The sequence below is a fragment of the Amblyomma maculatum genome, chromosome 6, assembly GCF_055883805.1.
Source record: "Amblyomma maculatum isolate TAMU_Amacu chromosome 6, ASM5588380v1, whole genome shotgun sequence".
Classification (NCBI taxonomy): Eukaryota; Metazoa; Arthropoda; class Arachnida; order Ixodida; family Ixodidae; genus Amblyomma; species Amblyomma maculatum.
The window spans coordinates 186,801,739-186,873,827 of record NC_139349.1 but is presented as its reverse complement, the minus strand read 5'-3'; the positions used below and the strand labels follow the sequence as shown (position 1 = coordinate 186,873,827).

At 46.0% G+C, this 72,089-nt stretch overlaps 1 long non-coding RNA gene across 1 annotated transcript; it reads right to left on the bottom strand.

Annotated features, from left to right (window-relative positions):
- Positions 1-54,763: 54,763 nt before the first annotated feature.
- LOC146187577 (uncharacterized) lies at positions 54,764-57,694 on the bottom strand. Its single transcript, XR_014707942.1, has 3 exons — positions 57,535-57,694; positions 56,980-57,060; positions 54,764-55,110 (listed from the first exon to the last, which is right to left on the bottom strand). It is a non-coding gene; the product is annotated as an uncharacterized LOC146187577 (long non-coding RNA).
- Between the last annotated feature and the right edge of the window lie 14,395 nt (positions 57,695-72,089).

Below are 72,089 nucleotides of genomic sequence, written 5' to 3'. Positions count from 1 at the left end.
CTTCTTTTTTTTTGCTGTGCGTTCTGTACTCCTCGCAAGCTGTTTGCTGCACTACAAAAGGTAAGGGCAGTTTGTGCCATCATGGCTGGTTCATGCTGCCCTTATCTTTTGTAGTGCTGCAAACAGCTTTTGAGATGGAATATAGTGGTTGGTATGTACAACGACAGGGATGCAAACCTTTTGCTCCTTCCTTTTTTTTTCCTTATGGTGCCTTCTAGTGTTTCTTGTAGAGTGATGTATGACCCTTACCTGCTACCTTTTCCTTAGTGCTTTTTATTTATGATAGTAGAATGTAACTATGACAGGCATGCAGCCATTGCATTTTTTTTCAGTGCATTCTAGTCATGCTAACAGGAACAGCAGCAGTGAAGCAGTCGGCTTCTTTTTTTGCAGTGTAGATTTTTTAATGAATTTGATGTCATGCCTAATGCTCAAGTGTTCATGCAGTTTCTACAAGATGTATGTATGACCAGCATTCAGTTGGTGACATGCATGCACACATAGTATTATGAAATGCAACACTGGTGATGATGGTCCTTTGTGAAAGCACCTTTTTCTGTATACTGAAGCTTTTCCATTCGAATTTGTTGCTTTGTTTTATTTTGTACAAACATTATGCAGATAGTTCGTTCAACCACTCAACCAGTTTTATACACTTTTGCATACCTATCCCTGTTTATTTCTAGTCATTTCCTGTTCTTGTTTGGAGTATGGATGTTTTCATTTTTTTTGTAAACAGATAATTTTAAGCTTGGAGAGAACTGCATTACTATTTTGTCATTTTCATACCACTTGTAGTGTCTAGTTTCTGTGCTTTTAACTTCGTAGTGCATTGTTGAAAAAAAACAAAAACAAATATATGATTTACACATTTTGTTTCCTAGCACCTTTTGCAGTTATTGCCGAATCTCCCAAAGAGCACCCAATCATGGCTGTCCACCGTGTAGTGTGGCATGTTTTGTAACAAAGAATGTGTACAGATCTCACTTACTGTTCGCAGTTTTAATGTCTGTGAGAATGAATGACAATGTGCATCATTCTTTACATGTAATGTGTTCATGAGTTGGCTCTTTCTGGTGTTTTCTTCCTTGGTACAATATTAGGCTTCAGAGAACCACATTTTTTCATTTGCATACTGTTGCTTGTGGCTTTCCTTGCTTTTAACATGCGTGAGATTGTTTAAGTTGCCTATTTGCAATGTATAATGTTGAGGAAATTAAAGAGTTCTGTAGTTTACTCATGTCATTTTCTAGCATTGGGTGCAGTTACTACCAAACTTTCCAAAGAGCACCTGATGGCCATTAACAGTGAAATGTGGCATGCTTTGTAATAAAAAACACAGTTCTCATTACTAGACCACAGTTGCAGTGCTTGAGAATTAATGATTTACAATTGTACATCAGTTTAGCTTGCATCCTAACTGAATGTGTGTAAGAGCACTGTGGGTGTGTGACGGCAATGCAGCTTTAGTTGTAGTAGCGTCTGATGAGACTATATTTTATGTCTGGCAGTGGTGTTGAAAACCTCTGCAAGTACATAAGAATTTCAGACAGTTTTGCGAGAAATAGCAGGGAATAAATAATTTAGAGCATTGCAGGAGATTCTAGAGCTCATTTTAGACATTCAGAATCTATTTTAATGATTTCTAGATGATGACTTGCAAGACGTCTTGCAGCTTTAAAAAGTGGGTGCATTAGCTGAGCTAGAAGGCAGCTACAAGATGTACCAAGACGTATAACAACGTCTCTCATATCTTGTCAAAGCATCTTTTAAATGTCCATCAGCTGTCTTGGGTGCCACTTCAGATGTCTATAAGGTGACTTGTTTTTCTTGGGCAAGATGCCTTATAGCTATCTGCTAGACTGACTTAAGTTTAGTATGTTATTTGTCTTCCAGGTTTCTAGGAGATATCTTGCAAGATGTCTTGTAGCCTAAAAAAGTGGGTGCATTAGCGGAGCTACAAGATCACTACAAGAAATATCAAGACATCTTGCATATCTTGTCGAGACATATTATATACGTTTAGTAGCCATCTCAGAGGTCTACTGAGACATCTATCAGGCATCTTGCTTGTCTTGGCAAGACAGTTTATAGCCGTCTCATAGATGGGTTGGTGTTTACTGGGTGAATTACGAGCTTGGAGCAGCAGATGCGCCTTGATGGTTCCCATTTCAGCATTCGGAGGCACGAGCGAGCGAAATCCGCTCCCGCCGACACACTCCTTCGTTCACACTTCTGCGCCAACATATCGCCGCCGCTGCCGCTTCGACCTGACCGCTTGACTGCAGCTACGCAAGCCACGAAAAGCATACATATGCTAAGTACCGAAGGAAAAACGCATTATCATTCAATTGTTCACTAAATCATGGCACATCTGACCAACATATACTGCGTCAACAAGACCTTCAACGTGCAATTTGCAGGCGTCGTAAACAAAAGGGGCATACTTGCCGCTCATACCAAGGAGAGCGTCGATATATTGCGCTCGTCGCCCGGCGAAAAAAAGGGCCTTGGGTCAAAAGTAAAAACTAAAAATAACGAAGCACCAGAAATACATTACAAAAGGTTAAAAAAAATCGATTCGTAAAAAAAAAATAAGAAAAAAAAACCGCCAGGAGCGGTAAGACTCGAACTCGCTACTGCTTGCTCCGTAACGTTCGGAGCTAACCGCTCGGCTACGCCGCGCCACAGGAATCTTGGAAATATTTCTAGTTTTTATGTCATGACCCCATCTACAATAAAGTGTTTCTGCTGCCGGTCTAAAAATTACAACTTCTTGATCATCGGCGCATGCTGCCTGCTCTCACGTCTTGCAACTAATCTTCTGGATGCCTATGCGCACTATATTGTGCACTGGATCCATCATGTGGAATTTCACAGCGCTGGCAAACGTAGTGGCGCCGGCACTTCGGTCATGTTCTGCTACCGTGGACGTTATTTTCGCTGAACACGGAGCTGTAGCACAAACCTTGAAGGAAAAAAGTGCGACGAAGCTTCAAAACTGACAAGCGCAGCAGCGAGGACACTATTTTGCTGGTAACCAAATCTTATTTGTATGGATGGATGGAAACAACTTTATTTAATAAAAAAAAAAGTCTTCCAGGGTGGTCTCCTACTAGTCCAGGAGTCCACGGGCTTTGGCTTCACATAGAGCCCGATCGACCAGCCATTTCTGACCGGCGGGTTGAGCTGTCCGCAAAGCAGCCTCCCAGGAAGAAAAGGTGGGATGGGGGATGGGGGGCACTGCCTGGGGGGAAGGACATTCCCACAGGTAGTGGAAAAGTGAGGATTTTGGCTCGCCACAGGTGTCGCAGTGAGGTGGCAAGCCAGGGTGAAGGCATGAGAGACGGTAGGGGGAAATGAAACAATTCGTCTGCAATTGTCGCCATGTAGCACTGGATAAGGGTGACAAGGTGCTGTGGGGTGGTGGCAGTGTCATGCGCTTGTGTTTGTAGAATGTGGTGATTTGGTGGTATGTAGAAAGGACCGATGCGGCCTCCTGCGCGGAGTTGGGTGCCTGATCATCCGGGGCTCGGGTAGAGAGTTCTCGAGCCAGCGCATGAACGCGCTCATTACCGGGGATCGAGGCATGCCCTGGGATCCACGTTAGATTAACCGTTCGGTCGAGAGAGGTGGCGGTAGTAAGAATATGATGCGCGGCCGGTGTCGCCACGCCGTTTAGGTAGTGGCGGTATGCCGCCTGAGAATCTGTACAAATTTCGGTAATAGCTTCGTCAATGGCTGAATGGGCAAGCGCGAGTGCGATGGCGGCTCCTTCCGCTTCTGCAGGCGAATTAGTTCGAATAGTGGCGGCGGCCCCCACTCTGCCATCTTCGTAGGCAGCGACTGCAGTGAAAAATCCAACTTTAGAATTCCCTGCCGCGTCGACATAGAGGATATCAGAGCGGTTGCGGTATATTTTGGTGTAATAGCTGGCTCTAACTTTCCGTCTTCCCTGATAAAGGCAAGCGCCCATGTTGCGTGGTAGGGGCTTCTGGTATATGTGATCCTGCGTGCCCGGAGAGATCATGAAAGGTGTAGCAGTTGCTGGGGTGGCGATGGGTGGATTGAGACGGAGTTGTCGCAGTAGGCATCGTCCTGTTTCCGTGCGACTCAGGCGGACTAATTGGTTGGTGCGTTGAGCTTCTATTAATTCGTTCACTGTATTGTGAGTACCAGTGGCCAGCAGGCGTTCTGTGCTAACCGTCCGTGGAAGACGTAGGGCGGAGGTTACGGCCATGCGTATTAGGATGTCCGCCTGCTCTGTTTGGCGCTGAGTGAGTATATGATATGGGAGGTGGTATGTGATTCGGCTAATGATTAACGCATTGGTCATATTGAGGGTTTCGCGTTCCGACAGCCCATGGTTGCGCGCAGCCACACGCCTGATTAGTCCAGCAACCTGCTTAGTCTGTCTTTGCAAGAGTTGAAGGGTGGCGGTTGCATCAAGTGCGTTGTTAATGAGAAGGCCGAGAATCTTCATCTGAGACACAATGGGCACTGGGTTTCCGTACATGTGAAGTTCAATGGGGGGATCACCGGGTAAGGGTTTAAGCTGCATTAGTTCCGATTTAGTTGGGGAGCAACGGAGGCCTGTGTTTTCTAGATAGGTGGTGGTGATGTCTATGGCAGACTGCAAGATATCCTGGGCTGTTCCAAGGGATCCGCTTGTTGTCCAGAGGGTTATATCATCTGCATATAAGGCTGTGTGGAGCTCTGGGATGGCAGCAAGGGCCTTTGCTAATGGCGCTAGGGCAACGTTAAAAAGTAGCGGTGATAGGACCGCCCCTTGAGGTGTTCCGCGGTTAGGCAGGGGGAAAGGCTGGGATGCAATATCCCCAAGGTAAAGTTGTGCCGTGCGGCCCTGAAGGAAGGCCCGAACATACTGCCATATGCGCGTGCCGCAGCCCGTGGTGGCTAATGTCGTCAGGATATGGTCATGGCTTATCGTGTCGAATGCCTTGTGAATATCCAGGGCCAGTATGGCGCGCGTAGAGGCTGTACGGCGCTTAGTGTGTAAGAGAGACTCTTTAAGGCGATAAGTACGTCTTGTGCCGAGAGGTTTGGGCGGAATCCAAATTGAACATGGGAGAGAAAGCCTGTTGCTTCTAGGAACGGTTGCAGACGATTGAGAATGACATGCTCGAAGAGCTTGCCGACACAACTCGTTAAGGATATAGGGCGCAGGTTTTGAAGAGTGAGGGATTTGCCCGGTTTGGGTATAAATCGCATGCTGGCGTGGGTCCAAGCTGATGGGAGCGTCCCAGCGTGCCAGTGGTTATTAAAGAGTTCCGTGAGTTTCTGGAGAGAGACTTCGTCCAGATTTAGTAATGCCTTGTACGTTATGCCGTCCGGTCCTGGCGCCGTGGAGCGGCGAATCTTAAGGAGTGCTCGGCGAACTTCACTTAAGGTGATGTCAGCATCAAGTTCGGAGTTAGGCGGGGGTGGATTTAGTGGATCTGCTGACTGAAGGGATATGGGTATATAGGTGTTCCGTAGTTGACCAATTACGTCGGTGCCTTTTTGGAGTTCTAGCTGTATCAGACGTTGTGTGTTTACTTGTGTCTGTGCTTTAGTAGTTGTTGGATCTAAAAGAGCGCGTAGGAGGGCCCACGTGCGTTTAGTGCTTAATGTACCCTTGAGGTCGTTACAAAAGGTTGCCCAGTTTGCACGGGCTAAGGCGTTGGCGTATTCTTCTGCCTCACGAGTGAGAGCGGCTATGCGGATTCTCAATTTACGATTGTGTCGCTGGTGACGCCAGCGTTTGAGAAGTCCCTGTCGGGCCTCCCATAGATGAGCCAGGTGCGGATCAACCTGCGGTGCAGTAGGAGTATTTTTAATGCGTTTGCTGTTCACCCGGATGGCCTCCACCAGGCGGTCTGTCCAGTCGGTGACAGTAGGGACTTCGATAGAGTCAGCTGCCAAGTATGAGCGCAATTTATCCCAGTCGGTGAGAAGGTGTGTGCGAGGGCTGAAAATTTTGGAATCGTAAGCGATAGTAGTGGACACTGGGAAGTGGTCACTCCCAAGGCTGTCTTGTAGCACCATATGAGATTTAACAATTAAATTTGGTGAGGCCCATGTGAGGTCCGGCGTGGTATCACGAGTGACACTTGTGCCGATGCGAGTAGGTACAGTGGGGTTTGTGATCAGGCCGAGGTTATGATCAGCCATTGCGGTAGATATTAGGTTACCTTTGGGTGCGTCTGAGGTGTATCCCCATTGCGTGTGGCGTGCATTAAAGTCCCCCACCACAAGGAGTTGTGAGGTGCGAAAGGAGCCCAGGATTCCCGGAATAGATCTGCCTTTATCTTTAGGGTTGCTGTATATGTTAATAATTGTGAGGCTGCTTGTTTGCCCGCGTGAGCTGAGCTCTATCGCGGTATATTGAGTGTCTTTACTGTCAGGCGTGCTTGTCGGTGTGCGGTCTAGCACCGGCATTGATGCGAGTGTGAGGATTGCCGTACGTGACGTAAGGGCTGCTGTCCGATAACCACGGATATGAATGCGATTTGTTTCCGTCTCTTGCAGAGCGATGACATGCGGGGGATTAGGGGACTTTGCGATGTATGCTGCTAGTTGCGCTTGTTTTCTGCGTATGCTGCGGCAGTTCCATTGCCAAATTATTGTTTCTGTTTGCGTAGTGGATTGGCGTCGCTGCCGACGTTTTCGCGTGCTATTGTTCTGTGCCATGTTTCTGAACTGCAGACGCTGAATGAGAGCAGGCTTCGGGTTGAACTACGCGCTGCTTGCGAGGCAATTCCTGATGGGGTACAAGTTCGAAAAGCTTGTTGATGCCGGCTTCATGTTTGTCCAAGCGTGTGTTGATCGTGGCTTCTATCCTCTCGGTCATGGATTGTATGAGCTGTGCCTGGGCTTGTATGAGCTGTTTCTGCATCGCTCCGATTTGTTCGGCAGCTATGGTGTTGATTATACTAGTAACTTCTGACCGAAATTCGGCGGAACGTATATATTGTTTCACTGCCTCTTGAGGTGTAATGGGAAGAATGGGAGGGTTAGGGGTTGGATTGGGTGAAGTAGCAGAGGCTGCTTGGACGGACAACTCACCTTTTTTAGCAGGGCCGGCTCCTTTCTCGGGTGTGGCTTGCCGCGCCGACAGCGCCTCCTGGGTCTCCTTGATGCGAGCTGAGGACTCACTGGCTTTCGACGTAGATGCCTCAGACTCGGGGTCTCGAACGCCAGACACTATGTCACGAACGCCGGATGAGGGACCACGGACGCTAGCTTCTTTACTGCGAACGCTGGACGCGGGGTCATTGTCTGGCCTGGCAAACACAGGGCGCGTCTTGAAACGGCGCTTGCATTGCGGAGCGCCAGTTTGATGGTTTTCTTTACAAATAACGCAGGAGGGCTCACAGTCATGGTCCATGGCTGGATTATGTGCTCCACATCGCGGGCACAGCGAAAGGTCTGTACCGGGGCAGACGTCCGGACGATGGCCGAGCTTGCGACAAAGGTTACAGGCTTCAACCTTGCGTCTGAAGCGAACGCAGCGGGTTACACATCCTTGATAAAGTATGTAAAAGGGGACTCTGATGCCACGGAATGTGATCAGAACAGACTCGGTAGAGCCCATACGCCGACCCATAATGATTGTATGTAAACATGTCAGGAAGCGTTGCGATGACTGAGGGCTCGGTTTGTTTATACACAGTGCAAGAAGGAGCGCAAAAGCTTGAGAAACATGTAAAGTATTGTGCATTACAAGCGCTCTATGTTTTTTTTCTTCCTTTATGGGCCCATCGCTCGGTCAATTACTCTCTTCATCGTTTTATTTATTTCGGCTGAGGCCGTCATTGCGAGTACGCTGTTGCCAAGTTGGCCCTTGAGGGACGCGACGCCGCGGGCCGCGCCGGCTCGCTAGCTATCACGGAGTCTCCGCTTACGTCATAGTGTGCGTCACTCAAATGCGGTATTTGACTTCTCACCTTCTATCCTGTGTTACCAACGGATGCCTGAACCTTGAAACACCACGGGGACACCGGACTTTCGACGGTAGGCCCAATTTTCTGGATTTTATGAGTCTTTAAAAATTTCTGACCGAGGCCTAGGCCTAGCTCGACTCCGAAGCCTCGCTGGGCGCTAGGCGTTCCCCGAAGAGGCTGGGAGCAGCGTCGCGACTTGAGACGAGCAAGATGATGGAAACCGTGGAGGGAAGAGACGCTTCCGCCAGCGATATTTTGAACGGACAATGGTTCATCAGAAAGAGAAACCGAAACGTGGCAGTCAACAACGCCCAAGCCGATAACGTTGGAACGCTGAACCTACCCAAGCCCAAGCCCCCTCAAGGGAGGAAGCTGGCCGAAAAATCGATTGAGCGACAGCAGGAGCGAATTCCCAGCACCGCTAACAAGATCATCATTCGCCCCAGAGGCGGAATTAACAGTATTATGAACATTGTAGGAAGATTGAACTTGTCGCGAGTTATCATCCAAGCCGCCGGCCTGGATCTGACGACCACGAAGGGTGACATCATCTCCCCAAACTGTACTCAGCAATCAATACTGGTCGCTACCACGGATACCGAGAGAACATACAAGTACGCAGCAAGTCAAGCTCTGAAGATTGGACCCAACATAATTGAAGCCAAGTCATACATCGCCATGCCGGAAGACGGAGGCAAAGGCGTCGTTCACGACGTACCACTCGAATATTCAACGGAGGAAATTAAAGAAATGATAGAATGGAGTGGGACTAATCCGCAAATCTCCGGTATTAGAAGATTGGGAGCGGGATCCAAAACCATTCTGATACTTTTCGAAGACTGGTTTGTGCCGAAATGGCTCAATTTCCAGGGAATCAATATGAGGTGCTACTTGTATAAGAAGAAGTACGAAGTCTGCACAACATGCGGCAGGCTGGGACACAGAGCCGATGTATGCCCAGACCCAACCAACGTGAAGTGTCGCGGCTGTGGCTTGGAACATCCAGGCGCTGAACACACATGTGAACCTAAGTGTCAACTCTGCGGCAAAGACCATGCCCTTGGAGACAACAAATGCCGCGAAATATACAGGATGCCCTACCTCTCAAAGAAGAAAATGTGGGAGAAAAGGCTAGAAAAACAACTGCAATCAACTTCAGGAAGCCAGGGATCCATCCTCTACTCTTCGGAACAAGAGCACCGGGGACGAGAACCCCGAGGAAGGAACCGGGCAAACACGGACTCACGGTCGGGGACCCGATCGAGATCAGGATCAAGCTCGAGAACCAGAGAGACCTCGAAATCCCGGGACACAAGCCAGGGACGAGGACCTGGCCTGCCTCCCAGAGATCCTAAGAATCCATGGGGCCAACTCAAGTCAGCAGACAACAAGACGGTAAGCTTCGTTAGCAAAACCTCCCAGGCTGAAAATAGAGAGATGGAAAAACTCAGAGGGGAAAACGCAGAACTTAGAGAGATGATCAAACAAATGAGTCGCGAAATTCAAGAACTTCAATCTAAATTCACCGAAAAGCCCACGGCTAACAGCCCGCCTGCAAATCAATCACATGAGGTACCAAAAACCACAAATTCAATTACTACTAATTCTACTTCAGAGGAATCAAACTGTATGAACTTGGAATTCACCCGGCCGCCACCCCAGAAGCGTAAAGGGGGAGAGACCGATCCATTTATAACCCTTAATAGAAAATTTGAACAACGTAATGACAATTTTGATAAGCAACTCGAGAATATTAACACGCTAATCCAGCAACTTCTAGGGGCTCAGGGACAGATGCAAGTGCAGATTCAAAATCTCACTAAACAAATGCAGGAAGCATCACTAGCCTTCTCTGAATCCAGTAACAGAATCGCAAAACTAGAAACAATGGGTAACAATCATGGGCAAAAGCCATAATCAGAAAGACAACTCCACGATCTGGCAGTGGAACTGCCGAGGGTACCAGAGAAAGCGAGCGCTATTGCAACAATACATAGAACAAACTGCAGACAAACCCATAGCTATCATGATACAGGAGACTGGGAAAAACCCAACCAAATTGTTTGGATATCAAAGCCACAGCAGCGATAGGGGCGAAAAATCCAAAGTCACGACTTTTATCCAGAGAACCATAGCCGCTACTAATCACGAGATCACATCTCGGGATATAGAAGCAGTTTTAACTGAAATCATCACCGGAAAAAAAGACCGAAAGAGTATCTTTCTCTTGAACATATACAGCACTCCGAAGCAAAAGAGAGTTAGGTTTCAAGCCCTATTCCGAAAAGCCCTAAAGATCGCAGGAAATAACCCGCTTATCATAGCCGGTGACTTTAATGCAGCCCATCAGGAATGGGGGTACAATCGGCAGGATCCTAAGGGCAGACAATTATGGGAAGGCATGCAAACACTAGGACTCACCCTGCACACTGATCCAAATGCACCCACACGCACGGGTAATAGCGTCAGCAGGGACACCACCCCCGACCTCACCTTAAGCAAGAATGTAAGTACAGCGGACTGGAAAAACACCGAGCAAAACCTAGGTAGTGACCACTTCATTATTGCACTCACATTAGGAAAAGGAATAAAAATGAGAAAACCCAAACAACCCAAAATCACGGAATGGGAAAGATTTAGGCAAATACGAGAGACCGAGGGAATTGAGAAAATCGACGATATCGATAAGTGGTCACAAACGCTAAAGAAACATGAGGAGGAAGCAACAGTCACTCTAGAAGACGAAGATGCACCACCGAATATCGATAGCAAACTCCTAAACATGTGGAACAAGAAACAGGACCTAGAGAAAAGCCTAAAAACACAAAGATGGAACCGTAACATTAGGAGAGCACTAGCTCGACATAATAAAGAGATGGAGACATACGCCATCAAACTAAATGAACAAAACTGGTGTAGCAGATGTGATGAAATGGAACAAGGCATGAGCCTCTCCAAAACATGGAACATTCTACGACACATGCTCGATCCGGAAAAATCTAAAGCACAAGCCAACGTAAATCAAACTAAAGTTAAGCATGCCTTCGAAGGCTCGGACGAACAATTGATGAGTAAATTAATCGAAATCTACATTGGACAAACGGAAACCGAAACGTTACCAGCATATGAGGGGAAACCTAACCTAGACTTAGACGCCCCCATTACCAGGGCTGAAGTCCGAGCTGAGATTATTGGATTAAAGACAAGATCAGCCCCAGGACCTGACGGTATCACGAACACTATTATCAGAAATCTAGACGACGATTCAATCACAGCCCTGACAGGATACATGAATAAGGTATGGGAGACTGGACAACTACCGCAGGCATGGAAAAATGCCAGTATAATCCTCATACCCAAACCGGGGAAGCCGCTAAAGCTAGAAAACCTAAGACCCATATCACTGACCTCGTGCGTGGGAAAGCTAATGGAACGCGTTATTCAGACGAGACTTACCAAATACATGGAGCAAGAGAACCTCTGGCCACACGAAATGGTGGGCTTCAGGCCGGGGCTAAGCACACAGGACGTCATGCTCAGACTTAGATACGATATCATAACACATGAATCTTCAGATACAAAGACTATTCTCGGCCTTGACCTAACCAAAGCCTTCGACAATGTCAAGCATAAGGCAGTGCTCGAAGGTCTCCAAGAAGTTGGGGTTGGAACCAGAACCTATAACTATATTAAAGATTTTCTCACTAACAGAGAGGTCACCATGAGCTTTCAAAGCGCCAAATCACACACAATCACCTTGGGTAGCAAGGGAACGCCACAAGGCTCTGTCTTGTCTCCCTTTCTATTTAACATTGCTATGAGGGGGCTACCAGCACAACTAAAGCAAATACCGGACTTAAAATTTAGCATGTACGCAGATGACATAAATCTCTGGATAAATAAAGGTAGCGACGCAGAAATAGAGAGCAAACTCCAGGCTGCCGCAAATAAGGTGGTTGAGTAAGCTGCGAAACGCGGTCTATCCTGCTCGCCGCAAAAGTCAGAACTATTCATCTACAACCCCAAATATAAGAAGAATAAAGCAGACATAAAGATAAATGTTGAAAACTACCTGGTTCCACAAGTAGAGGAAATTAGAATCCTAGGAATGATCCTCCAAGCAAGAGGGCAGAACACAAACACCATCAAAAAATTGGAGAACTACGCAGGCCAAGTTACGGGCATATTCAGAAGAGTAGCGCTTAGAGGACACGGTCTCAAGGAACGTAGTCTACTCAAAATGACACAGGCCTACATCATCAGTCGCATATGTTATGCCACACCTTTTCTCAATCTCAAAAAGACAGAACGTGAAAAAATCGACGTCATAATTCGAAAATGCGTCAAACGCGCACTAGGCCTCCCTGTCTCCACATCAACAGAGAAGCTGGAGAAAATGGGGATTCATAATACATGGCAAGAGCTCACTGAAGCTGTCAGAATCTCTCAACTGGAAAGACTAAGTCAGACGGAGACAGGCAGAGCCATCCTATACTGGGTCGGACTCCAATCAGACAGAGGCCCACAGACGAAAACATCTATCCCACCCAACATAAGGGAACACATACTGGTACCACCCTTACCTCGAAACATGCACCCAGACTACAACAAAGAACGCAGAGAACACAGAGCCAAAGCCATCGCTAAAAGGATGAAACGCAAAGCAGTCGATGAAGTTGCTTATGTAGACGCATCATGCGGACGACATGGAGCAGCTGTCTCGGCAGTAATAAATGGAGAAGGTGCACCTAAAATTGCGGCCTCAACACGCACCCGTGACATTAGTACAGCTGAAGAGGTCGCAATAGCGCTCGCATGCACTGGTACACAGGCCAAAACTATAATCAGCGACAGCAAAACGGCTGTCTGGAATTTTGCAAAAGGACGGATCTCAGAGGAGGCCAAAAAGATTCTTCTCACAAATCCCATTACTAGAACCATATCCATCATATGGATACCAGTACACGAATATGTCCCTGGCAACGAAGCTGCGCACCTGCTGGCCCGAGATCTCTACCACCGGGCAGCGGTAGAACAGCCCGAATGCAAGGGAATTAAAGATTGCGCTATCACATACAATGAGATCACAGAATCTTACAAATTAGATCGAAAAGTATACCCTCCCCCAGATCGGTCTCTCACTAACAATGAAGCACGCATCTGGAGGCGATTACAAGCCGATAACTACATCTGCCCTGTCTGGGTTTTCTTAACACAGACCGGGGAGGAGGAAGATTCTAAATGTAAAAATTGCGGACAAAAAGGCACGCTAGATCATATAATATGGCAATGCGCCGATTCCCCAGGCGCCGGCATTAACATTGATAGTAGAGAAGCCTGGGAGGTTTGGCTGCGGAGCGGAGATCCCACCGTTCAGCGGCACGCGACCCGCCTGGCGGCTGAGGCCGTGAAGAGTGCTTGTAACCTCACCTGACCTCAGCCTGCGGGGCCCTCCTGACCCGCTACCCGGCCTGCGTGCCGGGGGCGGGAGATGAAGGGCTTCTTTTCGGTGGAAATAAAGTTTTCATTCATTCATTCAACTCCAACTACGTAGTTGGAGGCCACAGTTTGAATTCGACCGGCGGGAACAAGAAAAAACCTCAACTTCTTGTCGCAATATCTCAGCAATTGTTCGATTTTTTGCTGCCGGATATGCGGCGACAGTGTCACCAAATGTAGTTTATTAGATTTTCATACCATCTTTGGCTGTCTTTAGTGTCCCTTTAAGCACTCAAGTAAAACTGTAATACGTTTTATAAAGCAATATCGCGCTGGCTGAAACAATGAAGCCACAATTCTTTTTGTCCTCAAGCGCTTACAGGACTTACGTTTTGTATTATGCCTTTGTGTGTTAAGCTCACTAACGTTGCACTTCATAACTTCCACTCTCTTGCTGTAAGCCACCTAGCCAGAATACGAAGCAAAACGCTCGAAAGAATCAATTCGCAAGAAGCGTGAAATTTTCTCAGACTATATAGTGTCGCTGGACGCCGTCCGTAATGTACTAAGCACCACTAGGCTGCCCGACATATCGCGTAATGCACGGGCTATGGTTAGTACAGCCACACAGCCAACATTTTTCCACGTGCCTGGCCATAGTGCCAACGCTTGCGGTGAAAAACTGAATCGACAAGGAGTGAAAAGACGTGCAAAGTTGCGGAACTTTAATCGAGAGCACCTGTACAGCCGCAAATTGCAAGCGCGTTCATATCAAAGTACACGAAAACGCACATGTCACCAACGCTCCCACATTAGAGAGATTTAGAATAGGGGGCCCTAAGCTTTGGGGCCCCCAAGGAGCTTGGGGCGTCGAAATGCGCATGCGCAGAACGTAAGGCGCGCTTGGGGTATTGGGTTAACGCTTGGGGCGGCCCCTATTTTTCCAAAATAGCGTTCGCCCCAAGCCGCCGTTGGGTCGCTTGGGTTACGGCAACATGGCGGCGCTCGGCGAAGCGGCGGCCGCTCGCCTCGGCACACATTTGTCGTCACCGCTCCATGGTGTCACGCGTTCATGGAAAACGAAAGGCCAACGGAGCTTATGCTATGTCTCATGATGCCCGCACAACCAAATTTTAGCGATAAAACGCACTATATTTTCAGATTGCTTCCGGATTTACCGAGCCGTTAGGCTTAGCGAGTTCGCCTCCTTTGGTTGCCATGGGGACCAGACGGCGGAAAGCGCGGAAGGTTCAAATGAGGTTTCCCGGTCTCGGTCTGGATTGACAATTGGCCGATTTCGTCTTGTATGACAAAAACAGTTTATATAACTGGTAGTTTTAATATAGTTTTGTGCAATAGTAGCACTTTTTGATGAACAAAATAGCGTTGTTGGCTCTTATATATTTAAATGCGTTTTCTTGGTTTACCGTCGTGGCGCTGCAATCGACGAACGCAAAAAGCGTTGACTCACAATGGAGGAAAAGAACTAGGAAACTAACTAGTAAGTATGTTAGTAACAAGGACGGAGAAATAAAGAGCATTAAGCAACAGGTGAAAAACACAGAAGGTAAAAATTGGATAAATTCGATGGAAAAAAAAAACAGAGTGTGGAATTATACCGAAAGTGAAAAATGCAGATCAGGAAGGAAGATTTCTTTGATAACTCAAGAGGCAGTGCCCTACTTTTTGAAGCTAGATCAGGGTGCCTTAGAACACGCAGCTGCGTCGGAGCTGCGTCGAAGCGCGCGGTGCTGCAGGCGTCGGCAAGAATATTCGACCCCTTGGGCCTTGTCGCACCGTTCGTGGTGCGAGCAAAGATCCTTTTCCAAAGGCTACGGGAGAGAGGTATCGAATTACCGAGCGACTTGGAAGCGGAGTGGAGAAGTTGGTGTTTAGACCTCGCCAATCCTCCTTCCCACGTTGCATCCTACAGAACGACCACGTTTCCGGGCAGCTCCCGAAAGAGCAGCCAGCAAAAGTCAGCGCGTTCCTAGGTTTTAAGTTACAAACTGAAGACGGCATGGTCCACTTTCCCGGAACGACCGGGGAACGCGCGATTGGAAACAAGGGTCGGCGTGGCACCCGCTGAGGAGAAGGAGGAGCCTGGGCCGGCGACGAGGAGGCTGTGCGCACGTGCGGGGCGAGAGTGCTGCTAGGAACGACTGGCCGAGAGAGAGAAAAGGGGACGAGACAGTGTGGAACGCACCCTTCGTCGGAGAAAGACGCGTGTAAACTTTGCTGAACATATCGTGCTTTTGTTACCGTTAAACAGTTTTTGTCTGCGTGTGATTTCTTCACTTTTATTCGAATCCCCTAAAGTTCGAAGTTGTAGTAATAAAGTTCAGTCTAATATCAAATCAACAACTACTACAGTCGACATTAGAAATACGTCAGAGATCCGTTGGACGATTAGCACTAGGTGCCCACGGAAAACCACAAATGAGGCGGTACAGGAAGATATGGGCTGGGCATCTTTCGAAGTACGGGAAGCTCAGAGTAAAATATTGTATGAGGACGCCTGAGGAAATTGGACAGTAACAGATGGGCAGCTAAAATATTTAAATACCTGTACTTAAAAAGCGTTGACTCACAATGGAGAAGAACTAGGAAACTAACTAGTAAGTATGCTAGTCACAAGGACGCAGAAATAAAGAGCATTAAGCAACAGGTGAAAAACACAGAAGGTGAAAATTGGATAAATTCGATGGAAAAAAAACAGAGTGTGGAATTATACCGAAAGTGGAAAATGCAGATCAGGAAGGAAGATTTCTTTGATAACTCAAGAGGCAGTGCCCTACTTTTTGAAGCTAGATCAGGGTGCCTTAGAACACGCAGCTACAAAAAGAAGTTTAACAATGGAGATGACGCATGTGCTGTATGTGGAAACTCCAGTGAAACAATTGACCATATTATACTCGAATGTAAGGGTATCTATCCGGAAGTTGATGCAGGCGCAATCACTGTTCCTGAAGCTCTGGGGTTTAGAGATAACAGTGGCCGGATGAATAAACCGGCGGTGGAAACTAGCAAAAAACGGCTGGAAGATTGGTGGCTTAAAAGCAGAGAAGCGACATAATGTTAGTAATGTAGGAGCAAAATTTAATAAATAGAATGATGGTTTAGTTAACAAATCTAAATCAATAATTAAGATATATGGAGAAAAATGAGCATGATAGCTACTGCTACCACCCCGTTTCAAAGGGGACGCTCCTATATTCCATCCATCCATCCAGCAAGCCCGGCTCCACTGCGTCGGGAAAACCCCTATTCTAAAACTCGCCGCTCGGCTAGCACGTTGCGCTGCCGCGCGCTATTTTCTTGGGGGCCCCAAGCCTTGGGTCCCCCTATTCTAAATCTCCCTATTGACACGCCCCCGCAGGCGCACCGCGACATGCCGCCGGTATTCCGTCTTGATTGGGCAACCTGACGCGCCACACGTTAGTAAAAACGTAGGAAGTGCATTTCGAGGTAAGTATAGCTATGTAAATATATTGTCGTATATAATATGTTTAAAAACTGCTAAAGAATCATCAGTACTGTGAATTAAAGTGGCCCGCTCGTTGACCATCGTTTTGGCCTGTAGCATGCGATCTATATACGGATTTCTTTTTTATTTTTACGCCGTTACTAAAGGAAATCTTGCAGTAGAAGAATAAGTATGTAGTCCGAAGGAGATGTTTCTTTTAAGACAAGAACGCTGGCAATCCCATAAGCACATGCGTGCTCCGTGCGCTGCACGTAACATAACCGGCTCGCTGGCTCGGAAGGCAGGGGAAATTCAAGCTTGTACTACATATTGTTTTATTTAGGTTCTTATTAAATGGTTGTGTTTCATTTATGATGATATTTGGTTTGCCCTCACGAACCCTGTGACGCGAATGGGGTGCACCGTGCGAGTAGTGTCAGTCGAACCATTGCTACGATCACTTTTGTACTGCACTTCCAACATATCTCTGTTAATAATAATAATAATAATAATAATAATAATAATAATAATAATAATAATAATAATAATAATAATAATAATAATAATAATAATAATAATAATAGTAATAATAATAATAATAATAATAATAATAATAATAATAATAATAATAATAATAATAATAATTGGTTCAATCATTGGCCAATTTGCGAAAATCTTTAAAAGCGTCCAACATGGCATGTTTTCCAACGCCGCCCCACCCCCGAAAAAAAAAAGCCTCGTTCCTAGATATTTTTCTTGGTCAATCTAAAAATGAAAAGACAGCTGTGGACACTTAGGGCACATTCACACATCAGTCTCGATCGCGGACGTCGCATCTGTTAATTTGGTCGCTTTCAGAGCACTCACAAAGCAGGGAGAGAGCCTAGAAAATCAGCAAAACTAGACACGCGGGGAGCCAAGAGCAGGATAATCTTCCATCCTCTTCACTTTTTATGCATGGTGTTAAACCATTGTATTTTTTTGATGCCCCTCCAAGCCATCTTTGTCAACTATCAACATTTCTCAGTTTACGAAGAAAGGGGAAATTGGCTCTTTTAGTTTCCACAAAGAATGCGAGACTTCTCAGAACGCTGTCATGCGATTGGAAAACAGGTCTTGCGGACACGCTTCCAAAGGAATCTGCAAAGTTTCACACGTGAGCCTCGTCTTTTGGTGCTTCGCCTACTATTGTGCCTTCCCATGACACAATGCTACTTAGTACATCCATTTCGCATCAGCGGAAGCGTTTTTGTATCGCCAAGTTGCGCCTCCAGGCGCAACGCGATCGCCGCGCGTGTGCAGGAAGCTAGCGGACATACATGGCAAAATTACTTTTGAAAAGAAATTAAATTACATTACTAATTACTTTGCTGAAAATCGCAGAAAAGTAATTAAATTACATTACTCATTACTGCTCCAAAAACGTAATGAAATTACATTACAATTACTTCTACTGAGTAATTAAATTACTTTTAAATTACTTTCTAGTTTCAATCCATGCAAAAACTAAGCAAAGCTAGTAAGCAAAACAACTTGGTCTATCCAGACGCGAAGCACCCACATTCTTTCGTCTTCCCGCCAAATTCCGTCCCAGAGAGCTATTCCTTCTCTCTCTCCTACAGTACGTGCGATTACAAAAAGACTACCGCAAAAAGAAACAAAAAAATATGGTCGAACGGTCCTGAAATGGCCGACGAACCCAGCGTCTTGCTGGCCCGGAGCTGTCTCCGCCATTTGAAGGGCCCAAGAAGCTAGGTTATTTATTGCTTCCGCAGTCCCAAGAATCGATGTCGGCACATTTGTGCTCAGTGCTCAGTAATGCTCAAGCCACGGTGCCTCACGTCATGGACCCTTCTGCCTATCTCCCCCAATACTCCTTCGCCCCGTGGTGTTGAGTGTAACCGGGCACCACTGTGCCCTAGCCGACGCAACAGGGAGTGCCGCTACGCCGCGCTCCAAACTAGTTTTCAGCTCCAGCCTTCTGGCACCATCTCTCCCTTCAGCATTCCCTTGACGCCTTGTATCCTGCTACTTGGAGAATGGTTGAGGTCTCAGACTCACCGTTCTGCTCAACTCTGTCCCCCTTTGCCGATCCGTTACACTGGCTTCGCTTGCCGCACGCCGTTCTTTCTTTCGCGGCACTCTACTTCGTCGTCTATTGAAAAAGTAGTGGCGCATTTTAGTAAAAGTAATTTCGAAAGGAATTAACTACTTTTGCTGCGAAATTACTGCCAAAAAGTAATTCATTACATTTCTAAATTACCAACCCGAAAAAGGAATTCATTAAATTGCAAATTACCGAGAAAGGTAATTAAATTACAGTAATTCCATTACTGTAATTCAATTACTGCCATGTATGCTAGCGGAGCGTCTGCTCCGGCGAAGCCCCATCGTTTCACATTTCGCCACCACGCCAAGAATGCGGCGCTGCCGTCGCGCGGCGAAACTTTAGCTTGGGCTCCCTATGGGTGGCACCGCCTCGTGACGGTCAAGAAAAACCTGACTGGGTATGTACAACAGCTGCTCTGCCTTCTGCAGCGCCTATCTCGCAGGCTTTCTAAGTCGACTCGCGCTTCTTTTGGCCCCTTCGTGAGCATTAAAAGACTCGTCATGTATCGTGGACATAATAATGAACCGGCTGTAGCCTAACATAAATAAAAAAAAGCGCTGCGGCCGACTTTCGGCAAAATGTTCAAAGCATGCGACATCGATATAGCCGTGTACCTCTCCGTCTCGAAACATCGTCCCCACCGCTATATTGCCGCTTGCGTCGCGGGGTGCCACGGACAAGTTACCAATTTCATTGTTCGACTCTGCTGCTCTCTTTCATAGCCGCACAAAACGCTGCTACGGTGTGATTGGTACGGGCGATCAGGTGCATGCATGCATGCTGTGGTTCATGAGAAACGCCTTTTGCTCTACGCTGGCCTCTCCGTCGGCTCAAGCTGAAATACATAGAGTACAGCCAGCTATGTGATGTGCTTATTTGGGATCGCGAGAGAAACCATCCTTTATGCTACAGTTTTTTGAACAGCTGCATAAGTATAAAAAACTGCTCCTACATAGCAACGAAAGGTGAGGACGGCAAACTAGAGCTCACTTAAAACGTTTGCTATCTCCATGAAAACAGCCATTAACTTTGAAGGGGAAGCAGCAATAGACGGCATTTGGCGCATATAGACGACAATAGCATTTCGATATGCAACGCCCGTTCCTGAGCTGAGAGTGCGCTACCAATGCCCACTACGCTAACAGGCAAAAGGTCTGACTCTAGGGCTACAATCACACAAATTAAAGACGATTGGCAGTGGAGCAATGGGATGAGGCCAGCGTGCCTTCACTAGGATGTAAAATGTCCGGATGTTTTGAAGGTTGGAAAAAAAAAACAAGGAAAACAATCAGTTTTTTTTTCCTGAAATATTAGAAAATTTTGAAAAATACCAATTATTTTTATTAATCAAGAAGTGTAGCTGCATTAAAACAGCAAACAGCCTTTTTTCGAGCAGAGTGCTGCTCATGCAAATGTCGCGCCGCTTTTAGACGGTCAAATGGCACCTTTGTTGGTTCTAGGAGATTGCTGCCATGTGTGTTGCAGCCTTCACTATTGCGTGTCAAAAGAAGTAGTCAAATTTAGTCAGTGTGCAATCTAGTACAGGCATAGGCCCATGGGACATAGATTACAGAAGATGTGTTCAATCATTCCAACAAACAGCTTAAAGTGTCTAGTTTCATGAGCGACGCCGGAAATGAGAGAAGCGGCAATTCCTATAGTGCGGGTAGGCAAAGTTCTCTGTTTACGTGCCTCCCTTTTTTTTTTTTTGCGCATTCTTTTTTTTTTTTCGTCTCATATATACTTCACTTGTGATTAGTTTTTTTCTGTCAAGATCTATGTGCTGTCCAACCTATATCTGAATTTTTGTCTGCAACAATTATGTGGCAGTACAATTTGCCCACGTTTCCGTGTTTTCTCCTTCCTGGTATTATTCTATTCTTTCTACATATACCTTCGAATGTTCTTTTTGTATTCCTTTGAGTTATTTTGTACTGTTCGAGGTTTAACTAATTTTGTTTACATCAACACGCAACATTTTTGTACGTTCATCATGTTTTTATTGCGAAAGCAATACTACTCGAGATTTCGAGCCTTCAGCGTAGTACGACCGGAAGCCACCGCTTATCCACGTGACGCTGTGACGTCACACACAACGTGACACTGGCAGGAGCTGCCAACTTGGGTCTCTCGTTTCACATGTCAGAATCAGGCTGCCAGGACCCTGGCATTGACGTTACCCCTATAGGCCACTAAGGCACGTTCATACGGCTTGGTTAAAGCGGGGCTTTATATGTGGGCTGAAGCAGAAGAAAAAGATAAGAAGAATGCTCGGTCATCCGCAGCTAATGCTTTCGCTCAATATTTAGTTCAGCAGCGTTGAACCCTTGCAATTTGTTTTTATGCATGCTTACTCTTCCTCGTGCTTTTATTGTTTCCTGCGAATGTTACCATGCAGTTCAAAGTTTGCCATATTTATCTCCAAATAATCCACGCGTAAATAAGCATCGGTCATTTCTATATTTTAGGCTACACTCTACTCCTTTAATATCAACAGCTCCTTTATGAAATTTTGGTAATTTAACGTTCACCGCATCTCTCGTTAGTACAGTAAGCCATCTGACAAAAAAAAAATGCTGTTTTGCGTGTGTTCTCAGTTTGTTCTAGTAACTACAATACACGCACGTGAACTGCCAGTTCTGTTCATTTTCTTATAATGTTTCGTAGACTGATTAAAGTTCATCGCATTTTCAATTAGATTATTGACATACGAGGGCGCTCTAGCACTGGCGATGTGCTTGTGCTCGATTCTTCCTAGATTGTCCTAATCTGTTCATATTGACTTTCAGACGTTTTTTCCTTCCAGTTCTATTTGTATGCAATAAAATTTTATCATGGTGCTTTTAAAAGAGATGGTACACCAAGGTTTGAGGATATAAAAGCATGTTGTGGGTTTTCTCTGTATATGATGTCAACCAGAGCCAAAATCTGGACACGACAAGCATTTTACATATATCTTAGTTCAGCTGCAAAAGAAAGCGTAAAATTCTTTCGCTCGATCGAGATGCATCTTTAGCACAATTTAATTTAGTGACGTATGAAGCTCATACGTGTTTCAGTGAATACTAGTGACGTCACAGCACCGTATCGTGACGTAATATCAACGACGCAACGACGCGCGACAACTGCCAGCTGCTGCATTGGTGGTCGATGAGCTGATAGACAGGCGTCTCCGCTGGTGGATCGGCATCGACACCCGTACGAAACCATCTCACCAGTGAGACCTGACTAGATCTCCTTTGTAATTTATTGGAAAGCAAATCAAGACCATTTCATATGATCGCGTTTCGACACTCAGCAGAAGAGGGAAAAACAAGAAAATGCAGCATTTCAGCAGTTGAAATTGTTTTAATGGACTCAGCATTTATCACGAATGTTCTGAAGTAAGCCTAATTGTGCAACAAAAAATAACAGCAAATAAATTATATTCTTTTTGGAGCCTTTGCAGTGCTCTTTCCTACTTAGAAGCCGCCATCTATCAATTAGCACAAATTGCCATGATACTTCATTGTTTTCATCCAGTTTCCATGCATCGGGAAAAAACGAGAAAAAAAAAGTTTTTTTCATAATTTTTAGTTTTTTTTCGCAGCCCTCTCATCTCTAGATATGTACCTGTAATGACCAACGCTGAAACTCCTGCTACGGCAAAATTGGAGCCTTTCTGCAGACCCAGCTTCAACTTTCTGTGTGACTTTCCAGTACGCGGACTCTGTATTTCCAAGCACTATGAGCGCGGCTTATCAGCTTAACGGGGCGTGAAAAGCAAAAGCCAACGCAGGATCAACTTACAAGTTCAGGGACAAGCATATGCATTGAACACAATCACCCGCGCCTATCGGAAAGAATGTGTCTCAGAAAGGTTATTTACGCTGCCTATTCCTGTTGCGGTTTCGTGTATTCATGCGCTTAAGCTTAGTGGCATGCAAAGCTTTCGAAGAGCTCCACGAATTCAAGCGATACCCGCCGGGCTATATATCGACTGGCAGTGCGCCGAGACTGATTTCTGCAAGTCGTATAATGCCTGACATTGCTTTATTTATTCCCCTTTTCACCCCGTGACAACTGAGAAAACACTTGCAGTGTCTTAAATTCTCTGTAATTCGTACAAATAAAAAATATTGCGGTGGATCTATAGCGGCTGCATGCATTTGGATGCGGACGCCGCTGATTCGTACTACCCAGCAGACGCCGAGAGGACGCTTTTTAGCACCATTTTCGTAGCGCCCCCTGGCCAACGCAAGTCTCCTATATGACCCCAAACAATGCACAAAAACAAACGTCACTATTTCTAGTGACGGCAGGCTTAATGGTGGGCCTGTTGGTAATTCATATTCAAAGGGTAAATCAGCCAAGAAAAAAAGATACAATCACGAGAGAAAACTTCCAAGTTTGACCGTACCCTTTCGAGCTTTCTGGATGACGCGCGTGTTTTGTCAATAGTAAGATATGTTGCTTTTTTAGTTTTTTTTAAACGTTGGAGCAAATGATTGTTATCTGGATGCAGTAGAAGACATTTTGAGTGCCTTTAGGTACTGCTCAACGCATTTAAAATCCACGAACGAATTAGCCACGGACGACGTTTCGACGTTTCTTGATTTGTTACTAACATTTTCAGGAGAAAGCCACGTGTGCTTGATGTACTCATCAAGGACTAAAAAAAGGACTACTACCCTATGACTCTAATCACTCTAAGCTAGTTAGGAGAAGCATTGCGAAGGCCTGCTTTGAAAATACCGGGGATAAAAGTGGATCCTCAGTGGTGGTGGGTACTCATTGGTAAAACAGTGAGTGCTTGCTTTTCTGGTGCTGAGCTTATCTTGGATGAAATACTTGGAGAATTGGCTTTTGACCATATGTTGTGTTCCCCTTGGTTTAAATAACTAATTTTTCTTCTTTCGTCTCCAAGGGCATGCTACTTTTCTCATATTGCAATGAGCTATACAAGTACGCGTTACTGTTTTTACTAGAATATGTGACGTTCTCTCATTTTTGTCTCTGTATTGTAGAGCGCTGTCACGACATTCTGTAGTGTTTTGGAGATTGTAATTTGCATTTTTCCACATCATCAAGGCTTCATGTGAGGTGAATGAATTTATAAAAAGCACCAAAAGTACTCGAACCAAATGGTACACCACAAATTATTAGACAATGACGAGCTGTTGGAAGCTTTAAGGGGAGCGTTACATGAAGTATCAGGTCTGTTAAAGTTTCTATAGTTTTTCCCAAGTAAAGGACAGAGCCGATACTGCTGCGTAATGGAACAACCATGCATACAAAACAACATAACTGGAGTCATATTCTGATCTAAACAAGCCGTTACATTCAGTTCTCTAAAATGCAACACGTCAAGTTTCCATTCCTAATTGAAGATATGCGATTAGGAAATAAGTAGATTCCATGCTTTATTCCGGTATTTATTTCCGTATTCAGGTGAGGTTCTTATGAGCATACCCTTGAGTCACGAGCGCAGAGAGTGAAAGTTAGATATTTGCACGTTGGGCATGAAACATTGCTGGAGTTTGTTACACATTGCTCGAGGAGCACATCCAATATTATCACCTGGCATTATTGAACCTTTGCCAGAACACCCACAATTAGACAACCAGCCGTCTGATTGCTGCCTCTCCCAAATATAATGGGCTGCGGGTCACACCAGCCTTGTACTTCTTGCCTTTTTTGTTTTTCTTGTTCGGGCACATGCTTCTGCTTTGCTTGCGTTTCTGTAACGTCTTACCTGTGGCGTCCATAAAGTCACGCTTTTTTCCACTTTAGCTCTCTTGCTTCCCCCAAAGACAGGTTTAGGCATTTGGGACGTACATGTGCACGATTAATGGCAGTTGCTTCAAGAAAATGGCTTCTATGCTGCTCATTGCAATATGGCATCACCTGTCACTCATATAGTGAACTAGAATACTTTCTAGTGGCGCGAATGGAAGGGAAATGGGCGCCTCTTGTACGCCGGATGCCATTGACCGCCGCTGGTGGCGCTGCAGTTACGTTTACTAACGAATAAGCAAATTCCGGACAGCTGGCGGCAGAGTAAAATGAATTTGATTTATAAAGGGAAAGGAGACAGGATGCACATAAAATCCTACAGGCCGATTACCATAACATCTGTTATGCACAGGTTAGCCATGCAGGCGGTGAAATTAAAGGTGCAAGCATGGGTTGAAAGTAACAAGATACTCGGAGAACTTCAGAACGGCTTTAGAAATGGTAGGCGCTTAGATGATAGCCTGTTCGTGCTTACCCAATGCATCGAAATATCTAGAGTGAAAATAGACCTTCGCATTTGGCCTTCCTGGACATAAACGGGGCGTACGACAACGTAAGCAGGGAACTCCTGTGGAACATATTAAAAGAAGAAGGTATCGGTTATGAGGTAATAGAGTTCCTACAGGAAATATACCGGGATAACAAAGTAGAAATTACGTGGGAAGGCATAACAAGTACGGAGGATGTCAAAGTATGCAAAGGATTAAGACAAGGCTGTCCTCTATCACCGGTGCTGTTCATGCTTTATATGATAAACCTGGAACGGAGGATACAAGACAGTAACCTATGTTTTAACCTGTCATATTGATTAGGTGGAAAGGCGGTAGAGCAGCGCCTCCCCGGTTTGATGTATGCAGACGATATTGTGCTGATAGCTGAGAGTCTGGAAGAATTGCAAACTCTAGTTAAGTATTGCGGAGACGAAGGGGACGCTCTAGGCTTCAGTTTCAGCGCAGTTAAGTCGGGTCTGATGATTTTCAACGGCTCAACTGATCAGGGTCTTAAAATACAAGGCGATGAAATACCTAGAGTAGCAGAATATAAATATCTGGGGGTATGGGTAAACGAAGGATTGGAATACATTGGAAAGCATGAGCAATCACTTAAGGCCAAAGGGCGAAGGAATGCCGGGATAATGAAGCATAAGGCATTGTGGGGATACAATAGGTGTGAGCTTTTGAGGGGTATTTAGAAAGGAATTATGGTGCCCGGACTTACTTTCGGAAATGCAGTTTTGTGCCTAAAATCAGAGGTACAGTCGACATTAGAAACAAACCAGAGATCCGTTGGACGATTAGCACTAGGTGCCCACGGCAGAACTACAAAGGAGGCGGTACAGGGAGATATGGGCTGGGCATCTTTCGAAGTGCGGGAAGCTCAGAGTAAAATATTATATGAGGAACGCCTGAGGAAATTGGACAGTAACAGATGGGCAGCTAAGGTATTTAAATACCTGTACCTAAAAAGCGTTGACTCACAATGGAGGAAAAGAACTAGGAAACTAACTATTAAGTATGCTAGTAACAAGGACGGAGAAATAAAGAGCATTAAGCAACAGGTGAAAAACACAGAAGGTAAAAATTGGATAAATTCGATGGAAAAGAAACAGAGTGTGGAATTATACCGAAAGTGGAAAATGCAGATCAGGAAGGAAGATTTCTTTGATAACTCAAGAGGCAGTGCCCTACTTTTTGAAGCTAGATCAGGGTGCCTTAGAACACGAAGCTACAAAAAGAAGTTTAACAATGGAGATGACGCATGTGCTGTATGTGGAAACTCCATTGAAACAATTGACCATATTATACTCGAATGCAATGGTATCCATCCGGAAGTTGATGCAAGCGCAATCACTGTTCCTGAAGCTCTGGGGTTTAGAGATAACAGTGGCCGGGTGAATAAACCGGCGGTGGAAACTAGCAAAAAACGGCTGGAAGATTGGTGGCTTAAAAGCAGAGAAGTGACATATTGTTAGTAATGTAGGAGCAAAATTTTAATAAATAGAATGATGGTTTAGTTAACCATTCTAAATCAATAATTAAGATATAGGGAGAAAAATGAGCATGATAGCTACTGCTACCACCCCGTTTCAAAGGGGACGCTCCTATATTCCATCCATCCATCCATCCTATTCGCGGTTTGCCATCACGGCCATCACGTTTACTAGCTCGGTTTGTTGACAGTTGACAGCCGTGTGGTGCGGACGCGCGTTCAAATCGCTCCTCCGACTGCACGTGGCTATAGGAAACGGACGGACTGGCGACAGCGGGAGCTTACGAAGCGTCAAATAGAGGAGTTCTTTCTTTTATTAACTTTATTTCGTTTTCAGCTAGTTAGGTTAGGTGCAGCCTAAAGAAAAGAGTTTAGCTCTTTGTCCTAGCGGCCTGGTTTTTCGTGCTGGCAGCTAGGTTTTGTCGGCGTTCATTCTTTAACTATTTTGTTTAGATAAATACTTTTTTTTTCTAGGCTGTTGGCATTCGCAGAATTGATTTTAACGCGTATTTGCTAGTCGTTTCTTGTGTCTTCTTATGGCAATTTGTATATTCTGAGAATTCGTAATAGATATAGTTCAGTCGATACATGCTTAAGATGTGCAATCAAAAGAAGGTAAAGTTTACTCAGTTGAGGCGCAGGTTAATCTCAAGAAAACACGTTTTGACTCTGTAGGTAAAGCGGAAGGCAGCGACTTTTGGTGTCGGTGTTGCGTACTAAGCGCGCGTCTAGATAGATTTGATCAAGAAAGGGGCAGTTTAGTGTCTCGTGTGGATCATTTAGAAAATGAAGTACGTTTGTTAAGGGCAGAAAATCAGAAACTGCATGGACAGCTTCCTCAAATGGAAAAAAAAAAGTGGCCGACTTTACCCTCGGAACCAACGAGGACGAACATTCCAGTGCGGGCCAAGTGGCTGGGGCCAGCACTGGCATGGAAGGCATAAGCAAAGTAGGTCAGGCGGATCCGAACCGACAGAGTTATTTCGAAGCAGCTACTAAGAAGCCGAAAAAAAGGAAGAAGTAAGGAAGAATGAAAATTCCAGAGAGAAGGCCCAGGTGCTTATCGCCGGAGATTCTAACATGAGCAGGTGCAAGCGAGATATCTTGGAACGTGCAAAGGGTGATAAGCGAGTGTTAGTTGGAGCCTTCCCAGGGAACACAATGAGGGCAGTGCTGAAAGAGAGTAAAAATAGGCTGTTGAAAAATTCCGCAGAGCGCAGTATGGTGATAGTAGCCGCGGGGCTAAACGATGTCCTAAATGGTGACGCAGCAGGAGTGGTGGAAAAATTAACTAAGGGAGTTGACGATATCAGGGAGATAGCACAGCAAGCACAGATAGTTGTATGCACAGTACCAGAGGTGCTAGGATTGAACGGAAAGCTGGAAAAGGACGTGGTGACAGTTAATCAGGACATAAGAAAGTTAAGCCTGGAGAAGCGTTTCGAAGTGGTTGAGGTAAACAGGGAGGTACACAAAGCAGGTTTTGGTAGGGCTTTTCAGCGAGATGGCATTCATTTTAACAGCAGGGTGGGAGCAGAGATCGGCTGGCGCCTGGCAGGCAGGGCTGTAGCTTTTTTAGGGGGTCCGCGAGGACTCCGCGCACAGAGGTAGTTAGAAGTGAAGCAGAAGAAAGTGTAATAACGGAGGCTGAGCCCCCAAAAATGACAAGGATGAGGTCGAGAAAGAAAAGTACAAAAAAGAAATTTAGCACTGGGATCAGCTACATAAACATGCTAGGAGGTAGAAAAAGAGCGAAATGGCTAGAGATAGAACAGCAGTTGAAGGATGACAAAATAGGTGTGTACGCTCTTTGCGAGACTCATCTCAGGGATCTAGAAGATCCGCCGTTTATAGAAGGCTACGTCTGGGAAGGGTGCAACAGAACGAGAACGGAAAAAAAGGGTGGAGGGGTAGGTATGTTGATACACCAGGGAACAAATTGTCAATGAATTAAATCATCTTGTCAAGAACATATCTGGGTATGAGGAGCAATTGCCGGCATAAGGACATGGCTATGGGTAGTTTATTTAGCAAGAGGACACCAATGCAGGCAAGAAAACAAGAATCTTGTTGAATGTCTCAGTGACTATATAAGCCAGTTAGGAAACGGGGCCAATATTATTCTACTGGGGGACATGAACGGCCACATCGACGATCTGGATGGATACACGGATTGTAACGGGAAGCTAATGCTAGATTTCTGTGAGCGACACGATCTAGTTATAGTGAATAGGGAGACAAAGTGGTGAGGGACAAATTACTGTCTAATGTCGCAGGAAATTTATAGCAAGGTCACAAAAATGGAAATAGACGAAGAAGGGGGGTGTAGTCTGGAAAGGGATCATACACGTGTTAGTCTGCAGATGGGGCCCTTGATGACAAGAGAAATGGAACTTAGACAAAACGTAAAAGCGAAATTAAACGACGATCAAATAGCGCAGATAGCAGCAGACACAGAGGAAGCAATAGAGAAAGGCCCATAGGAAGACTGGGATTATAAACAGGTAGAACTACTCATAAGGAGGAAAATTCAGGAGGTTAAAGTAGCAAACTGCTGGAATGGAAGAGGAAGCCACGGAGCTGGTGCAATAAGGAAATCAGGGAAGCTATTGAACAACGACGGGCTGCTTCAAGGAAACACCGAGTGGCAAAGGAAGAGCAGGTATCTTGGGAGGAAATCGACCAAAAATGGGAATCATATCGACAGAAGAAACTTGAGGTGCAGGCATTCGTCCAAAATAAAACAAGGCACTCCACCGATCGCTGGGTGGCTGACATACACGATGCCTCTAGAGGCGGAGCAAGAAAATTCTGGAACCATATAAGCTGACTAGGGAAGAAGAATCAAAGAAAGCAGGACCGGATTCAAGATAACGAGGGAAATTGTTTAAAGGGAGACAACGCAGTGAACTATATTACATCAGTTATAGCCGAGTCATTTAAGACCGACGATAGGGCAATCTCTGCAAATCAGGAAGCAACACAAGGTAGCAGAATACAAAGCAGCTTAGAACTGACCAATCTAAACTGGAAAACGGCAGAAAAAATATTCCTAAAAACACATCTACAGGAATAGATGGAATTCCGATCAAGATGATTAATGAACTTGGTCCAAAAAGTAAGGAAAGGTTGTTAAAACCTCTGGAAACAGTCATAACGAATAAGCAAATTCCGGACGCTGGCGGCAGAGTAAAATGAATTTGATTTATAAAGGGAAAGGAGAAAGGATGCACATAAAATCCTACAGGCCGTATACCATAACATCTGTTATGTACAGGTTGGCCATGCAGGCGGTGAAATTAAAGGTGCAAGCATGGGTATAGAAAGTAACAAGATAGTCGGAGAAGTTCAGAACGGCTTTAGAAATGGTAGGCTCTTAGATGACAGCCTGTTCGTGCTTACCCAATGCATCGAAATATCTAGAGTGGAAAATAGACCTTTGCATTTGGCCTTCCTGGACATAAACGGGGCGTACGACAACGTAAGCAGGAACTCCTGTGGAACATATTAAAAGAAGAAGGTATCGGTTATGAGATAATAGAGTTTCTACAGAAAATATGCCGGGATAACAAATTAGAAATTATGTGGGAAGGGATAAGAAGTACGGAAGATGTCAAAGTATGCAAAGGATTAACACAAGGCGGTCCTCTAATACCGGTGCTGTTCATGCTTTATATGATAAACCTGGAACGGAGGATACAAGACAGTAACCTAGGTTTTAACCTGTCATTACATTAGGTGGAAAGGCGGTAGAGCAGCGCCTCCCCGGTTTGATGTATGCAGACGATATTGTGCTGCTAGCTGAGAGTCTGGAAGAATTACAAACTCTAGTTAAGTATTGCGGAGACGAAGGGGATGCTCTAGGCTTCAGTTTTAGCGCACTTAAGTCGAGTCTGATGATTTTCAACGGCTCAGCTGATAAGGGTCTTAAAATACAAGGCTTTGAAATACCTAGAGTAGCAGAATATAAATATCTGGGGGTATGGGTAAACAAAGGATTGACATACATTGGAAAGCATGAGCAATCACCTAAGGCCAAAGGGCGAAGGAATGCCGGGATAATGGAGCATAGGGCTGTGGGGATACAACAGGTATGAGATTTTGAGGGGTATTTGGAAAGAAATTAGGGTACCAGGACTTACTTTGGGAAATGCGGTTTTGTGCCTAAAATCAGAGGTACAGTCGATGTAAAGAATATATAAACAAAAAGAAGAACCGACAATCCCGTAGCTCGACTTCAGAAACGAAAAAGGGCCATTAATCTGAGCACAAAGAAGAGAACAAATACCGAGCTCTTGCTCCCGAAAGAGCAGCCAGCAAAAGTCAGCGCGTTCCTAGGTTTCAAGTTACCAACCGAAGACGGCATGGTTCACTTTCCCGGAACGACTGGGAACGCGCGATTGGAAACAAGGGTCGGCGTGGCACCCGCTGAGGAGAAGGAGGAGCCTGGGCCGGCGACGAGGAGGCTGTGCACACGTGCGGGGCGAGAGTGCTGCTAGGAACGACTGGCCGAGAGAGAGAAGAGGGGACGAGGCAGTGTGTAACGCACCCTTCGTCGGAGAAAGACGCGTGTAAACTTTGCTGAATATATCGTGTTTTTGTTACCGTTAAACAGTTTTTGTCCGCGTGTGATTTCTTCACTTTTATTCGAATCCCCTAAAGTTCAAAGTTGTAGTAACAAAGTCCAGTCTAATATCAAATCAACAACTACTACATGGTGCCGAAACCCGGGATGAGAAGATAGTGGCGAAATCCGAAAAGACCACAACGGACCAAAATGGAAAAGCTCAAAGCGAAGGGGCGAAGTCGACGAGGGCAGAACACGATTATCATCAACGAGGCCACAACAGCATTGCCGACAGCCAACGTCCAACAGTTGACAGCTCTGCTTCACAGACTGGAAGTCAGCAATGATGAGCTGCGGAAGATCAACGACGAGTTGGAGAACTATCTACAGGAGGAAGCATTCGAGACCGAGTTTACAGAAAGCGTCGAATACGATTACCGGGCCATAAACCTCATCGGCCAACTGAGGGCTCGAATCGCAGCTTCACAACAGACTGCGTCTGAACAGAACGCCGAATCGACGCAAACGTCCGTGCCGACGCCCAGACTCACTGCAATCAGGCTTCCGAAGCTGCAGCTCCAGTCTTTCAATGGTGAGCTTGCCAACTGGCAGTCGTTTTGGGAATGTTTCCGCGAAGCGGTGCATGATAATCAGGCCCTGTCCAAAGCGGAGAAATTTAATTACTTAAAGAGCCTCCTCACTGGGCCTGCCGCGTCGGCAGTTAAAGGGTTACAAGCGACTGAGGCCTGCTATGAAGACGCTATACAGATACTGCAGCGCCATTTCGGAGACAAGGGGCTAATCGAACAAGAACACCTTGCCGAATTAAGGACGCTACCGCCAGTGTCGTCATCAGGAGATGTCAGAGAACTCCGCAGGCTCTACGATCATGTTCAAGCCCCCATTTGCGGGCTAACGGCTCTCGGAGTGACCAAGAATGCCTATTGCGCCATGCTTTGGGACATTATTCTAACGGCGCTGCCGCGAGACATGGTGGTGGAATTTCACCTCCTGGCAAGCCGAGCGACCAAGACAGATGTATTGTCGCCGCCCGATAGTAGTCCCGCGTCACCAGCGCAGCAGTCCTCCGCCTCGACGCAGGCAGCAGACAGATCAGAGAGAAGGCTAGAGGAGGTACTACGTTTTCTGCTGGTAGAAACAGAGTGTCGAGAGCGATGTAGGCAAGTTCCCGCCTTTGAAAAGCCGTCTTACAAGGACACCTTCGGCAAACGCGCCAGGCATCCGACTCCGAGTGCCGCTGTTATTTATGCGCAAGCAGGCAAAACAGAGAAATGCGCATTTTGCGATTCGAACAGGCACGGCACAGAGATCTGCACGGCTGCACTGACGAACAAAGAAAAAATCGAAAAACTTGCCAGGACGAAAAGGGGCTTTCGATGCACAAGGGGGGGGGGGGACACCGAGCAAAAGACCGCAGGCGAAAGATAAAATTCGCGAATTGCGAGAAAAGGCACGCTACCTCAATGTGTAACCCCAATTGGGCAGCGATCAAAACTGACGTGACAACAGAGGTCACCGCCACTAATGTGCATGCAGAAGCCAACACAGAAGAAACGCAAGAGACGGCACTGCAGACTTTCCGTGCCTTTGCGTTGGGGAGCACCAAATATGGCTACATCCGGGGCGTAATGGACGGTGGAAGTAAAAAAACGTGCATTCGAGCAGATATCTCAAAAACACTTGATTTGAAGGTTTTACGAAAGGCTGACTTCCACCTAAACACCTTTGGTGCTGCGGCCGCGCAAGTCCAAAGCTGCCGGCTGGTAGAAGTTCGCCTCCGAAGCCAATACGGAGATCACGAAATAGCAATAGAGGCTATTGAGGTGCCCTTCATATGCAAGGACGTCAGGCAGGTGCCCACAGATCACAGTTTTGTGCAAAAGATGGAAGTTCGAGGAGCACAGCTCGCAGACAGACTGATCCATCCGGGCATATCTTCAGTGCCAGGTATTGGATTACTAATTGGAGCCGACCACCTTTGGAAATTTCACACGGGAGAGGTGCAAGGATGCAACGAAAATGAAGGATTAGCAGCGGTGAAAACAAAGTTCGGTTGGACGATCCAGGGACCGTTCAGTGTGACTTCAAGCCTCGCAATCGCAAACAATGTTTGCATACTAAGAATAGGCTTGGAAACTGCAGACCAGGTCCACACTACGCTGCAGAATTTCTGGGAACTAGACGCCACCGGCATAAAAGATTCCCCAGAGACACACGACGAAAGAGCACTGAGCAAGGTAAAGTTGGAAAAGAAAGGTCAGCGCTATGAAGTTGCCTTGCCATGGAAAGACGCATCCAAAGAACTCAACAACAAAAATATGGCAATCCGGCGACTCGACAACCTCACAAAGCGACTATGCCGCAATTCAGAACTCGCTGAGCAATACGACGACGCCATCAAGGCAGGGCATGCGGAGCAGGTGACCGAAGAAGTAGTGTCTGGGAAAGTTTATTACTTGCCACATCAGTCAGTCGTACGTAGTGAGGCAACTACAACGAAGCTGCGTGTCGTGTTCGACGCATCATCACACGCTCCGAGGAAACGGCCATTCAACGACCACTTGGAAAAAGGACCTAACCTCGTCAGTGATTTGGTGCAGATTCTCTTGCGGTTCCGCCTACACAAGGTCGCTCTCGTAGCAGACATCGAGAAAGCGTTTCTGCAGATAAGCGTGCGGCCTGAGGATAGAGACGCTGTGCGGTTCTTCTGGTCCAGTAACCCGCCGCTTGACCCGTCAGCATTGCCGGATATCGAAGAATGGAGAGTGACTCGGGTACCGTTCGGTACGACAGCCAGCCCGTATTTGCTGACCGCAACCCTCCTCCACCACCTGGAATGCACGACAAATGAAGTTTCCAAAACGGCGAGCCTTATGAGGGGCTCCCTTTACGTGGACGATCTGGTGACGGGAGCGGCTACAGTAAACGAGGCCTTGAGAATGGCCACTGAAGCCATCGACATATTGAGCGACGCCGGCATGCGCTTAAGGAAATGGTCCTCGAATTCCGATGCAGTCCGCGCGGCGCTTGGGGACGACGAAACTCCACCTTCGAACGGTGAACAGAAGATCCTGGGAATGAAATGGAACGCAGCTGACGACAAGATGGCAATATCCCTGGCCAGTGTGGTCAGCTCATTAACTAGCGGAGCTGCGTCGAAGCGCGCGGTGCTGCAGGCGTCGGCAAGAATATTCGACCCCTTGGGCCTCGTCGCACCGTTCGTGGTGCGAGCAAAGATCCTTTTCCAAAGGCTACGGGAGAGAGGTATCGAATTACCGAGCGACTTGGAAGCGGAGTGGAGAAGTTGGTGTTTAGACCTCGCCAATCCTCCTTCCCACGTTGCATCCTACAGAACGACCACGTTTCCGGGCAGCTCCCGAAAGAGCAGCCAGCAAAAGTCAGCGCGTTCCTAGGTTTTAAGTTACAAACTGAAGACGGCATGGTCCACTTTCCCGGAACGACCGGGGAACGCGCGATTGGAAACAAGGGTCGGCGTGGCACCCGCTGAGGAGAAGGAGGAGCCTGGGCCGGCGACGAGGAGGCTGTGCGCACGTGCGGGGCGAGAGTGCTGCTAGGAACGACTGGCCGAGAGAGAGAAAAGGGGACGAGACAGTGTGGAACGCACCCTTCGTCGGAGAAAGACGCGTGTAAACTTTGCTGAACATATCGTGCTTTTGTTACCGTTAAACAGTTTTTGTCTGCGTGTGATTTCTTCACTTTTATTCGAATCCCCTAAAGTTCGAAGTTGTAGTAACAAAGTTCAGTCTAATATCAAATCAACAACTACTACAGTCGACATTAGAAATACGTCAGAGATCCGTTGGACGATTAGCACTAGGTGCCCACGGAAAACCACAAATGAGGCGGTACAGGAAGATATAGGCTGGGCATCTTTCGAAGTACGGGAAGCTCAGAGTAAAATATTTTATGAGGACGCCTGAGGAAATTGAACAGTAACAGATGGGCAGCTAAAATATTTAAATACCTGTACTTAAAAAGCGTTGACTCACAATGGAGAAGAACTAGGAAACTAACTAGTAAGTATGCTAGTCACAAGGACGCAGAAATAAAGAGCATTAAGCGACAGGTGAAAAACACAGAAGGTGAAAATTGGATAAATTCGATGGAAAAGAAACAGAGTGTGGAATTATACCGAAAGTGAAAAATGCAGATCAGGAAGGAAGATTTCTTTGATAACTCAAGAGGCAGTGCCCCACTTTTTGAAGCTAGATCAGGGTGCCTTAGAACACGCAGCTACAAAAAGAAATTTAACAATGGAGATGACGCATGTGCTGTATGTGGAAACTCCAGTGAAACAATTGACCATATTATACTCGAATGTAATGGTATCCATCCGGAAGTTGGTGCAGGCGCTATCACTGTTCCTGAAGCTCTGGGGTTTAGAGATAACAGTGGCCGGGTGAATAAACCGGCTGTGGAAAGTAGCAAAAAACGACTGGAAGATTCGTGGCTTATAAGCAGAGAAGTGACATAATGTTAGTAATGTAGAAACAAAAATTTATTAAATACAATGATGGTTTAGTTAACCAATTTCAATAAATAATTAAGATATAGGGAGAAAAATGAGCATGATAGCTACCACCCCGTTTCAAAGGGAACGCTCCTATATTCCATCCATCCATCCTATTGAGGGGCTTTAAATTACTAGGACCACGCGCGCGTCCGCAAAGGGAAGTTGAGGCTTTGCGCTCCGTGCAGTCCGCACAATCTTGCGATTTCGCCCTCAAACTTTCAGTTCTGCCTTCCATCACAGTAAATAAGACATCTCAGCTCTTCAGGACCTAGGCTGTGCCTGACAAAATTTGTTTCACTTGTGAAATTTTGTGGGGTGTGTACCTGCATCAGGCGAGCAGTGCTGCTGTCTTTAGAAAATGCTTTTAGTAAATGAAACATGCTAGGTTTGAATAGAGTTATGGCCTCCAGAAAGGAAGGAAGCAAGGAGAATTACTGACAGGATTTTTTTCATTTAACAAAGTAATGTACTTGCCCTAATAGAGTGACACACTCTGCAGTGAAATGTGCAGACAGCATTCTAATCATATGTCTTATTCAGGACAAATTAAATGCCATCATTGTGAAAGCTAACAAATTGCTGTCAGTTCCTTCGCTTCATTTATTGCATTTTAATTGATGGCAGGAAACCATATCTCCTTATTTTTCTTTAGCTGTAGTACTCCGTGACGAAATTCGCAGTCACATTTCCTGTGCGGCTGCTAGCAAACGTCGCTTGCTGACCTAAATATACCCGCCTCAATAATGACAAAGGCTCTGTTCCCCGAAGTACGTGCGTAACCCATCCGCAGCGATCGCATTTCGATAAAATTAACACGCTAAAGGCGATGCAATGTCACCACACATGGTCTACTCCCTGAGCTCTGTACTACGCGTGTTTCGATAGCTCGATCGAGTATCTTGCGTTCACGCTACGCCGCGCCACCGGGCCAATATCTGCACGCTACGCCACTGAACTCGACACGTAGATTTTAAGCTGTAGCAGAGCTGCTAATGAAAACGGTGGGCTACCGCAGGTAAACGCCAGTGATACCTTGAGAATGCCAGTGTTGTCGTCGGACAGATGTGTCTTGTCGCTACAGTGGCCACACCATCCCGAAAATCTGCCGGGCGCTTCCTTCAGCTTCCTATATTTGTAAACAAACTCTTCAAACGGCCCGGCTGATCCGGACATCCGACAGCATGTGTACTAGACGCAACCGCCACAACTACAAAGTACAGCGCGTAACCTCTGTAGCAGTGGCGGACATAAGTAAACAGAGCAGGCTTTTAAAATTAAAATCACGCTTTCCGCACTGGAGATAAGAAAATATTTGTCCAAGTAAAAGGGCACTGGCATGTACAACCGGTTCGCACAGACCGTGACCGGCAGTTACAATTTTCAATTGTGCAACGCTTGAAAAACTTTAGATGCAAATCGGGGGTTTCGTTTACTTTTGTCCGCAGGGTTGCATGTGTCACCACCTCTCCACTCTCGCCCTGATGCGCGACGCGTATGCGGCGTAAGCAGGATAGGAACCCTAGCTCGGCATCGAAGCATTGTCATTTTTGTAATCGGCGCTATGTAGCAGACAACGGCGTTAATTTTTAACTTTTTTCTTGTTTTCAAATCTCGAAAGATACTTCTGTGTACACGTGTTCTCGCGCCGCCCCATTTTACACGTCACGGGTACGTTACAATATGGCTGAAAAACGAACATCGAAGATGTGGCCCTTGGTTTCAAGCGGGCTTTAAGCGGCGCGAGATAACAGCGCCGCGATACGGCCCCGCAGCTGCTCCGCTGCGGTGGTCCATTCACTTTTCCAGCTACCCATAGTACAAAAACCGCTGTTATTAGCTAGCCTCACACATCACTACCAGCTATGGGGTTATTACAACAGAAATCGCAGGAAGCATGGAGATGTACAGTGGCGATCAATATGAAGGGGATCGCTCGAGCGACGACCGAGGCAGCGCCACGTTACGTCATCACCTTCCGTGGCAAGGAAGTAGCTTCCCTCTCTCTTCCTTGAGCTGCTGTCCCTCCCTTCTAGCAAGTCCCAATTTTTTTTTTGTTTTACGCATTATCAGACAGATACGCACGTCTCGTAATCTTGTGAGGACGCCAGGGGACATTTTTTTTCCTTTGCATTACTAGTCCGGCGCATGTGGGCCGTAGAAACGGTGACAGTGTTATCACAACCTGTGACGGCAGAAAAACCAGCCCCTGCTATATCGGCAAAAATGAAAATAATGATATACAATGCAGATATACCGACGCCCAGAGAACAAACACAGGAAAAAGGTGACGAGGTAGTCATAAGGGGCTGTAGCCCGGGCCCGGAAGAGCCTACGAGGAAAAGAAGACAACACAATCTTCATCGTCGCAGTTCCGATATCGGCCGCTATGCAGCTCGAAAAGCCCGCTGGTCGAAGCTCGTGCGATCACCTTCATATTGATCGCGACTGTACGACGAATGGTTGCCGCATAAATGTGCTACGAATCTCTGGAACACTACCGCGAGATGGAAGTCCTCCAAACGATGTGGCCTCATTCGACGATGCTTTGTACGCAAAATAACTATTTAGAGTGAAAGCCCAACTTACCGCTCTTGTGTTGGCCCAGTGGAAAGCGACGAAAAAAAAAAAGTACCGTCCAAGTGGAGCAGATTGAAAGCAAGTACGCCATAGCCACGACGTATTTTACTGCCACGTTATCGTGCGGTGCATTGCATGTGGTCGTTACAAAGCATGAGCTGATAAGACCTAACACACGCTTTCGAAAGCCGGCTTGCTTACGTTAAGGCACAATTTATTTCCGTCTTGCAATCGCTGAGATGTTTAGGACCACATTGCCAAGACTGCAAACAAGTAATTTATTTATCAGCTGCATAACCACATGTTTCAGTTATCCATGGTTTCTCTCAGTACTTTTCTTCGAAAACAGGTATCATCTTCACGTCATCGCTATCTTTGACCTATGATAAAAACTGACTGTTGTCGTTACACCTTCCAATTCAATCAATCAGCCTTTTATTTTCTCTATATTAGAGAAGGAGACAGGACTAAAAGCTCGGAAGCTTGACAGAGGTCCTGCCCCCTTTTTTACATTGGCATTGCATCAGACAAGCGGCAATAAATTCTGCGCTATACATTATAGCACAAAAGAAGATAACACACCTTGAAAAAGAACCAAAAGTACTAACACAAAAATACATGCAGCGTCATCACACCACACTTGCTCAGAAAAAAGTTCTTAATAACAGTATTTCAATGCTGGAAAGGGTCAAATATTTCTTTTGTTTTTATTTAATAGCACTGGCAGTGCGTAAAAGATAGATTGTTCTGAGTAATATGTTCTAGGTGTAGGAACTAACCACATTTCTTTAGTTCTGGTTTGTGGAATAGGGGTGTTTTTTGCAAGTTCTGCCAAATTACCAACGTAATTTTCATTGCTCCGCGAAGCATTTTTGAAGCTCATTAAAAGTCTTTATTCGTGTAAAGCGAAGACTGGCAGGATTTCGTATTTTAAATACAGGTCAGTCACAGGGAAACAATAAGTAACACCAGCAGTGCATCTCACAGCTCTTTTTTGGAGAAGATGCAACTTGGTCATGTTCGTGATACCAGTGATACCCCAAACGATAATACAGTATTGTAAGAGAGACAGAACTAAAGAGTTATACACCAACAGCCTAATTTTGACAGGAAGAATGTTGCGCAAGCTCGATATAACTCCGACAGCTGAGGATATTTTAGATCTAATATAATCAACATGATCATTCCAAGTCAAGTGCTTTGAAAACATGACACCAAGGATTTTGACAGAATCCACTATCTCCACAGGATCACAGTTTAAACATACATTGAGTGGCCTAAACAATACCTTCCCTTTCGGAAAGTACAACACTATTTTAGTCTTTTTAGAATGAATCTTAAGAAAATTTATAGGCATCACTTATTCTACTTGCTTTTTCTTCAATATCATCTTCTGATTTCCCGGAGATGAACACTGAAGTAACATCGGCGTAGGATACAAATGTACTGTTAGGTTCACATTGCACAATATCATTTAGATAAATTAAAAATAAAAGCGGACCCAATATGCTTCCCTGGGGAACTCCTGTGCAGATATTCAGTACTGAAGACAAGGAACTTTTAAAGTCTACATACTGTTTTCTATGAGAGAGGTATGATTCCATTAAGTCTAGTGCTTTTCCGCGGATACCGTAGGTTTCCATTTTATGTAAGTGAATTTTGTGACTTTATAAATCAAACGCTTTTGTGAAATCTATGTAAATGCCAGCAACTAGCTCATTATTTTGAAATTTATCTATTATTATTCCTTTTTGTGCAAGTAGCGCTGTTTCTGCAGATCGATTGTTTCTAAAACCATGCTGAAAGTCAAGAAGATTATGCTTGTTGAAAAATGACACGACCCTCCCATGCAGTAACTTCATTATTCCTTTAGAGAGTACTGGTAATATAGATATATGGCGGTAATTTTGGATCAAAGATTTGTCGCCATTTTAAAAACAGGTATCACTCGAGAAGTTTGAAGTTTTTTCGAAAATACAGCGGTAGATAATATTAAATTTTAATGTGCGTAATGGCTGGGCATATAAGGTGAAGAACCGGTTTATTGGGCGCTATTTGGAGGCCACTTGTGTCCACTGACTTGCTATCTTTAATTGTGCTCATACACGAGTAAACATCTGCGCAGTTTGTCGGAGCAAAGAAAAGTGATGATGAACTGTTGCTTCCTTTCAAGAATGCAGTGTAGCCTTGACTACTACCAATTTGACACTGAGAAGCTTGTTGAATAAAAAAGTTGTTAAACGCATCAGCTAAGCTAACGTCATAAATACGCTTTCCCTGATGCTGAAAGTTATCAGGAGTATCAGGGATAGTTGGCTGTAATAAGGAATTTAATTTCCTCCTGATAAGATCCGATCGCTGTTCAGTCGAGCTCCAAAATATTGATACGAGGCTGAACCTGCTGTGGTTTATTGTGCTAGCCTTCTACCCCGCACCTCCACCAAGATGATACGGGGCAGAAGGCTAGCACAAGAAACCACAGCAGGTGATGAGCAAGTGTTCACAGCACAGGAGAGCAGAACACAGCAGGTGTTCAGGCAAGCCCCAACGGTTTCTTCAGCTTCTTCATCTCTCACTCTATTTTCTATCGTCGTCCTTTTCGGTGGCATATACGTAACAATATATTGTCACTTGCTTCGGGGCGTCAGAAAGGAAGAAGAAGCTGGGGAGAAGAAGGAGGAACAGAAGACACAGTGGTGCGTGCTGGTGTTCATTGAGGGACTCGCAGCTATTTAGACGACAAATAAACACCCCCGTTACGTTCTGAGTACGTAACAGTTGTGGTGGAGGTGCGGGGTATATCAACACGGATCCCCGTTGTCTTCGATGAAGCCGCCGACTCGCTGGTTTGCCACCCCTACCATCTAACATGGCTCAAGACGGCGACGCTGATCAAATAACACCTGCGGTGAGCAACTGGCAGCACTACCGCGAGCCGCGCACGTTTGGTGGAAAATCTGACGAGGACGTCGACGAGTGGCTAGCCAACTACGAACGGGTGAGCCGGTGCAATCATTGGGATGTGACCGTGAAACTAGTGAACGTAGTGTTCTTCTTGGAAGGCACAGCCCTAGTTTGGTTCGACAATCATGGAGACTCACTTACCAGCTGGGATTGTTTCACAGAAGAGATAAAGGACTGCTTTGGCTACGGATCCGCGAAGAAAAAACGCGCAGATTAAACGTTGATGCAGTGGGCCCAGGTACCTGGCGAGACATGCACCGCATATATCGAGGATATTATGAAACTGTGCAAGATTGCAAACCCTCAAATGTCCGAGGAAGATAAAGTGGGCACTTGCTCAAAGGTATCGCTGAAGATGTCTATAATTTTCTTATCAGCAAAGATAACTTGAACTCTACAGTTGACTTCATCGGGCACTGCCGCACTTCCGAAACCTTGAAGTTGCGTCGCATCACTCCTACATTTGGGCGACTGGCCATCGTCACTTCTGTTGCGAGCGTTGATGTCAGTGCTCCGGAGTCCATGGCTGATCTGATACGCCGGATCGTACGGGAAGAATTACTGCGTGACAAAGATTCTGCTTGCCGGGACGAACACCATTATGACGGTTGCGCGCTGCAAGCAGAACCCGCGGCCCCATCAACTTCCTGGACTCTGGCTTTAAATGCGCCACGCTTTGGCGAGAGCATACAGCATAATGATTTAAGCACTTCTCAGCCACGGATGGGCCGAAGGACCACCTACACACACTAGGTGGTTAGTCAGCAACGCCGTCCCGATTACTACCGGCAACCAGAACGAGTTTCCACCCGCATTTACTCGGACCGGTGGCGCCAGCAACCTGCGTGTTATAGCTGTGGTATGACCGGACACATCTCCCGGTATTGCCGTCGGCAGGGCCTGCTACCACAAGATCATCGACCGCTGCCCAATGTTTCTAATCATTTCGACACTGAATTTTATCCGACACCGACTCTGGATACACACCGCCCGGCACAGATGCGAAACGGATCGCCTGCTTCGAACCGCAGCTTGACGCCGCCAACCCAAAGACAGCGACAATCTCCGTCTCCTCGGCGCCGTTCTTGCGCTTCGGGAAACTAAAAGACGCAGCCGATGGGGGTGAGGTCGCCGGAAAATCAACGTTCCCAATACCTCTGCCTGTGTTTATGTTAAAGAACAAACTCGAAGTATCCATTGATGGCATCCCCACCATGGCACTAATTGACACTGGCGCAACAGTCTCTGTTATGAGTTTAGCATTCAAGAATCGATTATGACATAAAGTGATGTTTAGCGTGAATCAAGCTGTGGTATTCCGTGGTGTTGGCGGTGAATAATTGATGCCTTTGGGTGTGTGCTATGCGAAAGTTGTGATTGGTGGCCAAGCGTTCCGAACCGAATTCACAGTGTTGCCTCGTTCCACGCATGAAGTGATTCTAGGTATAGACTTTTTGCAACAGTGTGGTGCAACGTTAGACTGCCGTAGTGGACAGATCTCGCTTAATGCTGCGTTGATGTCGGCCCTTGTAAAAACCTCGTCGCTCGATTTAGGAGCGTTTTCTGTGTCTGAAGATACAGTTGTACCTGCGATGTCTGGAGAATTCCTTCAAGTTATTTCATCTACGAATTTATGCGAGGATTTCGACGCCGTAGTGGAACCTACAGCGCTGGCCTGTGCAAAGAAGAGTGTCTTGGTGCCTCGTTGCATAGTTTCAGTCACCAAAGGCCACACCTTGCTGTGGACTGTAAACTATTCAGACGAGCCAGCCGTGTTGCCTCGTGGCATGAGGCTCGCTCATTACGAGGAAGGTGTGTCGAATTACGTGCCGGCACTAAGTAACCATGCTCCTGAAGAGAAAACATTCCATTTTGCAGAGTCTCGAATCCGGGCAATAATAAACACATCTTTGGGAGCACAGGAGCACCGAATTTCGGCTGACCTGCTTTCCAAGCATGTTTCGGTTTTCGACTTCGCCAGAGATTATCAGCCACCGATTCCAAATTTTCGCATCCATCATTGGATTGATACTGGAATCTCTCGCCCGATCAGACAGAAACCCTATCGTGTGTCTCCGACCGAACGTCAGCTTATTGACGAACAAGTTCATGACATGCTCCAACGTGGCGTTATCCAGGAATCTTCAAGTCCTTGGGCAGCTCCAGTTATTCTCGTTAAAAAGAAAGACAACACATGGAGTTTCTGTGTGGACTGTAGTCGCCTTAACGCCGTCACCAAAAAAGATGTATATCCGCTTCCACGTATTGACGATGCAATCGATTGTCTTCACTCAGCGTCATACTTCTCTTCGGTAGACTTGAGATCGGGGTACTGGCAGATACCGATGAACCCAAGCGGCAAAGAAAAGACGGCATTTGTGACAACCGATGGTCTCTATGAGTTCAACGTAATGCCCTTTGGATTGGGCAATGCGCCTGCCACGTTCGAACGATTCATGGACACCATTCTGCGGGGACTCAAGTGGAAAATTTGTTTGTGCTATTGAACGATGTTGTGATCTTCGGCAAGACCTTTCAGGAACACAATAGCCGCCTCTCCATCGTTCTTGATTGCATTGAGAGAGAAGGCCTCGTCCTCAACTCTAAGAAGTGCCACTTTGGCGAACGCCAAACAATTGTTCTTGGTCACTTGGTCGATAAGGATGGTGTTCGGCCGGATCCTCAGAAGATTGCGGCTGTAACCAGCTTTACAGCACCGAAATCAGTGAAGCAGCTTCGGAGCTTTTTAGGACTGTGTTCCTGTTTTCGTCGTTTTTTTCCCAGATTCGCTGACATCGCATACCCGCTCACGTGCCTTTTGCACAAAGATGCACCGTTCAATTGGACTACTGACTGCGACTCTGCCTTCCGCCACCTCAAATTCCTTCTGACATCAGGACCTATCCTACGTCACTTCTGTCCTTCTGCCCCCATCGAAGTTCACACCGATGCTAGTGGCGTGGGCGTGGCGCAGTGCTCATCCAGCGTCATGGCACCGATCAGCATGTGATAGCTTATGCCAGTCGTTCGTTGAGCGAGGTGGAGCGTAACTACACCGTTACTGAACAAGAGTGCCTCGCAGTGGTTTTTGCGGTGCAGCGATTTCATTCCTACCTATATGGCAATATTTTTACCATCGTCACTGACCACCATTCGCTCTGCTGGCTCGTAAATCTTCGTGACCATTGCGGCCGGCTCGCTCGATGGGCAATGCGGTTACAAGTGTTTAACTTCACTGTGGCATACAAAAGCGGCCGTCAACATGCTGACGCTTACTGTCTGTCACGCTTGGCGCTTTCGTCAACTGGTAGTGATGACGACAACTTTGATGACTACCTGGCGCCTATCTCGGCAACGTTTCCTGACCCTCAACTGTTTCAGACAGAACAACGCAACGATCAGACTTTGGCACCGCTCTTCTCTGCCGCTCAAGGTTCAAGAGATGCGGGTTCCTGCGTTCGTGCTGGCCTGCTTAACAAGAAGCATTTCAACCCCGGAGGTGCGCGCTTTCTTCTCGCCGTGCCGGAAAACCTCCGTATTCCCGTTCTTGAAATGATGCACGACGATACCACGTCGGGCCACTTGGGTGTCGCCCGGACCCTTCATCGCACACAGGAACGCTTTTACTGGCCGAAAATGCGTCAAGTCATTAAGCGCTATGTAGCTAGTTGTGTTACGTGCCAGCAGTACAAGCTCCCTACTTCCAACAGGTGGGCATCGACCTCTTGGGTCCTTTTCCGCGATCTTCGAACGGTAACCGGTGGATAGTGGTATGTGTTGACCATCTCACTTGATATTCAGAAACAGCCGCAATACCCTCAGCCACTGCTTACGAAGTATCCCTATTTCTTCTGCGATTTCTCGTCCTGAGTCATGGCCCTCCTCGAGTTCTGATCAGCGACCGTGGGCGCCGATTTACAGCTGAAGTTATCGAAGAACTCCTTCGTCAAGGCAGAAAGCTGGGCTAGTTGGCGAGTCATCATAAATAAAAAGACTAGCGCAAATAACACAGACACAGACATAGGAGAAGACAGGACGAGCGCTCGTCCTGTCTTCTCCTATGTCTATGCCTGTGTTATTTTCGCTAGTCTTTTTATTTATGATAACTCCTTCGTCTATGCACCTGCGATTACCGTCATACAACGCCGTATCATCCGAAATCGAATGGGCTTGTTGAACGAACCAACCGCACTCTGACCACTATGTTGGCGATGTACGTGGACTCTGATCACAAGAACTGGGATGACATCCTCCCTTTCATTACATACGCGTATAACACAGCCCAAGAAGAGACGACTGGCTACAGTCCGTTTTACCTCCTGTATGCTCGAGTTCCCCGCAGCTGTCTTGATACCATCCTTCCTTTCTCCCTGCACAACGAGCCTTCTATCGCCACCACTTTATGTCGAGCCGGAGAAGCTCGCCGCGTTGCCCGCCTCCGCATCCTGGACTCACAGGAACGTTCAAAGGAACGTTATGACAACGGGCGCCCACATGTCTCTTATGTGCTCGGTGATTTAGTGTTGCTGTGGACGCCGCTGCGCAAGCGTAGTTTACCCCAGAAGCTGCTGTTTCGCTATAGCGGCCTTTTTGTCGTTTTGGAGCGCCTGAGTGACGTGAACTATGTAATTTCACGCCGCACCGAAAGTGGCCGATGCTCACGCCGGACTCAAGTGGTGCATGTCGCTCGGCTAAAAAGGTTCCATTCCGGCACCTTCCTTAAACTGCTTGCCTTGGGGCTTCGTCTGCGAGGGGGAAGTGTCACGTGCTTCGGGGCGTCAGAAAGAAAGGAGAAGCTTGGGAGAGGAAGAAACAGAAGACGCAGTGGTGCGTGCTGGTGTTCATTGAGGGACTCGCAACGCTTTATACGACAAATAAACACCCCCGTTACGTACTGAGTACGTAACAGTTCTCGAGCGATCTTCAGTTTTGATGTAAGATTATTTTTGTACTTTTTGAATTGGCTAATTAAGTTTTCATCTTTTATTTTTACAAACTCTGCGTACAAGCTATTTTTATGTTTTATCATTTGCAGCAACTCAGACGTTACCCAAGGTTTCCTAGCCCTAGATGTCGCGTCATATAGAATTTTAAATGATGTGATGAAATTATAGTCTGCAGTATCGCTACTATCCGCCTAAAAACATTATTCCAAGTCTGTTGGCTAATATGACAAAAGGAATCAAGGTTTTTATTAGTGATAGACTGTTTATAAGTTATTCGCCTTTTCCTTTTGTTCATATGCACGGGCTTGCTAACTAGCATGAAGATTCCAAGATGATCACTAATATCTGTGTAAACAACGTCTGCGGTTATTAAATTAGTGTTGTAGTGTCACACCAACGCTCGGTGACTGTCGACGGTGACAAAGACGACAAGCATATGTCGAAAAGGCGCGTGCTACGAAGAAGACGCAAGAGACTGACGCGCTAGTTCGACCAGAACACCGACCTCAGACTTAAAGTGCTCTTACATTTGGTGGAGGCTGCTCTTCGTTCCCTCCTCTCACGCTGGAGCTTCGCAGTCGCACACTCGCTCCGCCATCCGCTATGACTGAGGCAGCAAGCCAGACCGCTTCACCATGCTCGACTGCTCCCACCGCTCCGCCTACCATCCTGTGCTCTGGTGGGCTTCGCCAACGTGATCCCAACTTTTTCAGTGGCGCAGATGACCAGGATATGGATGACTGGCTATCCTCATATGAACGCGTAAACGCATACAAGTGGGACGATACCACCAAGTTAGCTAACGTCCTCTTCTACCTGACAGATGTGGCCAAGTTATGGTTTCGCAACCACGAACCCGACCTGGCCACCTGGTCGGCCTTTAAAACGAGCTTTTCCGAGGTGCTCGGCGGCCCGCCGTGCGTAAACTCCGCGCCGAACAACGCCTCGAAGCCCGCGCTCAGCTTCCTGACGAAACATTCACTAGCTACATAGAGGACGTTGTAGATCTTTGCAAGCGTGTTAATCTATCTATGTCCGAAGCAGACAAAATCACCAAAATCCTGAAGGGAATCTCTGACGATGCGTTTCATATGTTGACGGCCAGAAACCCGCAAACCGTCGTTGAAGTGGTTCAGCTTTGCCAAAGTTACGGCGTCCTCAGGAGGCAACGAGCTTCTACTCGACGTTCTGTCATGAACGATCGGTTATTCTCGCCTCCCGCAGCATGCGGCCTCGCATCTGAACCGCTTTCCCTCCTTCCCGAGATCAAGGCTTTTATACGGCAGGAAGTGGCTCGCCAACTGTCGCTCCTCCCTGTTTCTGCTGCATCCACCCCATCGCTAGATCCTGCACTTCGACGCATCATCCAGGAGCAAGTTGCAGAAGTTTTACCGCCAAGCTCTCAACTTACGCCTGTGACAGCCCCGCTAACGTACGCCGCTGTCACCGCCAGACCACCACCGTGCCCTGTCGCGTATGCTGCGCCGTTACCACCACCACCACCTCCGCCCCGCCCTATCTCCCTCCTCGACTTCGGGTCAACAATCCATGGCGGACCTCCGACAACCGCCCAATCTGTTATTCATGTGGCGTTCCTGGCCACGTCGCCCGGCTTTGTCGCCAGCGCGCGCAGCCGTACCGCAATGGCCCCCACCTGTACAGTTCCAACTTCAGTTCAAAATATGAACCTTCCCCTCCGCCTGTCGCTGCTGGCACTTCTACCGACTCATGTTATCCTGACCGCTCCTCCCACTCCTCTCGTCGATCGCCGTCTCCCCGCCGTAGTTCCCTCTTGCCGCTGCGCCGTCGCTCTCCTGCTGGCCCGGAGGAAAACTAGCGGCCGCAGTTCCGGAGGCAAGACCTGCGTTTTCTTCTACTTGTGCAAGTCCTCTGTCTTCCCCGGCCGACGTTATCGAAGTGTTTTTTGATGGCGTCGCAGTTCTCGCGCTTGTGGACACTGGCGCCGCTGTGTCTTTTATAAGTGCCAACCTTTGATGCCGACTTCGTAAAAATACGACGCCTGTTTCGAAATTTTTTCTCCGAACTGCCAGCTCGCATCGCATTCAACCTCTTGCGGCGTGCACAGCTCGAATTGTTATTCAGGGTGTTTTGTACGTCGCCGAATTTCTTGTGCTGTCTCACTGCTCTCACGAACTGATTCTGGGTTGCGACTTTCTCGCCAGTCATCATACGATTATTGATTATGCCCGAGACAGCATCGAATTGTCTCCGCTTTCATCTGCTGCCTCGTCCGACACACCGCTCCACGTCGATAAGATAACCGTGGCCGAAGATACTGACATCCCCGCCTGCCCTACCGTCTTCGTCCCCGTTTCCTGCGCCTGCTTTTCCGATTCGACTGTTCTTTTCACTCCGACGCATGCCGGTAATCGTCGCCATTGCTTAGTCCTGCCTTTCGCCCTTCCGACCTTTTGTGGTGGCTACAGCGCCATGTACGTCTCTAACCCGTTGCCTTGTCCGTCAACGCTTCTTCGCGGTGAACGTCTTGGTCATGCCGAGCCCTTTGATGACGCTATGACATATCCCGTCTCAGAATACTTAGGCCCACTTCAGCTCGATACTATTGACTTGCCTGCTTCTGTACACAACGACAACTCCACTGCAGATTTTTCTGGCTGTCTTGATGCCAGCCTTTCAGCAGATCAACGCGACCAGCTCGTCAGCTTACTTCAGCGCTCCTGTTCCTCATTCGACTTACCTCAGAAATCTTTGGGACGTACATCCGTTGTCACTCACTGCATCGACACCGGTACGCACGCCCCGGTACGCCAGCGCCCTTATCGCGTATCGGCTGCAGAACGTCAAGTTATGACCGGCACGTTTATGACTTGCTTCAGCGTGGCGTCATCCAGCTTTCGCACAGCCCTTGGGCTTCTCCAGTTGTTCTCGTAAGGAAAAAGGATAGCTCTATCCGTTTTTGAGTTGATTACAGGCGATTGAACAAGATAACGCGAAAAGATGTGCACCCCCTTCCACGCATTGATGACGCTCTCGATTGCCTTCAAGGTGCCAAATTCTTTTCATCTCTTGACCTGCGCTCGGGCTACTGGCAGGTACCCATGGCAGCTGACGATCGACCAAGAACCGCTTTTGTGACACCAGAGGGTCTCTATGAATTTAAGGTCATGCCGCTTGGATTTTGCAACGCACCGTCCACCTTCGAGCGCATGATAGATACAATTATGTGCGGACTCAAGTGGCATGACTGTCTTTGTTACCTGGACAATGTTGTGGCGTTTTTAAAAGATTTTACGTTACATTTGGATCGTCTCGAGCGTGTGCTGAAGTGTTTGACTGATGTCGGCCTGCAACTAAATTTGAAAAAGTGCTGCTTCGAGGCTCGCCAGCTTCCTATATTGGGACACGTTGTTTCGAAAGACGGTGTTCGTTCAGATCCTGCCAAATTCCGTGCAGTAGTTGAGTTTCCACGCCCAACTTCCCCAAATGAGCTGCGTAGTTTTATAGGGCTGTGCTCGTATTTTCGTCACTTCGTTCGCAATTTCGCTTTGATCATCTCGCCGCTGACTGAGCTCCTTGCCGGTGACGCCATTCTTTCGTCTTGGACGTCCGACTGTGACGGCCTTTTCGTCGCTTCGGCGCCTTCTAGTGTCGCCTCCGATTCTCCGCCATTTTGGCCCTGCGGCGCCTACCGAAGTTCACACTGATGCCAGCGGTGTAGGTCTTGGTGCTGTCCTTGCACAACGAAAGCCCGGCTACCCAGAGTACGTACGTTGTTGCTTATGCCAGCTGAACCTTAAAGGGCCACTGCCCAGGGAAGGCCCTTTTAAGAAAAGGAGCCCAGTGTTTCGATCAGGTACCGGAGATAGTCTGTGCGAAATTCTACAGCGACACGCGCGCCGCAAAGCATCGAAAATACAATTCAAAGCTCCCTCATGCTCTCCTTTGAGAAGCCAGCTTCACCGCTTCCTGCGCTGGCCCGACGGGCCCCGATAATGACGTACGTACCGGGAACGACGTCCATTGGTCCGTCTCGCTGGCTGACGGGAGAAGGATGGGTGTCTACCGCTCGCAGCGCGCTTTTCCCTCGCCACGGCCAGACTGAATCCAGCGGCGCGCGCTCCCTCGACCGTCTTTTTCTTATTTCGCGCTCGCGGAGAGCCACGCCCCACCTCCCGCCAAACGCGGAGGAGGAAGGGGAATTTGTATTGCGGAGGCTAGGCTACCTCGGGCAGGAGAGTGAAAAACCTTTGCGAGGGAACGGAAGGAGAGAGGCAGGATAGATTCGGGTGATTGCGGTGGCTGTAACTGCGTTATTAGTTACTCTTTTCAAAAACATTTTGCGGCCTTGCGTTCCAGGGGCGAAGTCTCACAGTCACCGGGGAAGAAAATATTTTCGACTGGAGGGTGGACAGTGGGCCTTTAACAAAGGCCGAAAAAAATTATTCTGTAACCGAAAAGGAGGGCTTGACCATCATTTGGGCCATTGGAAAGTTCCGCCCATATCTCTACAGTCGTCCCTTTTCTGTTGTTACCGACCATCACGCACTTTGCTGGTTGTCCACCCTTAAAGACCCATCCGGCCGTCTTGCTCGTTGGGCCCTCCGCTTACAAGAGTGCGACATTCAGGTCACCTACCGGTGTGGTCATAAGCATTCTGATACCGGCGCCCTGTCTAGGTCACCTCTTCAATGCGGCTCCGACTCGACAGCTATCACCATAGGTGACTCATCGTCACTAGAAATTGTCGACATGCCCAATGAACAAAGGCTTGAATCGCTTCTCTTCTCACGCTTTTATCTACACCTTCTCTGCGCCCAGCTTCTCGAACGCTTCGCCGCCAAGCTCGTCATTTTGCCATCCGCGACGGCATGCTTTACCGCCGAAATTACTTTTCCGACGGACGCAAGTGGCTCCTTGTCATTCCCCGGCACCTTCGTTCGGAAATATGCGCCGCTTTTCACGCCGATCCTCAGTGTGCCCACGCCGGAGTGTTGAAAACTTACACTCGTCTTCGCCTCCGCTATTACTGGTAGGGTGTGTGCCGCTTCGTGCGGCATTACGTCCGCGCATGCCAGGAATGCCAACGCCGCAAAATCCCTCCACACCACTCCACCGTTCCGAGGCAGCCCTTGCCCTGCCCCAGCCGGCCATTCGACCGTGTGGGTATTGATCTTTACGGGCCACTAACAGCCACTCCAGCTGGTAACCGTTGGGCTATCGTGGCTGTTGACCACTTTACCCGCTACGCAGAAACATCATCTTTACCTTCTGCGTCGGCGCCGGACGTTGCGTCTTTCGCCCTGCACCATCTCGTTCTGCGCCACGGTTCCCCTAAAGAATTGCTCAGTGACCGTGGCCGTGTTTTTCTTTCCGAGGCCGTTGAAGCCCTTCTTCAGCAGTGCCGATTATCCACCGTTCTACCTCGGCCTACCATCCGCAGACAAATGGCATGACGGAACGTTTTAACCTCACCTTGAGTGACATGGTGGCCATGTATATCGCGTCCGACCACTCAAACTGGAACCGGATTCTCCCTTTAATCACGTACACTTATAATACTGCCATACAAAGCACGACCGGCTTCTCCTCCTTTTTCCTTCTATAGGGCCGTGAACCCACCTCAACTATGGACACGGTACTCCCTTATCGCCCTGACACCTCCGAATCGACCACGTTCTCTCAAGCGGCAGCATATGCAGAAGAATGTCGCCAGCTGGCCCGATCATGTACAACCGAGACCCAAGGTCACCAGCATTTCCTTCGCGCACCGTCTTGTCCAGCTCCTTCACAGACTCCCTCGTGTGAGCGAAGCGCTCAAAATCACAAAGGACGAGCGCTTCGCTGTATTGACGATGAACCAACTCGCCCAAACATTTTCCCTTCCCTCGTGTGGCTTTGGTTTCCTGCCACCCCCTCCGGCCTCTCTACCAAACTTGCTTCCAAATATCATGGCCCATATCGGGTTATTTGCCAGACCTCTCCGGTGAACTACGTTATAGAACCACTTGCACTAAACCGGATATACGTCGCCGCGGGCGTGAAACAGTGCACATTGACTGCCTCAAGCCTTATTACGACCCGCCTGTCGTGTCGACACCATGAGTCGGCAGGATGCCTCCTTTTTCTCCCGGGGATAATTGTAGTGTCACACCAACGCTCGGTGACTGTCGACGGTAACAAAGACGACAAGCGTATGTCGAAAAGGCGCGTGCTACGAAGAAGACGGCTGACAAAGAAGAAGACGCAAGAGACTGACGCGCTAGTTAAACGTTCGACCAGAACACCGACCTCAGACTTAACGTACTGTTACAGTGTCAATATTTGTAATGAACACATCTAATAAAGATGCACTTTCTAAGGTCACTCGTGTGGGCTTTGTTATTAAGCTAAAGAAACCATTCATTGCAATTAAAGAATGGAGTTCCTTTTGTGATTGAGAAGTTGAAAGCATATTTATGTTGATGTCATCACCTAAAACCATATCTATAGATTCATATGATGCATAGCTAAAAATAGTTCCGAGAAATGCCAAGAAATGACTGATGACGCCAGATGGTGGCCTGTAAAAGACGCAAAAAAGTTGGTTTGAACTTCGCAAAGTGAGCACTTCGTAATCAGCAGTTGTTGCCGTTTGTTCCTCGACCTTTTCACAAGATATTGTATATTTAAGTAGAAGCGCGATGCCGCCTCTTTTATCTTTCCGGTTTTGATAAAAGCACTGATATCCAGGACGGTGATACACATTCGACGCTGAAGTGTACCGCGTTTCAGTCAACATTATTGCTGTGGTGGAACTTCGAGAGTATCCAGTGGAATAGTTAATCTTCTTTGTTTATTAAGGATCTAATGTTTAATTGGAAAAAAGACAAATCAGTTTTTTTAGTTTTAACCAAATGCGTAACCTCATGTGGCTCATAACCCATGTGACGGAACTAGTACTTAGGTTGGATGCCAGCAGGTGCAACTAAGCAATTCTGCTAAGATCATCCTGGTGGGTGATCGCAATGACATTTGAGGTGTCCGTTTTGTGCGCATATATTTTTCCATTCAGTGTCCATGCGTACTTCATTTCAGTTCTTTCTTTTTCGCATTTGCTGCAACAAACAGTTTTTTCATTGAAGGACTCAAATGTTCATTGATGAAGATTTGTGTCGTCGGTTCAAGTTCAATGTCCTCCGACGTTATGCTCTGCTTTCGAGCTTTCTCAAGGAAGGCATCATGAACGTACCTGCGGGCAAATTGCATCACTATGTTTGAAGCATCTGGATTTCCCGCAGTTCGAACGCGGTGGCAAACTTCGATGTCACCACTTTCAAGTGGAATCTCAGAATTTGCGTATTGGAATAGTTTACCTCAAACAACGGAACTCATAACTATCCTCCACTGCTTCCGAAAACATACCAAACATCTGATCCAACATTTTCTCCTTAGCAAAGCATAATACCTTACTTTGTTTCTAAAACAGCAATTTGCTACCCATAACATGTATTTCTAGCACTTCGATGTCCGCGCCTATTGCATATTTAATTGTATTAGTGTATATATACATTGTCTTAAGTGTCACGTCCTCTCCAGTGCACATATATGCATAGCAAATTGTTCAGGGAACACTGTAAAAACAAAAACACCTTATTAGGTGTTTTCGCATGTCTATAACTAACACCCATGCACCCTTGAAAAAAAGTGGCTTCAGAGTGCCAGTACACCCTCAAAGATGGTGCTTCGGTTGATCATAACACCCTTCTATGGGGCCAATGCACTGGGGTGTTTTCATCACCTTTACACCCTATTGCAGGGTGGAAGCAGTGGCATTGCACCCTTACACCCCTTGATAAAAATCAGTGCGGATAACGTCCATATATTGCATTCCCTAATTTGGAATTACTTTTGCCACTACACGTTCCTTAATGCTTTTCCTATGTGCACATTTGCAATCAAGCTTAATGGTATTCCTTTTAACCACCTGTAATGCCAAATGAGCATGTAAAGAGATGCTGCATGCCATTATTTTGACATCTCGAATGGCCCAAGCCAGTATGATTGTTTTTTCAAATTCACAAAGCATGTTACAAAAAAATGTCACACAGAAGGAATCTGGAAGTCTTTTATTCGGCATAGAAGGGTCAGGGTTCGGGCTAGTGGGTGCTCGGGTGCTGGTGGAGGGGGGGGGGCGGCAGGGGGGCGCTTGGGTTCTGTTTCTTCATTGATGCGCGCTATGGAACCTCATTTATTTAACGATACTGCCACTCTCCACCGAGAGCCTAGCAGACGGGCAAAAACATACATGGTATGTACGTAAATACCTAAAAAAATGAAAGAAGCAAAACAGTTCCAACAAATGCAGACAACAAAGTATACAATTTTTTTCAAAAACAGAACCGAACAATGAACACAGCAGTATGGTGACATTTCTTAAAAAACAACAAAACTTTTAGTCATATGCAACAATAATCGCAGTACACAATATTAATCCTATGCTTTGTCAGTGTCAACGCGTGCGCTTGCATAAAATTCGGCCTTAAGCAATAAAATAAAGCGTCGTGCAGCGCATCTTGGCTTCGACACGCAGACGCCCAAAAAAGAGGTGCTCTATAAAGCAGCACAAATTGTCGGACCCCTTGTCATATGTCAGATTGAACAGCCAAAATCGACCCATTATTGGAACAATACCCTAAGTAGAGTCGATGACTCGAAGAAGCTTCCGCTGCTGAATGAAGGGGAAATGCTCTTCAGCTTCTTTGATGCTGCTCCCAGTATATCCGACGCACGGCGTGGCAGGCTTTTCTTCCTGTTCCTTGATAAAATTGTGAAAGAAGTGCATAACAGAGCAGCTGTATAAATATGCACTGCACCTGGAAAAAGGAAAATTCAACATATTTTCTACTCTATATTTAGAATACGCCAATGCCCCTTTAGTGTACAGCAGTTTGCTAGAGAAGGGCCCTATCGGAAACCACTGGTGGTTATCTCACAATTAACAATGCAGAGTATACTGTTATGGTTGGTTCAGGAGGCACAAAGCCAGCAGTCTGATCAAGTCATAAATGAGAGCACATAAGGTCAACCCATTTTTATTCATGCAGCATGCTGTTGCATGGTAATTTTAGATTATGCAAGCTATTTTATCAAACAAAAATGGCTACACTCATCAAAAGCACCTGGGTTAGAGAACTTCTATGCTGCCCTACGAACTTTTCATTTCACATGAACTGGAATGCTTATTACGATAGTTAAAAATGTAAATAAACAATAAACAGCTCTGGAGCACGCTGTTTACTACTAAAATAATAACAGCTGGCTCAATTGAAGGCACTGGCCAAGTAGATACTGCAGAACCAAACAAAAAAAAAAACGTGGAAAGAGCATACTTAGTGATGGGGCAGTACAAAAAAAAAAACATTGCATGTAATACATAACACATAATGCATTTCTGAACTTTTGCACGTCTTCTTGTGCTAAGTATGGACCAGCCAAGCCCTAGGTCATCGCAATGCTTCCTGAAGTGTTTACATTTAAGGTTTAGTAACAAGGAAAAAGTGTTCTCGCTGCTCTATGTGGCAGTTCTGAAACTTCATCACACATTATTCATTGAAAGTGTACACTGGAACTTTGAGTTGAGCAACAATTACATGTGCAACAGCAGAGCATTACCTAACAACCAAACAGCAGAAGCTCTAAAAAATATCAACACTGAAGCATGGCATGTTAAAACATTTTCCACGCATAGCACATTGTATGCACAGGCATCCAGAACATCAGTGGTGAGCCTCAAGAGGCGGCAGGAAGCTCAAGTGTTCAAAAAGTTGTAATCGTTATAGCGGCAGGCAGTCTGAGCACTTTGAAATACTAAAGGTTCGAATACTAAAAATATGTTGACTAACTTGAAATGCAAAAATAACAATTTGAATTTATTGAGAATGTTTACTATAAATGAGAATGTCTATGACAGTGTCACATGGTTAATGCATGAAATGTTAGCATCTGTAGTTGAAGGCATTATATTTATACAGCATGAACCTTGAAACACAGCACTATTTTCTCCCAATCAATGTGGTAAACCTAATCTCAGAAGAATTAAAATTATTACATCATTTCAAACTTGGCTAGCAAATTACAGCATTTTTTTAAAACAACTATTAAACTGCATTACCCACCTTCAGAAGCCTGTAGGATAAGACAATGTGGCAAATATTTCTTTTGAAGCAGTCTCAGATTATATATTCCAGACATTAGGAACATGTTAGGAACTAGCAACCCCCTTTCCAGCAAATGCTAAACCCCACCAAGCTGCCTGCAAGAGCCATTTGATAAAGCAATGCTGGTCCACTGCAGCAGAGTGCTTAGTCAAATGGCACACTGCCCGAATCTTGACATTACCAGTGCTTCATCAGGTGACTCTTGTATGCAATACGACGTGGTAAGCATGTGATGGCAGGAGTCTTTTAAAAGTGCTTTTGATTGTACTTACAGTGCAAATAATCCTTTCACAGCAAAGAATTCACAGTTGTGATGAAAACTTGTGTAGTATTTCTATTTGAATTATGAATCACTAATACATATTACAAGTTAGACTGTAAACCATTTTAGAAACAAAGAAAATTCGCTAATAATGTCGGTTTCAAGTAGGCTTCCTGAATATTCAAATGACAAAGATAAAACTTACAAATGATACAAACAACATCCAGAGCTCCCGGCTGGTTCCCAATGTTTGCCAAGAGTTGCAGAATGCATACTGTCTGTACATCTACAATAGAAATAAGCAACACAACAATGGTGTACCTCCTTGCAGGTAAAAAGAGATAGCCGAGTTTTGAGGCGATAATTTATTGTCTAATTTAGGAAGACAAATAAACAAAATTGAAAACATGTAGAGGCACGCAAACTGAAAGCCAAACATCTGACAGCAAAAATTAGCAAAGCTTGTGAAGATTTGAATCAGGTATCACCTAATTCGCTGCTACTAGTTGAACAGATTCGAAAAGGCTGCACCATTACAATGGAGAAGAACAATAGGTAATTTAAATTTAGCTAATGCGAAAATTTTTACATATGAAGAAATGCACAGGCTAGTTATGGTTTTATTATTCTTTCTGATGCTCAGCCATGTTTTTAGTATATCTATAAGGCAATGCAAAATGGCAAAAATGTAGGCATTTAGCGAAAAACTGCCAATTAGATAGCACATGCAGCAAACAGAAGGAAACAGCTTAATACTTACGCTTCTTTCTCCTTTCACGCATTCCCTCAGAACATACTTCGAGCACCCGGGCAACGTCCTTTTTTCTTGCACGAATGGTGTCCTTCAGAACCAAGACAAATGTCTTGTTAAGGCCAATTTCAACTGCCTCTTTGCCGTCCTTCTTGATCAGCATGTAGACGTCACGTAAGAACTGCAAGTTTGTGTGAATGGTAGCCATAAAGAATTCATTTTACTCAATGTTTCAAGTAGCAGAATATTAAAAATCATTGTGCAAAAGCTAAGGCAATTGATGCCTTTGTACATATCTGAAAAAAAAAAAAAACTGGCATTAGCAAACAGCAAATATAAATATTTACTAAGGTTAGAAAACTGCAAAAACCATCAGTATTTTGTCACTCATGGCCAAACTGCAAGCAATATTAAGGAAAGTCTAATATAAAAAATAACAAAGCAAAAATTATGATCCTCCTTCCCTCAACTTGGCACACGGCTGAATGGCAATAAAATATGTAATATATCTCTAAACTAAGGGTCCCCGCTAAGCTTTAAAAAGTAGGCTTCAATTCTTAGAGACAATCTACAGACATGCATCGTTAGCATATGAAAGTCAAATTGTTTTCTGCACCCTTTAAATCAGTAAACTGCTTTCAACACATACATTACAAATTTTTTAATAACAGTAAGTCACAAATTTGCCTGCAATATGCGCACTGTGATGAGCAAAGAAGGTAAACATATGCGACTAAGGCTATGATAACCGCTTCATATGTACATTTAAGCGAAAGACAAAAAAAATGTAAACATCTGGTCAGAATCAAACTCTGTAATAGCAACATCCGGTACAATATTTGGCCACAGAATTCAAGCTGTCGACCTCTACTTGAATGCTGAGGCATCAGTATCGAATATCCATTTATTCTAGTCTAAAGACACTACAAAAATCAAGTAATGCGGTCAAACAGTTATGTTGAAATGTGACCACAAAAATAATGAAAACTGGATGGTTTGAACCACATCAGCTGACTTAGCACGTGTACAAGTGCCTTAATTGAAGTCTTGCTGAAAATAAAATACGTACCTAAATGATTCTTCGAGAGCGAAAGTAAACGCCATAACAAAAGCAGCATAATAAAAATGCAAATTCACACTCCATGCAACCGCAAAATATGGTCCCCGTAAAATGAAAAATGCTCCCATTGTGATTAAAAAAGGCAAATCCAGACGCAGGGAAGTTAACATAGGCTGATAATAACGGCATATAGTTCACGCAGTTTGGAATAAACTATTATGCAACCAGGCCGGCCGGCCAGCGCACTTCGATGCCGAGAGCACGAGCGCAGAGCCGTGCCGCGCTGAACGGCCGCCGAGAACGAACATAGCCTCCTCGAACAAAACGTTTAAACAGAAGGGCTGCGGGAGGACGCTCCCCGAGCAGCAGGACGGTGCGCGCCTATGCTCCGAGTAAATAAAAAAAAGGGGGGGGGGGGGGTCGCAGCGCTCCGAGTGAAAGATGACGAAGCATGAAAGAGGTTTCGGGAGAGCGAGCGCGAAGTGTAAGAGATAAGGGAGGAGGGAGGAGGGGGGAGTCGAGAGTGCTAGGAGAATTAAGGTAATACGCCAACATGATCTTGCCGCACGAACGGAAACGGTAGAACAAAACCAAGTCGTTGCGAACTGAGCGCAAGTATGAAACTGTCAAGAAACCAAAATCGTTTCGTGAACCTCCTGCGCGTACAAAATGCAAGGAAACGTAGCACATACATTATTTCTGTTCAAGAAAGTTGAGACATGTTCTTGCGCGAAATCTGCGTAACTCGCCGCGACATCTACCACATGTGCGATGTCATTTTGGCAGCCAGGTGAAAACAAGCGCGTGTCTCACGTTTTCATTTCAGCACATTCTGGAGCGTTCCGGCACAAAAAGACACAGAATGCAGCAATCCGGTAGGGCACTGTTCCCACAAAGCGCAATATGCGTGAGAATAGGCTTACCTTTACAGACGATTGAGTCAGCCGCAAAGTACGCTGTCCGCCTTCGTATCACCGACACCGAACCAACCAGTGCGATTTCAGCGCGAATGCAATGTAGTCGCCGCATATACCTCTTAGTCAAGCAGAAAAAAAAATCGTTCATGCCTTCTTCTTTCGAACATCTCAAACATAAAGCGGTGCAGCAGTCCTTCGGCCTGAGCAAAGCAAAAAGAAGCCCGGACACTTGCCGACACATTAAATGCCCGTTTGCGTTAAACACCACATGTAGAAGCAACTTCACAAGCGTACACACTTCTGTAACACATATGCATGGGAAATGCAACACATTTCACGAGGGTAAACAATCGAAGAAGCACATTCAGCATTCGCTGAAACGTGGTCGAAACGCACCCCACAATGCTAACGGCCATATTGTGAAATTTGAAAAGAGCGTTGTAGGCTTGTAGCTACCGGCGGCCTCCTGGCGGTGAAATTTTGTTTCAGTTTCCGTTTCATTTTTAGAAAGCACTCGTGTGTAATTATAATTTTAGCGTTACTTTTGGTGCTTTATTCAGGTGTTGGGTTATATTAGCAGCGCCGCTTGTGTATAAAAGGCTACGAAGTTACGCAGCCATATACCCCCAGCATGTTAGGTGATATTGCTTGCCCGTAACACCCTAAGGCATATTCTCCAACCAAAGCACCCCTTTGGCATGCAAGAGGTGATTTCCAATGGCACGAACACCCTAGACTCAGGGTGTAAGTGTGTTTTGAATCAGACAAATGCCCAAAAAGGTGTTTTTGTTTTTACAGTGAACCTTAAACAATTTTGTTTGGTCTCAGAAGCTTTTTACAATAGTTTAGAAACCGTTTTTGTTTGTTGCAAACAAACATTAAACTGTGAATGCCTCGACATTAAAAATATTTGCGTTTGAGACCTTTTCCGCATCGTCGCCAAAGTACCTTCTCTGGTTTTCGCCTCACAGGTTGGCCTTCCAAGATCCAGGCTTTTGGCCTTGTTCGCCCTCACTTTTGTTGTCATGGTCCTCACCGCTTTGGCAACCTTCTTATTCCTTAGTGTGCTGGAGGGCTCCCAGAAGGATTCCAGGTGGTTAAGCCTGCCGACGACGCTAAGAGAGGAAAAGAGGTCAGCCCAGAATGAGACGGACCCAAGCGGGATCCTTGGCACGAACGAAGAGAGCGGGGAATCGGAGTCCCGCCATTGGTAGACTTATATCGAGGTCACCTTGCCAATTAGCGAAAAAAATAAAAGCTTGAAATCATTTCGTTACGAACTCGCTTTTATTGCATAATAAATGTCTCGTTTATATTTATTTCTGTGTAAAGGCATTTTGGATGGATTTTGCGATTTTGCAAAATGAATGTTTGTAGAGATGGTCGCACACTTGTCGAGCGCCATGCGTAGGATAAAAGGTTTCGTTTAGGTGAGATTGGGGATGCTGCTGCGGCACGAGAGAAAACTTATAGGTTACTTCGTGACCTCCTGCTTTTCTCTATTACCACGCGGTAGTGACAGTGCCGAAGGCAGTAAATGCAGAGACTGTAGTTGCACCTAAATGAACTCGTTATTGGGCTAGCTTGCGCTCGTAAAAGAAACTGAACGACACATCGGCGCGACAGCAACAGGCGTGCTCGGTGGTCGACGAGTAGCAAAAATGTCCGTTGCACTCGTCAATGCTCAAAGCCGGCGAAGAGACATCTGGATTTATTAAAGCCGCAACAAATGACCAGAACCAATTGGAACATTGTGGAAAAAGACGCGAGCGCCTGGAGTCTTTCGGGACACATCTTGGCGCATCTTGCACAATGGAAAAAGTGAAGCCGCATCTGGCGACACCGAGCGTGAGAACAACACAAGATCTCGCGCTACAATCATGGCGATAAGACCGCATCTCGGTGCGCGCTTAATACAGCTTAAGGCATACAGTAGGCGCGATTTGCGGTCGTACGCGTTGACGCTGGGACGATATTGGATTGCCTCTATAGTACATTTGTTCGACATGGCGAAGACATCTTATGGCCCAAAGTATCGGCGTTACACGTTTTTAGTTTTTCCACGATGTTGAATTGGTGTCCAAACCCAGACTTTGTCTCCCGGCTTGTACTGTGCACCGCGTTGTTGTAAGTTGTAGCTGCTGGTCTTTAACACACAGCCGGGCGAGCGAGTCGTCGGACTTTCTGTCCACGGTGAAGATAGGCGGCCACGCTGACGCTTTCTTCTGCTGTGACGTGCGGTAACATTGCTTCGAGCGTAAGCTACCTTCCGTGCACAAGTCGAAAAGAGGTTGACCGGATTATTTTCTGGGCGACGGTATTATAGGAAAATATAACAGTATGGCATCCGATGTCTTGTGTTCAGCTTCGAAGCACATGGCAACCATGTCCGCAATTGTTTTATTCAGACGCTCCCGTGTCCACTAAGCCAGTAACCGTGCTGCCGTCGACTGCTACTTCAAGGTCATTTGTTAGCGTCTTCACATTGCACGTTGGCCTTGGCGTTCGATCTCGGTTTCGTTGTGTACACCTCCCGTTTCTTTTACCTGAACGCACGAGCGTCGCCAACCGAGCACCGTATAACAGAGCGCAACGGCGAAATCAACGAGAATAAGCACATGCGCGCGGTGCGCAGCCGGGTGCAGCATTCGTCGGCCAGTCGTTAGGGAACCAGACACAACCCCACCTGCTTTTTTGTCCGCTATCGCTTTTTCTTCCGCTTTCTGCATGCCGCTGAAAAATGACAGAAAACGTGGTGTCACCTTCCTCCCTGTAGGAGAGGAAGGTTCGAATTGATAAGCAGCCTAATCCGATTAGATTCGTTGCTATTGCGCTTTACCTTGAGCAACGCTTTCATTTGCTTTACGAGCAAATATATCCTTATTGAGGCTTGGTCTCTATTTTGCTTTTGGTCTCGAAAAAACAATGCACTATCTCTGGTCAGATATCACCAAGGCCACTGCGCTATTCTTTGCCAGGCGGAAGTCTCCAATGTGAAGACCTTGCATTGACAGGCACGTTTTTGCGGCAGGAAAGCACTGCGTAAAGCATAGGAAAAAGAATAAAAAATTCTGATACGCATGTGGGCGATCGGCGGGTTGCGTCCCATCGAGCTCAAGGTCTACCACCTCACCCTTTTTTCATAACCTGATTACAACGTTCACAAAACTAGCTGTGGTTTAGCGAGTGGTTAAACCTGGAGGTATGCAAGAACAATAAGTATGGCTACGCTTAGGTCCGAATTGAAAGTAAAGACGTATCTTTTGAGCATAGTAGTTTACTCTATTATGTAATGCCATTTAGGCTATGCGCAAAAAAGACAACACAAAAAACAGAGGCAACGACAGGACGAGCGCAAACTAACAACTAGTTCATTCAGAAGTTTAACCTCTAAATATAAAACATATAAGCGCATGCGCAGCGGAAAAAACCACAACATGCCTGATAAACGCGAACCACCGCCATACCCTACAAAACAGAATTCAACAAGGCAGACTCGCTTTTGTATAAGGCGATAGACGTATCACTGACACAATTGTGCGCTCTGTTTATCAAAAACGACTCAAATATTGTGTCAGTGATACGTCTATCGCCTTATACAAAAGCGAGTCTGCCTTGTTGAATTCTGTTTTGTAGGGTATGGCGGTGGTTCGCGTTTATCAGGCATGTTGTGGTTTTTTCCGCTGCGCATGCGCTTATATGTTTTATATTTAGAGGTTAAACTTCTGAATGAACTAGTTGTTAGTTTGCGCTCGTCTTGTCGTTGCCTCTATTTTTTGTGTTGTCTTTTTTGCGCATAGCCTAAATGGCATTACATGATTCAAGCCAACTAGCCCGACAACAACTCTTGTTGAGGTTCATTTCTACTACAGCGGGCCCATCTTTCTGTGTTTCACCACTATGTGTTCCATCGCCGTACCCTCAAGCGGATACCTTGGTCAGCTTGATCATCGCCAATTCTGTTCGTGCAAGATCCATCTCTTACTGCCTCAGGAAAGGGATCACCCCGCATGAAGTGAGTGCCCTTTTTGGGGTTATTAAACCGTCGGTTGGTTACCGTAAGCGGGTGTGTAGATTACTCAGATCTGAGTTGTGGAGACAGGTTCGCCTATGTCAAGACTGGCTGCGCATTGTGTGCTTGGCTCAGCACCTGTCTAGGCTAGGAGAAGATATGCTGCGCGTCCACAGGCGAAATGCTTCGCAACATACGGAGGCCATGTGGAACGTCACAATTAAACAACTGTTGAAGCTGACGGAGAGGCGGAGTGACGTTCGAGGAAAAGGGTCTGTGACTGTGCTCGGAGACGTTCACATTCCAGAGTCTGTAATGAGCGTTCTCAAGAAAGGACCCAAGTATAGCGAAGAGCCTGCCGTACAAGCTCATGAACTTCTGGCACTGAATAGAAGAATTGCCAAGAAAGCTGAAAGCGAAAGTCAAGAGCGGTGCCTTTTGGAAGGGGTGGACTGCTTAGCAAAGACTATTCACAAGCTACCGTCAACAAGGGAGAAGCAGGCCACGAAAGAAGTGCTGAACTTTTTGAGATAACGACTTGCGTTTATTGCAGGCTGTTCAAGATGGTGGATTTGTCCTTATACCTGAAGGTGTGTTTAAAGAAAAGGCAGACCAGGCAATCAGTAAAAACTTTAGGTCAGTTAAAAGGAGTGTAACTAGAGTTAAGAGTAAGGCTTTGAAGTTGTGCAATGATTTAGGTCTGGTGCAGATAGCGAAAGGTATAAACAAATGTGTCGGCAACTCGTTGCAGGTATTTTTCTTGGCAAAGACACATAAAGTGGATGTGCCCTTTAGGACAGTTGTGAGCGAGAAAGGCAGAACCAGGTCAGTTTGTTTCTGCAGAAATATTTACAGCAGCTAGATGTGTTTGACCCATTTACTACTAGAAATTCACAGGATGTTAGTGGCTATTTGGAGAAAAGCCAGAATGTTGCATTCATGTTTTCTGTAGAAGTCCAGGACCTCTTTTATTCCATACCTCATGCTGAACTACTTGAAGCTGTTAGATTTTGTGTGGAAGAGAACGGGGATGTTCCCTTTCAAAATGCAACAGGGATGACTGTAGATAATTTTATAACTCTACTTGAATTTTATCTTAATAGCACGTTCATTACATTTGACAATGGGTTCTACCTGCAACGTCGCGGTATTTGTATAGGTTCGTGTGTTGCCCCGGTACTGTGTAACATTTTCTGTCTTTTATTGACCGTACCCTGACAAATGTCCTTGACAGCACTATGGTTTTAAAAGTTTTTAGATATGCGGATGACTTTTCAATTCTTCTAAAAGAACAAGATAACATTGACTACCTTGATCTGACGAATGAGATTTTAGAAGCTTTTAAACTACGTGGTAGAGGTCTAACTTTTACGCATGAGGTACCAGATCATAACAGTCTGCAGTTTTTGGACATGAAAATGATTCTTTCAGATAAGCATTTGTGTTGGATGTATCATCCCAGAGTTGCAAAAGATCTTATGCCGTACGGGTCTGCACAGTCGAAGACGGTCAAAAGAGGTGTTGCTGCTATGTGTCTTGAGTCCGCCCTCATGAAGTCATGTCCGCACAAAATGGGCGATAGTTTCTTGGCACAAGTGTCCCGTTTGGACAATGCGGGCTACCCCTGCACGATCTTGACGGCAGTGAGTGAAACTCTCCTGCACAAAATGAAAGGAGAAGTGCGCAAAAGGGCCCCAAAGGAGGGTACAAAACCAGTTGTTGTACCTTACGTGCATAAAGTGGTACACAACTTGATTCTAGAAGGTGGCCAACAGCTTTGGTATGCCTGTGATGTTTTCTGCACCTGTTAAGCTGGGCCGACTCGGCTCGCTCACGGCGAAAGAGAGAAGTAGGCCGGGCGTTTGCACAAAGAAGCATGTTAAGCCCTATGTAAAATGCGCTAAAGGCATTGTTTATGAAATTCCACTAACATGTGGAAATACCTCCATTGGCCAAACAGGGAGATGCGTTAATGATCGAGCAGGGGAGCATGTGCGCACGTTAGGGGATAAGGAATGTACTACAAACTTAACCGAACATTGTCGAGATTGCAAGTGCCGGCCGCGACTAAATAAGATTAAGATACTTGGCCGTGACAGCAATGCAGTGGCGCGCGAAATATTTGAGTCTTTTTTGATAAACAAAGCGCACAATTGTGTCAGTGGTACGTCTATCGCCTTATACAAAAGCGAGTCTGCCTTGTTGAATTCTGTTTTCTAGGGTATGACGGTGGTTCGCGTTTATCAGGCATGTTGTGGTTTTTTCCGCTGCGCATGCGCTTATATGTTTTATATTTAGAGGTTAAACTTCTGAATAAACTAGTTGTTAGTTTGCGCTCGTCCTGTCGTTGCCTCTGTTTTTTGTGTTGTCTTTTTTGCGCATAGCCTTAATGGCATTACATGATTCAAGCCAACTAGCCCGACAACAACTCTTGTTTACTCTATTGTTTCAGTTTTATTTATGCCATAGGGGAATCACTTCACGCTGGAGCACGCCTTGCCTCTCGTCGTTGACCATTCTCATTTGGGTGTAGGAGAATTCAAGTGGTATGACATTGTCTATACGTCGAACTCCGGGGCACACCGCCGTCACAACGTTCGAACGAATCGTCTGCCCTAGTAACTCGCTGTTGTCGTTTGCTTCTACCAACTACCGAGTTATCTGTATTCTTCTTATTCTTGTTTCTTTTTCTCCTCCTTTCTTTGGTCTTCGGACAGGCACGGCGAAATGGCGAGACTGTGACCAGTGTAGCTCTCGATACAAAATAATGAAAAAAGGTGAATAAGAAAGCGCTGCTTTCTTCGGGTCGACTTATCTGAATAGCCTGGCAGAAGAAAGCTGCACGGGTCTGCTCAAAGCGCGCAATCGCGTATTCTCGCACAGGTCGCCGCTGTGCTTCGTTGTACAGGCGCTAATCGACAAGATGGTCAGAAGTTATATGAATCAATTTGGAGCTGACCAAGCGGGCCTTTCAATCTGCATAGTGGCCGAAGAAAGGTAGTGCTGCCCTCTTCCCTTCGTTGTTTCTTCTGGGCCACAACTATGAGCCGTCGTTGCCTCGTATCGTGTAGGAATGACGTCTCTGCGCAAAAGCTGATCAAGATCAGATTACATTTAGAGGTTATATCGCTAAGAGTGACGGATATTTAAGGCACTATCTCTACGTAGTAAATTTTTACTGCGCAAAGGCAGAATTTTATACTCACCCTAATTCATTGTCTGTTTGTGAAGCGCTCGTATCCTAATAGCCACATTATATGAACTTCGCGTTACCTTCTTGTCTATCCTTTATTTTTAATAGTTACTCGTATTACTGGGCAGTGTTATACGTAAGAAAAGTAACGAAAACTTCGGACTTGTTAGGAAGGAGTGACGGCTGCTCAGGAAACAGCGAAATAGGGCGGGAAGCTATTCTGATGTTTCCCTCGCCACAGAAGGGGATGACGCGACGCGGCTCTGCTCCTTCTTCGGTCGCCGCTCCAGCGATCACCTTCAAATTGATCGCGACTCCACTGAAGTCGCGGCTGGAAATAGCCCTATCACGAAAGGACCTTGAGCTTTTTGTTAACGCTCTGTATCGCGAGATGCGACTTTATAATTTTCTCTAGTAATAGTTGTCGGGCTATTTGGTGATGGTCTGCAGAAGCTATGGAAAATGTGATATAAAACACGGCACTAAAGCGAAGGACGCATATACCAGGACGGGAGTACACAATACGGGGATTTATTCGCAGGCTGAACCCATACATATATGGAATAGTTGCCCTATGTGCGCAGGGTACATACACGTGGTCACGCATGGTCATCATTATCAGCCGGACTATACCCACTGCAGGGCCTCTCCCATTTTCCTTCAAATAAAGCGTTTTTGTGCTAGCTGCATCCACCTGACCTCCGAGATTTTCTTAAATTCATTCGCCCATCTAATTTCTTGCCGCCCCTGCTACGCTTTCTCTTGGAATTGAATTTGTTACCTTAAGCGACCATCAGTTGTCCTACGGACTGCATGCCCTGCCCGTGCCCATTTCTACTTCTTAATTTCCACTAGATGTCACTTTCTCGATTTATTGCTCTGACCCAGTCTGCCCGCTACATATCTCTTAACGTTTTATCTACCCTCTTCCGTTCTATAGCTCCCTGCATTGTCCTCAACTTAAGGGGTCATGAAACGTTGTCCGGAAATTTCGCACGGCTTGTGTAAATGGAATCCTTATCCATCATAATATATTATACCTCGATTCGTTTCATCGTCCGCGTTGATGTATTAGCGACAAAAACAGAATTTCGGTTTCCTAGCGCACGTCCTACCCAACTCAACAGATACGTCACGGCGCTAAGCCAATGAGGAGCTCGGCCTGCTGAGCCGAAGTTGACCTAGCTCGGAGCGTTTTTAACAGTTCTAATTATGCTCTGCTCTCTACTCTCACACAGTTTTTTTTATTACGGCCGACGTCCCAGGTGCGTCTAACGTTTCGGGTGCGAGGTTGGCAAGTTATAGCGGTGAAGATGGAGCCTGCGACCAGCCAGCAACACTCGTGTGGAGAGGCCGTGACGATCGTGGCACAACTGCGGCTTGCAGAAGCCCCGACCACCAGCCTCCCAATCCCAGCCATCTCGGAAGTACGCATTGGTATGTTATGTCCGAGTTTTGCAGCGTGCGCAATCGCTCACCGAAGCTCTCGAACAGGTGCAGCTGCTGGTGGTGCGTGCCGATGACGACTGCTCTTGAGAGAATCTGGCGAGATCCCGGCGGCGACTACGTAGTTGAAGTAGCCGTTTGGGTGCATTACAGATCATCCGCATTTACTCTAAATGCTTCTTCGTGGTGGTCTCGTCGTCGGGAACACAGGGTAAGAACCTTGAGCAAAAGGCAACATAGCTTGAACAAGCGACCGCCTGTTTTTTATTTGCTCCAACAAGAAGCGCTGTAGGGAAAACTATTGCGGAAAGCAGCGTTATCAAAAGAAGGCTTTTCCTTTAACGTTACCTTTTTGCGGTCATCTGCACTGTCTCTTAGGAAAAGGCGAAAAGAAAAAACGCTTATGTTGTGTTTGCGCTGTGTTTCAGTGTCGAGTCGACATTGCGCTACGTTAGCGCGATGCATGGTTTTCATATATTTCTTGTTTTCGTAGAAAGTGAGCATGAGCACGACGCTTCACCATGCAGATTACTGGTTTGATTAATTCCATGCAAGAGTAAATGAGAAAACACGCATCATCTCATAGTGTGAATTTGCTAAATGGAAAGGGCATGCACACTGATGTGAAGTAATGGCAAAAGAAAGCGTTGTCGAGACACATTTGCTTGTTTCATCAACCAGGTATGACCAACAAATGCAGCATTTCAAAACAGCAATTCATGAGGAAGGCCACAAGTACAGTAAATAAGTACAAAAGCAGTCTCATTTCGGATGAGTTCGTGCTAAGTGAAATTGCATGTAGCGAAGTAGCCCTTCCCCTGCAGAATTCGTGGGAAAATGCACTGAAACCACAAAAAGAGAAACACACAGAGCTGGACTGACTTCTGCAGAGGGTCACTAACTAGCCCGACAACTCTTGTTATAGCCTGTGACCACTCGATGCCAGAACAATCACCATATCAGGGCTCAAAGTTTTATTTACCAGTTGTTTTTTACTCACTTGCGTTAGGTGACAGTGTTGTATAGTGTGCAAATATAATTTCAAAAAATTGTTTAACATCATTGATACTATCATCAACCCCTCCACTGATCTGTGTATGCTTTTGGCAGAGCATGGTACATACAACCTGCAGCTGAGCAGCCACACAGTAAACCTCTACAAAATGCTTTTACACTGACATGTACATATGCTGAAGTGTAGGAACTAAAAAAAATGAAAAAAGATATTCTTCCAAAGGCCAACAGAACCTAAGGAAACTTGCACAGCTTTAGTAAGTGTTGGACATTTTACAGTTAGCAAATGAAGTTGACAAAAGATTACGTCACAGAGTAGTTTTGCGGCACTTGCAGAAATTTGGCACCAAAAACTAAGTTTCACTTCTGCCTCCTTATGTAGTGGTTATGCTTTGTCTTATCAAGTCAGTGCGGTGCGTTGTGGCGAAACAACTTAAAGCCATTGACACAAGTGGATTAGTCGTTTATGGCTCATTCAAATAGAACGACTCCATGCACACGGCTACTTAACGCATAAATTGCATGCTTTACAACCCTGTGTTATGCGGATCGTATCAACGTGCACATTGACATTGGCCACAAAACTAGTATACAGGATGTAAAACGACTACCGTGTTTTGTCATTCAAAAGCCGCACTGCCTTCAGGCATTATTCTTCTTCAGTAGGAAATTGTGATTGCACTGCAGTTCTGATATTTGGAGGGCCTCATTCTCTCTCAATCACCTGCAGCCTAATTCAAAGTTCGCCATACTTCCAGGGAGAATACATTGACAGAGAAAGTTACACTGTACAGCTTACAACCTGTTAGACGGGAAATAATTTTACAGATGGTGGTAAATTGGATAGCATGAATAATAATATTAAATTTGTAAAAGACCGAAACCATATTTTCGTTTTGCTATGCTGAAAAGTGAATACTGCTCTTTCTCTTGTCAACAGGAGGCACCGCTACATCGGTTACAGCCAGCTTGCGCAGTGACTTTGGGGACCCCTCGGCAGACATCACAGTAAAGCCCTCCCTGTTTGTGCTGTAAGCCAAATAAGGGAAATGTTTCCATCTGACAGTTACAATGATTTATAGTTTGCACAAGGTTTGTATAGTCATCACCTTATTCATCGTGAAACCAGCTAAAATACATGATAGGGGAGAACTGCAAGACAATTCTGGACTAACAACTAAAATTTTACTGAAGGAATTAGGCAAAAGAAGACTTGCACACAGATGCGCATGTGAAAAAGTCTCCAAAAGACGGTTTGTTGACCGGCTGCTTAGCCACACACACGTCCTTAGCCTTTGGGATTTAGTGTGCCTTTGTGTTTGGATATGTGGCTTCCTTTTGTAACGGATGATCCTTCACAGCAAGGAATTTGCTTTTTTAGAGGTACAATATTGACTTTTGGTTGTTTTCTATCCTTTCTGATTTCCACGCTTTCACTGCTTTAGGGTGTTTTGTGCACGCGTTTCTGTACGAATCTTCTTTTGCATCTTTCCTTTATTAGCATTTCAGTTGTTAGTTAAGCTTTGTCTTCTGCGTCTCTTTTCTCGTGTGTTTTGTCTTCTAACTGGTCTTAAGATCAATCAATACCAACTCATCCAGTTGTCAGTCTTGTTGACACCACTAGCCTGACTACACCCTCTACTGGGCGAATGCCTCTCCCATACTTATCCGAATAGCGCGATCCTGTGCCAGGTACATACATCTGATTACCGCAAACATCATAATCTCATCTGCTTGCCTAAGTTTCTGCTGCCCCCTGCTACAGTTGCCTTCTTTTGTAATCTACAAGACATAGATAGGCTCACTTAGAATGAATTTTGAGTACTCAGTCCCTACCTGTACCTTTGATTGGTGGATTGTGTTAGCACGTACCGCAAATACATAATTGCGCAGCTGCATATACATGTTTGTATAAATACCCTCCCATATCCATCCAAATAACCCGGTCCTCTGTCAGCTGCATTCATCGGGTTCCCAGAAACTTCCTTATCTGCCTGCCTGAGTTTCTGCCGCCTCCTGCTATACCTGCCTTCCTTTGGAATCTACAACACATAGATAGGCTCACTTAGAATGAATTGTGTGTACTCAATCTCTACCTATACCTTTGACCGGTGGAGTTTTTTTCTTTTTTTTACCACTGACCTCAATACACCATGACTGTGAAGCTGTATACACCAATTTGTACATTTAAAAGTGAGGAATACAGCGAAGAAACATGAATAAAAGATGTCTTGCTCCAGGTCACCTCCCTTCTAGCCTGAAAAATTTTTAATGCACAGATGAAACCATGGCGAACCAATAAAAGTTTTTCAAAGCAGCATATGTCTTTTTCAACACTCAGAGAATGCCCAAATGTACTACAGAGCGGTGGTCCCTGTGGAACTGAGAAACCTAGATCATCTATAGCTGCCACATTCGCCTTTACACGGTCTCGGAAACGAGTGGGGAGTAGAAACCTCTAAAGGTTTGCTGCAAAAGCTGCTTTGAAAGGTTGCCACTGTTTGCAGCATTTGGCAGTCTCATTCAGAAGCAGGCCAACATAACCTGCAAATAAGTACACATGCATACAATAATATGAGCTTTATCCTTTAAAATGTACCAGCGTGCTGAAAAGGTATGTGTAGTAAAGCCTATATTGTTGATCATACACACCCACAGTTTGCGTGGAAACATCACCACTAGAACTGCATATGACATTGAATTAATTTGCCTGCTGGTTGAATATGCTACCAAAATGCTGGTAATACAATGAACTTCTCATCCTGAGGAAGGACTTCCTCGGTGCTGGGGTCAAGTCGGAAAATATAAAATTGCGATGGCTAAATTGTGAAATCCTTGGCTGCTTAATTCACTGCAGGCTAGAACGTAACAGGATTAAAGCACAGCTGTAAACGTAAGGGTAGCCCACATTGGCACTGCATC